This window comes from Saccopteryx bilineata, chromosome 10, assembly GCF_036850765.1.
Source record: "Saccopteryx bilineata isolate mSacBil1 chromosome 10, mSacBil1_pri_phased_curated, whole genome shotgun sequence".
Classification (NCBI taxonomy): Eukaryota; Metazoa; Chordata; class Mammalia; order Chiroptera; family Emballonuridae; genus Saccopteryx; species Saccopteryx bilineata.
The window spans coordinates 55507123-55579211 of NC_089499.1; the positions used below are offsets into that span (position 1 = coordinate 55507123).

At 39.0% G+C, this 72089-nt stretch overlaps 1 pseudogene; it reads left to right on the top strand.

Moving 5' to 3' along the window:
* Nucleotides 1–36413: 36413 nt before the first annotated feature.
* LOC136314323 (elongation factor 1-alpha 1 pseudogene) lies at nt 36414–38405 on the top strand (annotated as a pseudogene).
* Nucleotides 38406–72089: the final 33684 nt, after the last annotated feature.

The following is a 72089-nucleotide window of genomic DNA, read 5'->3' on the forward strand; positions in this document are numbered from 1 at the left end:
AGGCTTCGTGCAGATGGCCAGCCACGTCACTGGTGACATGCTGGAGACCACATAACAGTAAGGGCTTTGTCTTTATTCCTATTGTACTTGATCCTCTTGCTCTCAGATCAAAGCCAGTGTTGTGGTGCTCACTAGTTGAGAATCTGGCTTACATAAAACAAAAACACAATGTCCTCCCTCTCTGCTCCTTCCCTGGAGCCTCTGCCTCTTCATCCCCATTAAAACCTGGTCGAAAAATGTCTTGCTTCGATTTAGCATTTACTTCATTATGCCTTGTAGAATTTCATTCACCATCATTTCCAGGGAGGCTGCTTGATCTGGTCCTTCACAGCATAAACTCTGGAGTCAGCATGAATAGGTGGCTACCCATGAATGTCTTGCTAGCTCTGACATCTCTCAACTGAAAAATCACATGTTAAAATACACCTTTCAACAGAAGCCCTTCAAGACAATGATAAAAAGTCCATAGAGAAAAAAATTTAAAATCTTTTAGAAAAAAAAAATTGGTAAGAAAGTAACTTATATGTCAGGCAGAAAATGCAAGGTAAGGTCATTTGGAAGCTTGTAATTTATTTAACATCAAAATCGATTTTCCACTTTACCTCAAGTTCGAGAAGTTATCACAGCATCGGGTAAAATTTGGGGGAAGCTTTTTTCTCCAAGTGCTATAATTTAGTGACAGAATCCCTAACTAATGGCAGAAGAACAGCAAGGAGCTGAACAAAAAATCAGAGTAATGAAAGTATGGCAGAGCAAAACCATGGGAAACTTTCTAGAGTTGCTGCTGCTGGGAGGGCGGTGCCGGGGGCAGGGGCTGAGAAAGAGCTGCACGGTACACAGGCCTGACTCACAGGCACTCCACGGATGGCCTGAAGCACCGCCATCTCTGAGGATCCGGTCTGGAGAAGTCCAATGTCAGCATCACATCAGGAAGGCAGAAACACAAGATGTTTCTGGTTGCAGCTCCGGGGAACCTTCAGGCAGTATTTTGAATCAAACATTTCTCTGCTTTAACCTTTAACCTGAGCCGTGACAATGACAGCAGGAATTCACGATTTGAGGACCGAGCTCTAGAAGGTGATTCTGATCTTCCATTCCAGCTGTCATCACCAGGAGTTTAGCAGTAGTCTTATTTGAAGGTATAAAGCCAGAAAAAATGATGTAGGACTATATTTAAAGGTCCAAATATCTACCTACCTCTTCACCCTCGTCATACGAGCCCACCAGGCCCCCAACCCTGCCACCCTAGGGGACTCCTGCAGTGCAGTCTGTGGCCTCCACAGTTGGCCTGGCCTGTGAGTGGAGATCCTCCACCTCCTCTACCCAGTGAATTCCCACTGTTGCTGAGGGCCATCTCAGGCAGCCATCCTCTTGGATGTGGTCCATCAGGTGAGGACCACCTCCTCCTCTGGACTCACCCAGCACCTGGGCCTTCCTTTCTGGCAAACCACTGTGTTGTAAGCTTTAGTTCTCTCGCCTTCAAACCAGTGTTCTCAAATGTCAGCATTGCTCCGGATCACCTGGCAGACTTGTCACAATACATGCTGCTGGGCCCCACTCCTGTCTAAATGAATGTGTCTCGGGTGGAGCCTTAAAGTTTGCTCTGACAAGTCCTGGGGTGCCGATGCAGCTGGTCCAGGACCGCAATTTGGGAACCCTGGCTTCAGACGGCCAGCCTTCTGCCTGCAAGCACCTGATTCTGTATGCATTCATGTCACCAGCAAGTGTCCACAAGCTCTGGCAACTTCTCCGAGTGCTTGCTGAATGAAGTTTTGATCAACAGAACTGAGAAAGCCTAATATATAGAACTTCTAACACTAAAGAAACTGAAGTAACACAAATATATCCCTCAAAACGACAGCCATCCAGTGGAATGAGTTCATGGGCGGAAAAGACCTGGAAGCTCTTTCTGGTTGGCAAGTTTTCAACTCACTGTTTATGGTTATCACTTATAAACATGAACAGACACCCTGAACAACAGCAAATCAAGCAAGAACCAAAATATATAGAAAAATCCAGAAGTATCTGGAATTCTTACACAACAACATTCTTTTGCTCAGGAAAGGAGTCCAAGCTGTGGCAGCTAACCAGAATAAACCAGAAAAAAAATGTCCTGCAGCAGATGATGAGTTTCAACCTTGAATTCACGTGGTCAGCCCCTTGGTTTTATTCATTCTCTTTCAGCAATTTGTAGTCCTTCCTGTCTTCCATCTGGCTCCCTAGAAGAGTGTGAGGACTTGGTGATTTCCACAGGTGTGTCTCCAAGTAATCTCTTCAGGCTGCCCCAGGATGACTCTGCAATTTTGTTAATTTTCTTCTTTTTTTTTATAACAGGACCACTTTTAGCACCACTGATATATATTTTTTTAAATAGCTGTAAATCATATCACATTACTCTTCTGCTCAGAAGCATCCAGTGGCCTCTTGTCTTACTAATATCATTAGAATAGCTTAGAGGAAGGCTTTAGTGGCCAGACAACAGGAGTGAGGGGCTACCACCTACTTGTGTGTTCCTCCGTAACTGCCCTTGAGAGCCTATCAGGAAGAGCCTTAATTCTCATGAAAACCAGATCCCAAGTTATTAGCAATGAGAATATTGGCTCTTCATCCCCCTAAGAAAAAGGAAGACCCTGTGGTAAGCAGAACAAAGCCCTCACTCTAAGATGTCTATGTCCTAATCCCTGGAACCTCTGAGTATGTTACTTTATATGGCAAGGAAACTTTGCAAATACAGGGTGGGGCAAAAGTATCTTTACAGTTGTTCATATGGAAAATAATACAATAATTAATAAATAATCATACAAGAATAAATTCTGAGCTTCATGTACTCACAACTGTAAACCTACTTTTGCCTCACCCTGTATAATTAAATTAAGGATTTTGAGATGTAGAGATTATTTTAGCTTTCTGGGTGGCTGCAATGTAAACACAGGGTCTTTATAAAAGGGAGGTGGAAGGATGAGAACTAAATGAGAAGATGCTGCCCTGCTGGCTTTGAAGATAGGGAAAGGGCCCTAAGTCAAGGAATGCAGGCGGCCTCTAGGACCTGGAGAAGGCAAGAAAATGACTCTCCCCTAGGACTTCCTGAAGGAATACAGCCCCACTGACACTGACACTTTATCCTAGGGAAACTCATTTCAGACTGCTAACCTCCAGAACTGGGAGATAATAAATTAGTGTTGTTTTAAGCCCTTAAATTTGTGGTAATTTGTTACAAGAGCAATAAGAAACTAATATAAACCTGGTCTTCAGAAACATAATTACCTGATGTTCTCTCCTTCAGGAGGAGAGAAAATACTTGTCTTTAGTAACAAAGATAGACACTCTGCCCCACAGACTGACTAATACGATTTATGAACAGAAAGATACAGACATGCATTCCAAAAATGTGGTTCTTTTATAAAATAACGGGCTGAACATCGTGTTCTTCTAATAACACTGTGTTGTGTGTTTATGTGTGTGTGTATTTGCCTTTGTATGCATATGTTAACATTTCAAGATCACCAGCTTTGTGCCTGGATTATACCTGATCCTTTAGGCATCATAGCACTGTGGGTCAAATGTTACTCACTCCACCTTACAGAGGAATAAACTTAGGGTCTGGAGAGCCATTGTGTCGAAAGCCATGGTTCACAGACTGATCTCCCCTTCCCCAAGTCCATCATTCTTCCCTTGAGACATTTAGGGATTCCTCCCTACAAGCCTCTTCCTACCTCTTTCCACCACATACACACCTGCTGTTCTCAAACCACAATGAAATTCTTCCAATCCACCTGGTTTCCTACTAGTTGGTCTTTACAACTGCTGCCTCCTTCACATGAAATTTTTCTCCCCCCCCCATTTTTGCCTGGTATTCTTCTACTTACCCCTCTGGTTTTATTATAAACATGAATTGTTTCAGAAAGCTTTTCCCAAACTCACTCCTGAAAAGATTAGGTGCTCTGTTACTTAGCTTTATAGCAGGGGTCGGGAACCTTTTTGGCTGAGAGAGCCATGAACGCCACATATTTTAAAATGTAATTCCGTGAGAGCCATACAATATGTTTAACACTAAATACAAGTAAATGTATGCATGTTATGTAAGACCAACACTTTTAAAGTACAGTAAGTCTCTGAATTCTTTTTAATAATGTTGTTATGCTGTTGCTAACCAATGATGAATAAAGTACTTCTTACCATTAATGTGACTTCTGGTGCTGCATGGTTTTGCTGATGGCTTTGTAGTCTAGTTGATATGTGGTGAGGTTAAGCTTCATGCAGGCATTGAGACTTCCATCCATTAAACGTGATCGTAGGTTGGTCTTAATGTTCTTTAGATGTGAGAAAGACTGCTCACATGCATATGTAGAGCCAAACATTGTCAGTACAGCAATACTCACACGCTGCAGTGTGTGGTATGTGACGGGAAGCGCGTTCCAAGTTTTGATAATCAGTTGGTCCGCGGGTTGAAGTTTTTTCATTTCTCCCCACTTGTGTTTGCTCACCAACAATGCTTGCTGCTGTGCAAGTCTTTCCAAATCTTCATTCAGTGACTTTAACTTATTCACCCACATGTCTGAGGCCTTCAGGTCAGCAGCTTGTAGCTCAAAATCTCTGACGAAGACACCGGGGATGTAACTCAGGTCAGCGCTGTCCACTGCACACTCATGTGGATGGTTGATGAAATTAAAAAGACGAGTGCGAGATGACGTCAGAGTAATGACGGGGTAGGAAGCGATACCGATAAATCTCCCCCAAAACTCAACAAGATCTTCAACCAGAAACAGAAAAACCTATACTTGGAGCCTCCAGATGCTTCGCAATACACCCAAAGGTATGGTTGAGTGAAAAATTGGCTAAATATATAACCAAACCCCGAAGGAAATAGGGAGTAAGAAATGCTCCACCTTCCTCACTAACCTAAACAGGGCGGCTTTCTCTGGTAACTGTGAATATAGAAACTGAGGTGGGCAAAGGGGGTGAATAGATCCAGGCCGCGGCACAAACGGCCAAACCAGGCTGTGGCATGGAGATCCAAGCCGAGGAAAAACTGATCCTGTGGCAACCTGGGCAATACAAGCGAACACTCGCGCCAAACCCAAACAAAGAAAGACAAGCGGAGCGGACATTTTACCCGGTCTCCTGGTCGGCGTGCGCGCAGTTAGTGGGCGAGAGATTTCTTCCTAGGCCCCGGGAGTGGGTGCCCATGTTGCCCCACGGAGAGGCAGGGTCAGAGGTCTTTCTGTGGGCCGAGGGCAGAGTCTCTGGGCAGCCCCAGCGCCCTGGGAAAGCCACGCACGGGAGGGAGTGAGAACTAATTCCAACGGTGGAGATTTTCCGTGCCGGAGGGGGTTTCACTCAGAGGGAAACGCGGCCGGCCTCATATCCTGGTCTGCACGCGCAGATAGTGAATGAGAGATTCCTCCGAGTGCCTCGGCAGTGCGCGCCCGCGTTATCGCACAGAGGGGCAGAGTCAGGGCCTTTGTGAGGGCCAAAGCGGAATCTCGGGCCAACCCAGCGCCTTGCAAAAGCCATGCATGGGGACGGAGCAAGACTCAATTCCAACGCTGCAACTTTTCCCTGCGGTTGGGGGTTTCACTCAGAGCGTGAGACTGCTGGCCGGATATCCTGGTCTGCGCGCACAGACAGTGAGTGAGAGTTTCCTCCAAGCGCCCCGGAAGTGGGCGCCCACCTGTGTTACCAGACAGAGTGACAGAGCCAGAGGTCTTTGAGTGGGTGGAAAGCCCACCTGATTATGCTAGCAGCTCTGACTGACTGAGCCTAACCCAGAGCCCTGTGCTGAGTGGAAATAGAGTGGGCAGTTGCCAGCTCTTTGAGCCTCTTACTATCCAGGCAGAGGCAGCAGCAACCCCATAGCTGGATTATCAGGCTACTAATTGAGGAAGGAAAGACTAGGAGAAAGGCTCCAGGAACACGAACTCTCTCACTGTCGGAGCCTATAAATCTTAATGAGCCTCGACTGCCAACGAGACTAAAGCACAATACATGACATTGCCATAGAGACTTATCAACTGCAAACCTCTACCTGAGAGTGCCAAAGGGGCAGAACCCGGGGTACAGAGTCACCGACCAGGAAGAGGGAGAGAAAAGAAAAAGCAAGAAGATAACCTCTCAAAATCAAGAATAATCTGCAGACTTTATAACCTATCCCATTTTATTATATTTGTTTGTTTGTTTCTCTTATCTTCATTCTTGATACTTTTTTTCCTCCTCCAATTTGGCCGATTAACTCTCTGCGGGTCTTACTCTCTCCTCTCCTTGAACTACACTACCCATAAGTGTTACATCTCCCTTTATCTTTTCTCTTCTCTTCCTTTCTCTCTATGAGGGTTGCACTCCAAAACCCTTAACTCTCTCTCTCCTTTCTTTTTTCTTCTTTTAGTGGTTGCCTCGTTTTTTCTCTCTCTCTCTTTCTTTTCTCCCTCTATATTAGTTTCTTCCTTTCTCATTTACATCTCCTCTCATTCAAACCTCAATAACAAACAAATTATCGTATTTGGGACACAAACTTCTGTTTGTGGCATTTTGGGGGCTTTTTACTTCACCTTTTTAACTCACTAGCAGTGCTCCCATCCCTGGCTCTCCATATTATCTAGTTCTTGTTCCACTAAATACAATAGTAATTTTTTAATTTGTCCCCCCATTTTTCCATTTTCCTCTTATTCCTCTCATCATAACTCTTAGACAACCAACACCTAAAAGCATATCGTTTTATTCTTGACACAAATTTTTTCCTTATTTGCTTTTTGTGGGTCCATATGATCTTTTTTTTTTTTTTTTTGCCCCTTTATTACTTTTCCCCAATTCATGCCCTCCATCACAGGCATTGTTTGTTATAATTCACAGTTCACCACAAGATTTTCTCAAGAAAAAGGGGAGAGGAGAGGAGAGGAAAAAAGGAGGGGGGAATAATTTCCTTTTTTTTAAATTTTTATTTTATTTTATTTTTCTTTATTTCACTATTAATTTTTTTTTAAAAAAACAACTCTTTTCAATTTTTTTAACTTTTTATTCTTTATTAAATCTCATTAATACTATCAACAAAACCACTCTCAGATGCCATTAAGGAAGAGAAAATCGAATATCATGGATACAAAAGAAAGAGAGGTAACACAGCTAGATGAGGAAAAATCTATGGAGAAAAAATTTAATATATTGGAAACCTTGGAGCTAAATGACAGAGAATTCAAGATAGAAATCCTAAAAATCCTCCGAGATATACAAGAAAACACAGAAAGGCAATTTAGGGAGCTCAGAAAACAACTCAATGAACACAAAGAATATATGTCCAAGGAAATTGAAACTATAAAAACAAATCAAAAAGAGATAAAAAACTCAATTCACGAGCTGAAAAACGAAGTAACAAGCTTAGCTAATCGAACAGGTCAGATAGAAGAGAGGATTAGTGAAATAGAAGACAAGCAACTTGAGGCACAACAGAGAGAAGAGGAAAGAGACTCAAAAATTAAAAAAATGAGATAGCCCTACAAGAATTATCTGACTCCATCAGAAAGAATAACATAAGAATAATAGGTATATCAGAGGGAGAAGAGAGAGAAAATGGAATGGAGAACATACTCAAACAAATAATAGATGAGAACTTCCCAAGCCTGTGGAAAGAACTAAAGCCTCAAGTTCAAGAAGCAAACAGAACTCCGAGTTTTCTTAACCCCAACAAACCTACTCCAAGGCATATCATAATGAAATTGACACAAACCAACAGCAAAGAAAAAATTCTCAAGGCAGCCAGGGAAAAGAAGAATACAACATATAAAGGAAGGCCCATTAGATTATCATCAGATTTCTCAGCAGAAACTCTACAAGCTAGAAGAGAGTGGACCCCAATATTTAAAGTCCTGAAAGAGAGGAACTTTCAGCCACGAATACTATACCCATCAAAGCTATCCTTCAAATATGAAGGAGAAATAAAAACATTCACAGATACAGAAAAGATGAGGGAATTTATCATCAGAAAACCCCCACTCCAGGAATTACTAAAGGGGGTTCTCCAATCAGATACAAAGAACAAAAAAAAAACAGAGCCACAAGTAAAAGCTCCAAGAAGAACACAATAAAACCAAATTTAAACTGTGACAACAACAAAAAGAAAGAGGGGAAGAAGATGGAGATTAACAGTAGCAAAGGACGATGGAGTGCAAAAGTACTCACAAAATAGTTCGTTACAATGAACAGGGTAGGGACCCTTTTCATTACTCAAAGGTAACCACCATTGAAAAAACCACCACAGAAGCACGTGAGATAAAAAAGATAGCAACAGAGGAAAGATGTATGGAATACAACCAAATAAAAACAAAAGATAGAAAAACGAAAGAGAAGGATCAAACAAGACACAAAACTAACAGAAAGCAAGATATAAAATGTCAATAGGGAACTCACAAGTATCAATAATTACACTAAATGTAAACGGATTAAACTCACCAATAAAAAGGCACAGAGTAGCAGAATGGATTAAAAAAGAAAATGCAACTGTATGCTGCCTACAGGAAACTCATCTAAGTAACAAGGATAAAAACAAATTCAAAGTGAAAGGCTGGAAAACAATACTCCAAGCAAATAACATCCAAAAAAAAGCAGGTGTAGCAATACTCATATCGGATAATGCTGACTACAAGACAGGAAAAGTACTCAGAGACAAAAATGGCCATTTCATAATGGCTAAGGGGACACTGAATCAAGAAGACATAACAATTCTTAATAGATATGCACCAAACCAAGGAGCACCAAAATATATAAGACAGCTACTTATTGATCTTAAAACAAAAACTGACAAAAACACAATCATACTTAGAGACCTCAATACACCGCTGTCGGCTCTAGATCGGTCATCCAAACAGAGAATCAATAAAGACATAGTGGCCTTAAACAAAACACTAGAGCACCTGGATATGATAGACATCTACAGGACATTTCATCCCAAAGTGACTGAGTATACATTTTTCTCCAGTGTACATGGATCATTCTCAAGAATTGACCATATGTTGGGCCACAAAAACAACATCAGCAAATTCAGAAAAATTGAAGTTGTACCAAGCATATTTTCTGATCATAAAGCCTTGAAACTAGAATTCAACTGCAAAAAAGAGGAAAAAAATCCCACAAAAATGTGGAAACTAAACAACATACTTTTAAAAAATGAATGGGTCCAAGAAGAAATAAGTGCAGAGATCAAAAGATATATACAGACAAATGAAAATGACAATACGACATATCAGAATCTATGGGATGCAGCAAAAGCAGTGATAAGAGGGAAGTTCATATCACTTCAGGCATATATGAATAAACAAGAGAGAGCCCAAGTGAACCACTTAACTTCCCACCTTAAGGAGCTAGAAAAAGAAGAACAAAGACAACCCAAAACCAGCCGAAGAAAGGAGATAATAAAAATCAGAGCAGAAATAAATGAAATAGAGAACAGAAAAACTATAGAAAAAATCAATAAAACAAGGAGCTGGTTCTTTGAAAAGATCAACAAAATTGACAAACCCTTGGCAAGACTTACCAAGGAAAAAAGAGAAAGAACTCATATAAACAAAATCCAAAATGAAAGAGGAGAAATCACCACGGACACCGTAGATATACAAAGAATTATTGTAGAATACTATGAAAAACTTTATGCCACTAAATTCAACAACCTAGAAGAAATGGATAAATTCCTAGAAAAATACAACCTTCCTAGACTGAGTCAAGAAGAAGCAGAAAGCCTAAACAGACCTATCAGTAGAGAAGAAATAGAAAAAAACCATTAAAAACTTCCCCAAAAATAGAAGTCCAGGCCCTGATGGCTATACCAGCGAATTTTATCAAACATTCAAAGAAGACTTGGTTCCTATTCTACTCAAAGTCTTCCAAAAAATTGAAGAAGAAGCAATACTTCCAAACACATTTTATGAGGCCAACATAACCCTCATACCAAAACCAGGCAAGGATGGCACAAAAAAAGAAAACTACAGACCAATATCTCTAATGAATACAGATGCTAAAATACTAAACAAAATACTAGCAAATCGAATACAACAACATATTAAAAAAACAATACATCATGATCAAGTGGGATTCATCCCAGAATCTCAAGGATGGTTCAACATACGTAAAATGGTTAACGTAATACACCATATCAACAAAACAAAGAACAAAAATCACATGATCTTATCAATAGACGCAGAAAAGGCTTTTGATAAAATACAACACAATTTTATGTTTAAGACTCTCAACAAAATGGGTATAGAAAGAAAATATCTCAACATGATAAAGGCCATATATCATGATAAACCATCAGCTAACATCATATTAAATGGCACTAAACTGAAAGCTTTCTCCCTTAAATCAGGAACAAGACAGGGTTGTCCACTCTCTCCACTCCTATTTAATGTGGTACTAGAGGTTCTAGCCAGAGCAATCAGACAAGACAAAGAAATAAAAGGCATTCATATCGGAAAAGAAGAAGTAAAAGTATCACTTTTTGCAGATGATATGATCCTATACATCGAAAACCTCAAAATCCACAAAAAGACTACTAGAAACAATAAGCCAATACAGTAAGGTCGCAGGATACAAAATTAACATACAGAAGTCAATAGCCTTTCTATATGCCAACAATGAAACAACTGAGAAGGAACTCAAAAGAATAATCCCCTTCACGATTGCAACAAAAAAAATAAAATACTTAGGAATAAACATAACAAAGAATGTAAAGTACTTATATAATGAAAACTATAAACCATTGTTAAGGGAAATCGAAAAAGATATAATGAGATGGAAGAATATACCTTGTTCTTGGCTAGGAAGAATAAATATAATCAAGATGGCTATATTACGCAAAGCAATATACAAATTTAATGCAATTCCCATCAAATTTCCAATGACGTTTTTTAAAGAAATAGAGCAAAAAATCATCAGATTTATATGGAACTATAAAAAACCCCAAATAGCCAAAGCAATCCTAAAGAAAAAGAATGAAGCTGGGGGCATTACAATACCTGACTTCAAACTCTATTATAGGGCCACGACAATCAAAACAGCATGGTATTGGCAGAAAAATAGACACTCAGACCAATGGAACAGAATAGAAAGTCCAGAAATAAAACCACATATATATAGTCAAATAATTTTTGATAAAGGGGCCAACAACACACAATGGAGAAAAGAAAGCCTCTTCAATAAATGGTGCTGGGAAAACTGGATCACCACATGCAAAAGAATGAAACTGGACGACAGTCTCTCCCCCTGTACAAAAATTAACTCAAAATGGATCAAAGATCTAAACATAAGACCTGAAACAATTAAGTACATAGAAGAAGACATAGGTACTCAACTCATGGACCTGGGTTTTAAAGAGCATTTTATGAATTTGACTCCAATGGCAAGAGAAGTGAAGGCAAAAATTAATGAATGGGACTACATCAGACTAAGAAGTTTTTGCTCAGCAAAAGAAACTGATAATAAAATAAACAGAAAGCCAACTAAATGGGAAATGATATTTTCAAACAACAGCTCAGATAAGGGCCTAATATCCAAAATATACAAAGAACTCATAAAACTCAACAACAAATAAACAAACAATCCAATAAAAAAATGGGAAGAGGATATGAATAGACACTTCTCCCAGGAAGAAATACAAATGGCCAACAGATATATGAAAAGATGCTCATCTTCTTTAGCTATCAGAGAAATGCAAATCAAAACGGCAATGAGATACCACCTCACACCTGTTCGATTAGCTGTTATTAGCAAGACAGGTAATAGCAAATGTTGGAGAGTCTGAGGAGAAAAAGGAACCCTCATACACTGTTGGTGGGAATGTAAAGTAGTACAACCATTATGGAAGAAAGTATGGTGGTTCCTCAAGAAACTGAAAATAGAACTACCTTATGACCCAGCAATCCCTCTACTGGGTATATATCTCAAAAACTCAGAAACATTGATACGTAAAGACACATGCAGCCCCATGTTTATTGCAGCATTGTTCACAGTGGCCAGGTCATGGAAACAACCAAAAAGCCCATCAATAGATGACTGGATAAAGAAGATGTGGCACATATACACTATGGAATACTACTCAGCCATAAGAAATGATGACATCGGAACATTTACAGCAAAATGGTGGGATCTTGATAACATGATACGAAGCGAAATAAGTAAATCAGAAAAAACCAGGAACTGTATTATTCCATACGTAGGTGGGACATAATAGTGAAACTAAGAGACATTGATAAGAGTGTGGTGGTTACGGGGGGGAGGGGGGAATGGGAGAGGGATAGGGGGTGGGGAGGGGCACAAAGAAAACAAGATAGAAGGTGTCAGAGGACAATCTGACTTTGGGTGGTGGGTATGCAACATAATTGAATGACAAGATAACCTGGACTTGTTATCTTTGAATATATGTATCCTGATTTATTGATGTCACCCCATTAAAAAAATAAAATTATTAAAAAAAAAAAAAAAAAGACGAGTGCGCTCATGCAATTCTCCAAAGCGCACTTTGAATGACTGCAGGAGATTAGATGTGAAGCCCGCTAGCTGCTGGAGATCAAGATGTTGAGCAGGGTCACTTGCTTTGCTGCATCTTTAAACTCTCCCAGTTTTTTAAACTGTAGTAAACGACCTTTTTCAATGTCAGCGATGAAGAGTTCCAGCTTGTTTTCAAATGCAAACACTGCTTGTTGAAGGGATAAGACTGTATTTCCAATGCCTTGCATTTTCACACTGAGTTGGTTCAGATGTTCAGTCATGTCCACGAGATAGTAGAACTTCAGGAGCCACTCAGTGTTAGCTAACTCAGGATGCTTAACATTTTTCATTTCAAGAAAAGTCCGGATTTCACTCAGACAAGCCATGAAACAGCTGAGTACCTTCCCTCTTGACAACCAATGCACAATGCTATGCAGAAGCAGACCAGGATAATTATTCCCAACTTCATCCAGCAGTGTTTTAAACTGGCAATCATTTAAAGCTCGGGCAACAATAAAGTTGACCATTCAAATGACCAGCGACATCACCTCACCAAGATGCTCACCACACATCTGAGCACAAAGCTACATTCCTGATGTAGGATGCAGTGAAAACTTAGGATGGGTCTCTTTTCATGTTCATGAAGAAGCACTACGAATCCTCTGTTTTTCCCCACCATGCACAGAGCACCATCAGTACACACTGAAATAAGTTTATCCATTGGTAGATATTTTTCTTTAGCAAACTCAGTGAAAGACTTGAATAAATCCTCCCCTCTTGTTGTCTCTTTCATAGGCAAAACAGCAAGACTTTCCTCACATAGTGTGTCACCAACAGCATACCTTGCAGTCACACTGAACTGGGATAAATGGCTTACGTTTGTTGACTCATCCAAAGCGAGAGAAAAGAATGGTGCTGCATTTATGTCTTTCATTTGTGTTGCCTCAATTTGATTTGCCATCATGATGGTACGATTGTGAACAGTTCTTGTCGACAGAGGCATGTCTTTTATTTGTTTGATTATCTTGTCTTTATCTGAAAAGTCATCAAAAAGTTCATTGGCAACATCAAGCATGAATGTTTTGGCATACTCCCCATCTGTGAATGGCTTTCTGTTTCTCACAATTGCTAAAGCACCAGCAAAGCTAGCTGAATTCATCACCTTGTTGGGTCCAAACATGGAGTTGCTGCTGACTAGCTTGCACTCTGCACAGTAGCTCTTGACATGCTTTCTTCCTGGTGTCCCCTGCTGGATATTTCTATGCAAATGGAGTATGGCATGTGTCAAAGTGCTGCTTTATATTTGACAGTTTCATGGAAGCAATTTTATCATTGCATATTAGATACACTGCAGAACCTGCTTTCTCCACAAAGGTGAATTTCTCTGTCCATTCCTGCTGAAAAGTGCGATATTCCTCATCTATTTTTTCTTTTAGCCATCTTCTTCATCAAAAGGGTTTCTGCAATTAGCTAGCTGACTACTTGATTAAAAGGAGGTAAGTTTACTTCCTGACCTCACAATGAACCATGTCCATTATGCATTATCCAATAAAAATTTGGTGTTGTCCTGGAGGACAGCTGTGATTGGCTCCAGCCACCCGCAACAATGAACATGAGCAGTAGGAAATGAATGGATTGTAATACATGAGAATGTTTTATATTTTTAACGTTATTTTTTTTTATTAAAGATTTGTCTGCAAGCCAGATGCAGCCATCAAAAGAGCCACATCTGGCTCACGAGCCATAGGTTACTGACCCCTGCACTATGCTTTATTACACTTCATAAATGTTGTGTTTTTAATAGCATGAAAGCAAGACCCCTTCACTTGCAAAAAGATTACAGCTCTCTGTAATCAGTACCCACAACATCCTCAAGGCATGCCTCTGTTCTGTGTTAACATTTTGTTATGTCTCTAAGCCTAGGCTAAGAGAACTTCCAAGATCAACCATATGGACAGAGAGCGCAATGTAACAGTTAATGGGTATGCCACCAAAGAAATGTGTTTTTCTCTGTGGAATATATGAGAATTCATAAAAATTATTAAGGTTCCATCAATAACATTCTCTGAGACATCTTTAGTAATATCTATGCTACTTCCAGATGCCTTTCCCTGTAATAAGCAGTATGTGGGTCCTCAGCAATTTTTCTTTCCAGAGGATTATATGACACGTTAAGGCACTAATTCAGTCTGATTTCCCAGGTTGGCACCAACATGATGCAATTGTATTCTTTTTCATAAAGCCAGTTCATTAAGTCAAACGAATGTTGTCTTTTTTTTTTCTGAGAGACAGAGAAAGGGACAGATAAGGACAGACAAAAAGGAAAAGAAAGAGATGAGAAGCATTAATTCTTCACTGTGGCACCTTAGTTGCTCATTGATTGCTGCTCATATGTGCCTTGACCCAGGGGGCTACAACAGACCGAGTTACCCTTGCGCAAGCCAGCGACCTTGGGCTCAAACCAGTGAGCCTCGCTCGAACCAGATGAGCCTGCACGCGCTCAAACTGGAAACCTCGGGGTTTCAAACGTGAGTTCTCCGCATCCCATCCAATGCTCTATCCACCGCGCCACCACCTAGTCAGATGAATGTTGTAGTCTTTGTTAAACTTTTTAGGAAAACAAACTCATGAACCAGAAAATAGCCTTTCTGTCCACCTTGTGCCCCCAAATATGGTCATTTTAAAGATGTTAAGACATTACACAGTGTAAAGTAGTCACTGAGGTTGATGGTACACAAATAGCTCTAAGATTTTATAACTATGCAGCCCACTGACCCAGTTAAACAACAGCCATTTGGATTCTGATGCAAGAATTTGTTTTCTTCTCTCTCTCCAGGGGTGAAAACTCATGTGCATAAGGAAAACAATCACAACTTTCAGCAAATACTACCTGAAATTGTAGATCTCACAGAGGAAGACAGAATATAGAGTATCGACAACAAAAAAGAAAGAGGAAGGCCTTGTAATGACAGCTGAGAATTGAATTCCCCAAGAAATTATCCAGTTAAGTTTTGTGGTTCAGTGTTATCATCACCAACCACCATTCCTTTGTGAACTCCAGGGATTTGCCAAGATACAGGTTCAGTGCTCTGTCTGCTCCCCAAATAAGTGCCTGCTTTCATCTCTGACAGATATACAATAGTCTTATTTGGAAAATGTTTCTCAAAAAAAGCAAGCACTCTCCACAGAAAGAATCCCTTGGGCAGCAAGAATGTGTCCATTATAAATGTTTATCTGTTTAAATAAATAGTTTATAAGGTTTATGTAAGGACTGAAAATGATGGGATAGAGCCAGTCTCACACCAAAAACCATACACATCTACAAGAGTGTTTACTAGAAAAACACAGAGGAGTGCCACTGAGACACAAGTGTGTAAAGCCAATGCATCTCAATGAGTAATTTGAAAGACGTAGGATTGTTTAGGACAGCAACAATCAAAGAAATTCACCAAGGTGGGCCATCTAATAAGCACTGAGGGTCTTCTTCACTCTACAGTATCTCCTTTAAAAAAACAGACTGCCAAGTGACACAGTTGGAACAGATATCTGTGTAGGTATTTTTATTCACAGCAATCAGAGGATAATTTATTGATAAGGAACATCATGGACAGATAAACAAGGAAAATGTCATAGAGTATGGCAATAAGCATGCTGCCTGGTCCTGACATCCCAATTTTACCAACTCACCTGGTGACCTAGCAGTGGCGTGATCTATTGACGCATGAATGTTGGTGCATGATCCACTGAAATGGGACACTGTCACTAAAGACAGCTTTAATCACAGTCCCCCACCTTCACCAGAACCCAAGCATACATTAAACGTCAGGGCCCCTTTGCCATCCCTGTCAGCTACCCCAATGTTAATGAGCTCATTTGGAGACAGCTTGGTACAAATCCATATGAATACTCAGAAAAAAATCAATAAATATTTACATGGCAAATGAAGTAAGTTAGGAAATATAACATTGTTTGGAGAGAATGACAGAGCACAATTCATTCAGAACCTTGCAAATCATGTGAAAGATTTTGTCCTTCATTGTACATCAGTGAGAAAATATTAAAGGGTTTAAAGCAGGGCAATAACCTTCACCAATTTCAAAGATGATTCTAGTTGAGTGGAAAGAATGCATTAGAGGGAGTGGAGGGCATCATGCATGGGATATCATTCTTTCTTTTTGAAGTTCATTTCAGAAAATAATTAATGTTTTTTTTTTTTAGTCTTCCAACCTTGACTGGAGGATCTATGAGGACAATAACTTATCTTAGTACCTTTTCTTGATCTCCACAGTGACTGACTAATGGAATACAACTGGACTAATTAATCAATGAATTGTTTACTCCTCTATAAGGGGTGAGAGGGAGCCCAATTGTTTTCTCATAATTGAAGAAGGCCCATTATAAAATATATGCAGATTCCCAAAGCCTCATATCTATAAAACAATTTTCTATGTGGAGACAGCAAGTCAGTATTGAACCCACATCTGGATTTTTCACTCTCTCTAGGAACCCGTACCTTGAAGACAGTCCTCCCTGTGGTCCTTTCTCTTCTTCTGCTGACATGAACTCTCCTTTCCAGCACCTCATCAGCCCCATGACTATACTGATAAAGATTCTCTCCATGACCAGACTCCAGGCACGCTCTCATGAGCCCAACTAGACCCTACCCTTAGGCATGTGCCTTAAGAGCCCAATTTTAAGAAGAATCCTAATATAGTTTAGCCAGAATTCCCCACCTTAGGCATGTGATCACCCTGGATATCTGATCTGGTTCCTCATACCCAGCACCCAACCAGTGATGTCTAATCACCCTGACCTGCCTTCAGCAAGAATTCTGTTAAGTCAGTTGAGCCAGAATCCACTCTTCCACTGGTGTTTTTTCTTAGTACTTTTTCATATACTGACCCTAACCGTGTTCCCTGGCTATAAATCCCCACATTTCCTTGTGGTATTTGGAGTTAGACCCAATTTCCTCTCCCTACATACAGCAAAACCCCACTGCAGTGGTCACGATAACCTATCCTGATAGTCCCCCTAAATAAAGTCTGCCTTCCCATTCTTTAACAAGTGTCCTGAATAACTGGACTATTTAACAACACACAAGGGGAGTTATAGTATTTCCAAAGAATCAAGTCAAACTTTTCTCTTTTAAGACTAAAAAAAAGAGAAAGGTTTACAGTTTCTAATAAAAAAATGTAGGTCAGGAGGGAGGGCATTTGGATACTTTTTTTTTTTTAATTTTTATTTATTTTTTACAGAGACAGTGAGTCAGAGAGAGGGATAGACAGGAACGGAGAGAGATGAGAAGCATCAATCATTAGTTTTTTATTGCGCGTTGCAACACCTTAGTTCAGGGGTCCCCAAACTTTTTACACAGGGGGCCAGTTCACTGACCCTCAGACCGTTGGAGGGCCAGACTATAAAAAAAAAAGCTATGAACAAATCCCTACGCACACTGCACATATCTTATTTTAAAGTAAAAAAACAAAATGGGAACAAATACAATATTTAAAATAAAGAACAAGTAAATTTAAATCAACAAACTGACCAGTATTTCAATGGGAACTATGCTCCTCTCACTGACCACCAGTGAAAGAGGTGCCCCTTCCAGAAGTGCGGCGGGGGCCAGATAAATGGCCTCAGGGGGTCGCATGCGGCCCGCGGGCCGTAGTTTGGGGACCCCTGCCTTAGTTGTTCATTGATTGCTTTCTCATATGTGCCTTGACCGCAGGCCTTCAGCAGACCGAGTAACCCCTTGCTGGGGCCAGTGATCTTGGGTTCAAGCTGGTGGGCTTCTGCTCAAACCAGATGAGCCCGCACTCAAGCTGGTGACCTCGGGGTCTCGAACCTGGGTCCTTCCGCATCCCAGTCCGACGCTCTATCCACTGAACCACCGCCTGATCAGGCTGGATACATTTTAATATCAGGACATGTGTAGAATAAATTCTAATGTACTGAAATCTTCAATCAAAATATTCTGCATCAGGACACCTCATCCAATATCCTATATCATCTTCAGCACAATCCTCCCTATTCAATGAGAGTCTTATGTAGTCTGCAGCCAGTAAATATTTAAAACTGAGAAATCTGCCACTGCAAAGCCTTTCAGCTAGCCCTGCTAATCTAAATGCATATTTTATTTTCGTGGGCAGGGAAGAGAACTGACACTTTTCAGAAATATTTCCAACAAGATTTAAAAAGCAAACAAAAGTGTTTCTGGTTTAGTACAGTAACTAAAATTTCCAGTTAATGAAAACATACTATTTAATGTAAAAACTTGTATCTATGTTTTTCTCTATCAGGTAACAAAACTTATTTTCCTATCAGATACAAGCTATTTAGGAATAGATTTTTAGAAAAGTTGTAGTCATAAAAACAAGGCAGAAAGTGAAAGATAAGTGAGATTATAAGGAAATAAAAATGGAGAGAAAAAACATACTTGGACCGAAGAGATGCCATCACGAATTCAAACACCTATCAAACCAATGGGGTGTTCAAGACAGAGCAGTCCCAGGCCCTTAAGCTCAAAAAGAATCATGAGGCTCAATGTCCAACCCAGTATAACACTTGACTTTGGAATTTCCCTTAGCAGAAACCTTTGTAAGATACAAAAATCCTTCTATGTTTTCTTTTCCCAATGATATAAAAAATGGTTTCAGTGAAAATGTCTAATACAGTTTCAGTAACAGATGACTTGGATATCTTTGGTCTGCTAATATGTTAACTGAAGGCCTGTCACAATGTCAGTCCTAATTGCCTTTTATTTTGAGAAGTAGCTTTCCAAATAATAATTGCACATAAAATGCTAACCAATCCATTCACAAAGTTTATCAATTAGGGTGAAAATTTCCTGCCATTCTTTGATGATGTCTTGTTTAATAAAAGTGTTATAAAAGATCTAGAGATTACTGGAAAAATGGTCCTTAAGAAGCATATAAGAGGCTTTTGGTTTCTTTTAACAGTTTCATTGATATATAATTCACATATGATACAGTTTACCTAAAGTATAAAATTTAATGGCTTTTAGTATATTCAAGTTTAGAACATTTCATTTCCTGAATCCTCTTTCCTTCTTCCCTGCCCTTGGCAATCGCTATTATTTCTATTTCTACAGATTTGCCTATTCTATCAATAGAATCATAATTTGTGGTGCTTTGTGATTGGTTTCTTTTACTTAGCGTAATGTCGACAGGATTCCTTCATATTATCACAGGTTCCAGAACCTATTCCTTTTTGTTGCTAAATAACAGACCATTGCATAGATGAACCACATTTCATTTGTCTATTCATCAACCATCAACTGATAGACATTTGAAATGTTTCCCCTCTGGAGCTATTAAGAACAATGAGTCTATGAATACCATATACAAGCTACATGTGAACATATGTTTTCATTTCTCTTATAGTTATACTTCGGAGTGGAATTGCAGAGCCATATGAGAAGTCTATGTTAATAATTTTAAGAAACTACGAGGCTGTTTTCCAAACTGGCTGCACCATTTTACATTCACAACAGTGGTATATGAGGGTCTCAAGTTGCTTGTGAGAAGTTTTAAATTCAGGAATCCATGTCCAATATTTGAAAACTTATTAAAATAAAGGTTTTGATAGATAACAACTTAGGATAGCAATTTTCAACCGGTGTACCACAGGAACTTTAAAAACATGCAATACTTAACTATTTAGTCAGGGGCACTGACTTCTTTTTTCTTAGATTGTCAATTAAAACAACAAAACAACAAAAAACACAACAACAGCCATCCAGTGTGAATGGATCAAAATTATACCTTTTTTTTCCGATAGCAAAAAAATAAAATATATTTTTTGGTGTGCTGCAGAATTTTAGTAATTAGTTTATGTGCATCATGAGATTTAAATAAAAAAATTGAAAATCACTAAGGAAATAACCTGCTTGCCTAGAAATGTTTTGGAAACTTCGGACATCATATTTCTCTACCAAATCCTGTTTTTCCCTTCCCCCTTAAAAAAAAGAAGCATTAAATTGTGTAGAAAGCACTCAGCTAAAGGGAAGCTAAACTAAGTTATAACCAGGTTTCTGTTTTGAGACAAATACTTCCTCTGCTAAATGAGGCTCACAAGCCTTGGTTTATGGAGTTTGGCACTTGTACTGCCAGACTATGCTGAGGCTTCACATTTAATACCTATATGACACCTGTTACGTCATTTATTACTATTTGATTCCATTTAAATACACAAACACCCTGCAAGGTTTATTTTCTCCTCTGTTCCCTCTATTGTCCTCTATCTCAAGATGTGAGTATTGTGATGCATTTGTTTGGTTACGGTATTTTCTTTTTTCTTGAGCAAATTACTTCTATTAGTTTCATGAGCTAGATCTAAATCTTTTCTTATCTAAAATTATCTTTCTTTCACTTGACAGGCAAATGATTTTTTTAACCGCATAGACAAGTTGTCATCCTTTAGTAGTTACAGGCATTCTAATGTCCATTGTAACAAGTGAGAAGCCAGATGCCAGTCTAAATCTTTTTTCTATAGGAAAACAACATATTCTTCATGTCTGGAAAATTCTAAGAGTTCTTTTTTTTGGTAACAGAGAGAGAGAGAGAGACAGAGATAGAGATAGAGAGAGGGACAGATAGGGACAGACAGACAGGAAGGGAAAGATGAGAAGTATCCATTTTTGTTGAGACTCCTTTGCTGTTCATTGATTGCTTTCTCATATGTACCTTGATGGGATGGCTACAGCAGAATGAGTGACCCCTTGCTCAAGCCAGCGACCTTGTGCTTCAAGTCAGCGATGTTGGGCTCAAGCCAGCGACCATGAAATCATGTCTATGATCCCACGCTCAAGCCAGTGACCCTGCGCTCAAGCTGGTGAGCCTGTGTTCAAGCCGGCGACCTTGGGGTTTCGATCCTGAGTCCTCTGCATCCCAGTCTGATGCTCTTTCCACTGTGCCACCACCTATTTAGGCTCTAAGATTTCTTAGTTATGCTCAAAACTGAAGAATTTTACTAGGTATATTCGCTTCTCTTCTTAATTCTGCCTGGAGATCTGGGAACCTATCCGATCTCTGATTCAAGTCTGTGTTTAGCACAAGGAAACGTTCTTCTGTTACATATTTAATATGCCTCCCCTATGGCTTCCTTATCCCTCTGAAGGGGATATTACTCACTTGTTAGATCTCCTGGATCTGACTTCCAAGTAGCTTATCTAAATCTCTCACAAGTTCCATATGTTTGAAACTTGAGTCTATGTTTTCAATATTTCTTTCACTTAATCATCAAGGGCATGAATTTAAGTCTCTATAGTATCCCTTTCAATTAATATTTTAGTTTTAAAGCCATGAAAGTGAACAGTACGTGAGTGAGTTTGTCCACCACAGTGGAAGCTACATAAGTGCCCCCTATTATTTGCTTGTTCAAATTATCTGTCTCTTAAAACAGTTCTCTTTTTCAAGAGGTCACGTTTCTGTGCTGTTTTCCTCCTCCCTCTCTCTGGCGGCAGTGTCCAAGTGAGTATGTTTTATTTTCTGAGAACCAGCTCTGCCCACAGGCAGGCAGGGTACCAGCTGTCACTGCTCCTCCCTGTCAAACGTGGCAGAAGCAAAACCATCCATGCTCTGGTTTTCTCAAATATCAAAACAGCACCCCTGCCTGCTTCAGCAATGAAGGCTTCTTAGCCCACTTCTGTAATGATGGTGCAACCCTTTCACAAATGAGAATGCCAGGGGGCCCTCCCAAGAGCCATTCTGAGGACATGGTCCTTCTGTTGACGGCTCTATCACTTGATCCCTAAGTCCTAAATCCTCATAACAACTCTATCTCCTTTCAAAGGTAGAGCCTGAAGCCCATTTCTCAGCACTCAGTCCCCGCCTTCCTGCCAATCTAGCAGGTTTCTCACTCAAGATAGATAAAAAATATTATTAACAATAACAGCAACAGCTAGCGTTTCCAGGCCATTTAATTTGTAATATTTAGTAGTAATCAACTGGAGGTGCTTTTTTCCACCTCTTGCCTATTTATCCTTCATTAGTCAGAGCAAATGCGCACAATCAATATTTCAAAGCAGTCACGATGTCTCTACAAATAAATTAAGGCAGAGTTGGAAGAAATTAGAAAGTGACATGGAAACATTTTAATGCTTCATTATTAAAGGTTCCAATAAACTGCACACAGTGGAAAAGTACAAAGGCGTAGATTCAGAGGCTTAAGAGCACACATGGTCCTCAACTTACAACAGGGTTACGTACGTCCTGATGAACCCATCGTGAATTGAAAACATCGCAAGTCAAAAATGCCTTTAAGACACCTGGCCTACCAAACGCCATAGCCCAGCCTACCATAAAAGTGCTCAAAACACTTAAGTTATAGCCTACAGTTGGGTAATTATCTTGAGTTTCATCTCAAGAGTAATTGCCTTCCTCCTCTTTTACCAGAAATAGGAGACAGATGGTTTTTTTGTAGGCATGATGGGATGTGAAAACACAAAATCCAAAAACACGGGCAACACAAGACACCGGAGTGCAGCTGGTTTACCCTCATGCCCATGTGCTGACCGGGAGCTGCCCAGCAGCTGAAGAGAGGATCTTGACGCCTCTCACTAGACCTAGACTGGGAGAAGATCAAAATTCAAAGTATGGTTTTTACTGAATGTGTATCACTTTTGCATCATTGCAAAGTCAAAAAATTCTAAGTCAAACCATTGTAAGGTGGGGACCGTCATGTTACATAGCAACATAAGTCTTAAAAAAGAATCAAAGTGTTATCAGAGAGACCTGGGAATGAATCTCTACTATGGACTTGACTTTCCTGCATCTCAAATTCCTCACTTAGGAAATGGAAACCAGAATACATTTTACACCATGTTTTGCAAGGAGTAATTGAGAAAACATCTTCAGGACCTGGCATGCAGTAGGTGCTCAATAAATATCAGTGACTCTTCTGCTTTCTTTCAAGTTATTTTTTTTAGAATAAAGATTCCCCTTAGTAAGAGTTCTAACTTCAAGTGCCCTGCCAGAGTATCATCAACTCCTTGGAGTTAAGAAATTTTGTCCGTCTCCTTCACTGCTCCCAGGTCGCGGGCTAGTCCCTAGCACTCATTAAATATTTATGGAGGGTGAACAGTAATGATATCAACTAATGCTGGAAGAATGTCTTGTTTTAAAAAGCACATTAACATTCAGTGCTTCATTTGGACAGTACAACCATCTCATTATTTTCACCTCCATTTGTTCAATGAGAAAGCCAAAACTCAGTGATATGCCCAAGAAAGGCAGAAAGGGATTAGTGTTCAGTTTTCAGATTCCAAATTTGTGATTTTGCTCTCGATGCTACGACCAGCTCCTTTGCTACCAGCTGAGCACTGCTACTCCAGCTGAGCACTACTACTCCAGCTGAGCACTACTCTGCCGCCTTCCACCAGGGTGTGCATGAGTTCCACCACAATTTCTCTTTTTTAAAAACCTATTTCAATAGGTCTCAGAGGGTTTGAGCCCCTTTGATGCAGAATGTCTATTAATCATCAGCTTAACAGCCCAGTATTCTCATTTCCTTTAGCAGTACAGAAATGGCCCAAGGCAGCAGAGAACACAAACACTTCTGTAACCAGGAATTAAAGTGTCCAGCTCCCAGGAGAGACTAGTGCCAGCCTGATGAGTTCACTGATAAGTTGCTCCAGGACAGATTTATTCATAGACCTAGAGGAGACTTTAGGGTTTCTCTGTGAAAAGATGAAAGGGAATGTTTCATTTTATAGAGAAGGAAACTGAGTTCCAGAAAGGGTGAGTCACGTGCCCAAGGTCACACAGCAAGTTTGTGAGGAAATCAGGACTAGATCAGTACAGGTTTCTAGCCTCGCAGACTGTAGTTGTCATCATCGTCATTAGAGCCTGATGCAGATGAAGATGGTGGGGTGATGTTGCTCCTACTGACAGCTCTGCTGTCCTACGGCGAGCACTTCCTGTGGGTCATGCCCTGGTGCTACATGTGTCATACATTTTATCACATAAAATCTACTATTAGCTTCATTCATTCCATTAGCTCCAATTAAAGCAAGTTGAGAAATAATTTGTCAAAAGTCCAAAGCCACTAAGTACAGAAGTCAGCATACCTTTCTGTCCTGTGTTAAACAAGTCTGAGAACAAGCAAAAATAAACCGAGCTAAGTGCTTTCTTCAAGGAGATGTGTTTTTTATGACTCTCAGTTTGCTTGGTTAGACTTTTTTTCGGCATCCCAGTCCGACGCTCTGTCCACTGCGCCACCGCCTGGTCATGGTTAGACTTTTTTTAATTTGAGTGATAGAAGGGGAGATAGACTCCTTCAGGCACCCCAGCTGGGCTCTACCTGGCAACCTCCATCTGGGACGAATGCTCTGCTCATCCGGGCCAATGCTCTCAATTGAGCTATTTTTTGCACCTGAGGCAAAGGCTCCCCACAGCCATCCTCAGTGCCCAGGGCCAATGCACTCGAATCAATTGAGCCATGGCAGCAAGAGGCTGCCCCAGTAAAGCCCGAGCTCTATGTTAATCAGGCGTCCCCTATTCGACTTCCCATGCAGTGGGACACTCCTGCTTCATGACAGGGCTGGCAACGTCTTTGAGACTACTCTTGAGGTGGCTGTGAGGATTCTACTTATCGGTACCAAGACTAAGAGCCACAAGAGGAAAGACATGACTGACACACAAGTTAGTAATAACAGGAAGTTTGTTACTCACAAGTCCTATGGTGTGCCTGGATCAGCTTAATGGGGCCCCGTTGGCGTGCTCCTCTCAGCTGTCCTTGGTCAGAGCAGCGTGGAGACAGTCCACGTTCAATGTCAGAGTCTGGACAACTGACTGCAGCTGGGGCCTCCTCGACTTAAGTACCCTTTCTGGCATACACTTTCTAACAGGTGTTAATCTACAGAAGTGGTAGTCAACCTGGTCCCTACCGCCCACTAGTGGGCATTCCAGCTTTCATGGTGCGCGGTAGTGGAGCAACCAAAGTATAAATGAAGATAGATTTAACTATAGTAAGTTGTTTTATAAAGACTTATTCTGCCAAACTTAGCGAAAATCTGACATAAAGTACTTGGTAAGTAATTATTATTATATGCTTTAACTTGCTGTAACTCTGCTTTATAAATTTTATAAAGTAAAGTTACTTCCCTACTTTATAAATCACCATTACTGTGGAACCCGTGGGCGGTTAGAAAATTTTACTACTAACAGAGATACAAAAGTAGGCAGTAGGTGTAAAAAGGTTGACCACCCTGATCTACAGGATTATCACATCAAGTGACTTTTAGGGAGTTCCTCACAGGGAGCTCTTTATATCTACTTATCATTTCACAGGCACACTGAGTTAGCACACTAAGGCCAGAGGGCATAGCCTTATTCACTTGCCTTAATGGCTTTTTTTTTTTTCTGAAGTGAGAAGCAGAAAGGCAGAGAGACAGACTCCTGCATGCGCCCAACCAGGATCCACCCAGCATGCTCACTACAGGGCGATGCTCTGTCCATCTGGTGCATTGCTCTATTGTAACTGGAGCCATTCTAGCGCCTGAGGCGGAGATCCATGGAGCCATCCTCAGCGCCCAGACCAACTTTTCTCCAGTGGAGCCTCAGCTGTGGGAGGGGAAGAGAGAGACAGAGGAATAGTAGAGGAGGAAGGGTGGAGAAGCAGATGGGAACTTCTCCTGTGTGCCCTGGTCAGGAATCAAACCCAGGACTTCCAGATGCCGGGCCAACGTATTACCACTGAGCTAGCCAGCCAGGGCTGCCTTGATGGCTTTTAATATTGTATCCTAACTTATTTCTATGTATTTTCTATATTTCTATATATTTGATAACTACAATATTATATTACTGTAACATACACAAAGGGGGGGGGTGAGTAGCAGATGGATGCTTCTCCTGTGTGCCCTGACTAGTAATTGAATTCAGGACTTTCACACGCTGGGCTGGCACTCTACCACTGAGCCAACTGGCCAGGGCCTGATTAGACTTTTTTCAAGACCTTGATCCACTATTACGTTACGGACTCTGCCCTTTCCCAACAAGTCCTCTCTCTTACAAGATCAACTTCATAAATGACCTAGCCCCAGTGTCAAATTACTTGAAGTATCTTCCTCTGACCTCTACCTTCCAAGACACTATGAAGCCTCCTGTAAGGTAACATTCTATTTACTTCATTCAGTAGGTCTGATAAACCTGGCTTTGCCGGGTCAAAGGTTTATTCTGTGGGCACTGGGGGCATTAACACAAGCATGTGGCCGAACCGGAGCTCAAACCGATACACTGAAATACAAAGTCCATGACATTCATCCCTACGTACTATCCCCCTCTTCACCAAACTGCTACTTTTTCATAACTCAACACAAATGTCACCTATTTTAGAAATCTTCCCTAATTACTGAGTCATATTCAAAGGCTCCTGCCTCTTATTCATGCCATATCCTCTGTTCACCATTCTCATGTGCCAACCCCACTGCCAACAGACTGCATATATCGTAAGAACAGGAGTCATGCCTTCATTCATTCGTTCATTTCCACAACAAGTATCATTAAAGTACTTGCCATGTGCCAGGCAAGTACTGTTAGCACAGGTGGTTAGCTAGAGTTTAAGGGAGAAAAAGGTAGTTGGAAGAAGGAATCAAAATACTAAAATTTAATAAAACTAGAGGTCTGGCTTCAGTAAGAAGCTGCAGCATCCCATTTAGCTCAATGGGCTAGACGGCTAAAGTGTTCATAGACCCAACTGAACTTTCAGTAGTCCATTGTGTCCTCAGAGTCCATTGTGCCTCAACCCTCCAGACTCAGGTTTGGGAAGAAGCTCCCCAAGGCATCACAGGTCAACTGCTCAGGCGTGTGTGGGAGGAAGGGGTGGAATCTGTGCTTGCACTTTGAAGTATGCAAAGTGGAAGCCAGAATGGCCACCACAGAGAATTTTCAGTCTAGCCTAGAAGAAGAACCTGATTGGTTAATGGGAGGAACCAAAGCAAGCCCATGAAATTTTAAAGAAACCTATTGGTTGACTTAAAGAAAAGCTAGTTCTTCCCAGCCCCAAATATTAAACACAGGCTTAAGAGAGATCCAGCCCTTTTTGCCCCTCTCTCTTCCTTCCTGCTGAGAGAAATGCACTAGCTATGTTTGCAGGCATGCTGCATGGGCTGGCAGCCAGATGGCCTCCCAAGTACAGGCTTTGACCAGCGCCTGGATAGGACTAAGCTTTGATAGGGGCTAAACCATGGTGCTGAATATCTGGACTTTAATCTTTATACTGGGCTTATTAAAGACAAGACTGAACTTTTTCCTTGGCAAGACAAAGGAAGCTAAGACATTGGGAACCTGTAAATAACCTTCTATTTCAACTTTGAATAAATCATACTGCAAATCCTAAGCTTCTTCAAGTGTGGGTTTTGTAAAATGCTTTTTATATGACACTGTGCACAAACCACATCAGACTCAGCATCAGAACTGGTTCAGTGCTTCATATTTTTTAATCAGGTCAGTACATAGAAGGCATTTAATGTATATTTATTTAAAAATGAATAGATAGTTAAGTTTATGAATAGAAAGATGGATAGAACCACAAAATAATCTACTTTGTAGGACAAGCTAAAAATATCTATTCTTCGTTGGGCTGGGTTGCTTTTTACACTCAACAATTCTTGCAGACCCTTGTTGGAAATGAAATGAAAGGAGGAACACCATTATTTTTTTCTCCTAATGTAAGAGTGGCTGGCAGCTACTGGATCTGCTCAGGAGCCTAATACCAGAAAAATAAGACTTCTTCCCATTTCTTCCTAAAAAAAAGTGTTATAGGCCAACAATTTGAGAGAAAGGATTTGTGCCAGTAGCCTGAATGCATTACTTGAACAGTACTCTGCAGTGGCCACAAAACTTAAACGCTCTGTTCTTGTCCTAATTCACAGTAACTTGTGAAGCCAGTTAGCAGCCTTTCAACCTCAACCCAAGTCTCCTGCCTCTCACCCACCCTATTCTCCCCTAAACAAGCACAGGAAAATGAGGGCACAGAATCTCAGGAGAGTTCTGAAGTTGTCTCTCTGCTTTCTCCAAAGGTTGGTTGAGGTGACTGTTACAGAGAACGATCCAGCGCTAGAGACAGAATGGAGCATGGAATACTCTAAAGTCACTAAAGAGAACATTGCATAAATTCTTACAGTCCTGTAATTCTTCCCTTCTTGCTTCCCTTTTTAAGGGTCATGAATGAAAAGGCTATACAGAAAACGTCTCAAGATGGAAAATGCATTAAATATTCAGAGGACTATGGTCACAGGGCAGCCAACTAAATCAAAATCTAAGGAGGTGACTGTCATCAGGGGCAGGGCAGCACCACTTGCTTCCTAAGGGAAGCCCTCTCTGGACATTAGTTAGAAGTATTTCTCTAGAACATTTAACACACATGCGGGCTAACAGTGGAATCTAGAGTTGCCGGGCAGTGAGCTAACAGTGGAATCTAGGGTCACCGGGCAGCAGGAGTTGGAGGAGTTCACACCCATTTGTAGGAAAAAGGATTGCCAAGAGCCCTGAAAAAGTGTCCCTTGGGAAGCAGGCCTCGGGATGGGAACAGAAGCCCCACAAGAAAAGCAGGAAGCCTCAAAGCCCTTTCTTGCCCAGAACATTCTCCTCGAGGCAGCCAAAGCCTTTCATCACTAGGAAGGGCAAAGCAAAGAATGCTGTTCCTGGCCCTGTCAGGACTTTCAAGGACCTTAGGCACTTTTGCCTACATAGGCCTGTTCCTCCTGTTGTGTGTGTGTGTGTGTGTGTGTGCGCGCGTGTGTATGTACCACACACATATGTATTTCAAAATGAATATGAAACTATAATATATCCCCTGAGTTTTGTGAAATATATATATATTTCACACACACAAAATATATATATATATATATAAATAAAATAAAATTATGTTTGACAACTCTGTTAGTTTAAAAATGAATATAATCCAGGCCCTGGTTGGTTGGCTCAGTGGTAGAGCATTGGCCTGGCGTGCGGGAGTCCAGGTTCGATTCCCAGACAGGGCACACAGGAGAAGCGCCCATCTGCTTCTCCACCCCTCCCCCTCTCCTTCTCTCTGTCTCTCTCTTCCCCTCCCACAGCCAAGGCTCCACTGGAGCAAAGTTGGCCTGGAGCTGAGGATGGCTCCATGGCCTCCACCTCAGGCACTGGAATGGCTCCTGCCACAGCAAAGCAACAGCCCAGATGGCAGAGCATTGCCTCCTGGTGGGTATGCCAGGTGGATCCCGGTTGAGCACATGCGGGAGTCTGTCTGACTGCCCCAGCCCCCGTTTCTAACTTCAAGAAAATTAAAAAAAAAAAAAAGAATATAATCCAGGCTGGGTATATTATTCTATATCCATTATTATTATAGTCATTTTCTCTTATGATTTAAATAAATTGAAGTTACAGCATTTATAGGGAGCCCTAAAAGAATGGTGGGCTGTAGACAGACACTGTGCATAATGGGACTAACAGTCATTGTAGCAGGGGAAAGGGGACAGAAAAATCCTCCAACTCCCCAAAAAGGGGCAGAGCTAAAGCTGAGGGCACAGCAAGGGCTCAAAGACATCACAGTGGAGACCCAGGGGCACGGTGCCAACTGAGAGTGAGCCTTCATGAGACCCACAGAACTCCCCCTGAGAATACGAGTAGCCTAACAACCCACTAGTCACCGTGGCACACAGGCAAGGGCAGGGAGAAACGCTCCGAGGGAAAAGGCACGGCTGGCTCTGGTGGAGGACACCTCGGTGGCTGCCCGGGCGTGGGGATGGGCATCAGGGGGGCAGGTGCTGACTCCAAGGGCAGCACAGGGGTGTCATGATTGTGCTGGTAGAGACAGACCCTCAGCATGTATCAAAACTCAAAAACATCATACACCCAAAAGAGTGAATTTTACTATATGCAAATAAATTAATAAGCACATTTCAAATAGTAATGGCTAGAAATGCATTTGTCCTGTGTTCTCAGCGTCCTGACTCCAGCCGCCCTGCAGCCCCCTTCCTGTGCACGCAGCCACATACACGTCCTCACCCATCAGGAAGGGAAAATGCTAAAGGAAAAGTAAGACAAAGATCATGTAATGAAAATGATAAATACATATTAATTATTTAAACACTTTGTGGCTGAGACAAAGTAAGTTTGAGGAGAATACAAAACTTTTAAATATTTTGAATATATTCTTGTTAAACCGATGGTCTGAATCTCCCTGTGTTACATTCATTTACTGCTTGGATAAAAAGTCCTTACCATAAATAATTAGCCTCATCATGAGAAAAAGTGGGAAAGCTGGGTTAACAAAACAACCACACACATTTCCTCTAATAGTAATTGATATTTATCTCCTTTGTTTCTCTATTAAAAGTTGCTCCTCACACTTATTACCATCACTGAGAGAAATAATACTTAATTTATCATAATTTCAGATGTTATCTTTCAATTCATAAAGTAGTAAGTTTGCAATAAATCACTCAGCAAAGATTTCCATTCAAGTCCATCTCCTTGTCTTTTAGCTTAAAGGAACAGGGCATTGATGTTAAGATTATAAATCAAATCCCTATTCATTTGATTGGAACCATGTGTTATTTATTAACAGATGTCAGATTTCAATAAATATTCTGTTTAGGAATAAGACCCTCTGTTTACAACTAATTCAAGTTTCCCCAGTCTTTCCCAGCATAAATGTGTAAAAGGAGTTAATTTTCCAAAAATAATCTATACTTTATTGGCTCTTGCCCTCACTTACTTATTCAGGATCTCTGATCAACTTTAATTATCAGAGCCTGGGAATCTAGGGCCCTCACAGGTTATCTCACAAATTTACAAAGTCCAGATTGTCAACTACTGTCACTATGAGGTATACTCTGTTTCTTTCCCTGATCCAGACCTGTCCTCTGCCCATAAATACCCTAGAGAGAATCTTATCACCACCAAGCTGGTGGGACCCACTGTGAATTACCAACCTCATGCCAATAGCAATGTATCCAGCCACGGCTCCTTGAGTCATCAGTTCTCCTGGTACTAGATGGTGTTCTCCAACCCAGGGCTCCTCACTCACTCCGATTCATACCATGTCACCTGTTATGTGTCCTCCAATTCTAAGTCCCTCATGACAACAACAGCTCTTTCTCATTCCCCCTAAAATCTCTCTGCTGGGCTAAGCTTGGACAGACAGGTGCTATATTTTCCCTACAAAGCCCTGTCTTCAACCCAGTCCCTCATCAAACCTCTCTCTAGCTTTAAAAAAAATTTTAATCATTTGTTTTATTTGTTCACACAAGTGCCTCTCTTTTTTCCTTTCTTTTATTGTGGTAAAATATCCATAACATAAAATTTACCATCTCCATCATTTTTAAATTCATTCCTAATGCTGTACAACCATCATTTTCATAGCTCTTTGCATCTTGAAGAACTGAAGTTCTGTACCTATTAAACACTATCTCCCTATTTCCCTGACCCCAGCCCCTGGCAATCATCATTCCCCTTTCTGTCTCTATGAGTTTGAAGATTCTAAGTATCTCACATAAGTGGAATCATACAGTATTTGTCCTTTTGTTACTGGCTTATTGTCCTCAAGGATTATCCAAATTTCCCCCCAACATTTTCAATCAAAACCAAAAACGAATGCAAACATATGTATATAAACATATATACATATAAAGCCTTAGATTCCCAAGCCAACTTTCACATACTTTTCCCAGTGCCCCCTACATCCCACCACTCTCTATCTTATTCCCAGTTTTATTTGGAATGTTAATGAGCAGAAACTTCTTACATGAATCAGCAATGAGATGATATATTTGTAAAATACCAACAGTTCAACTTGCTGCATTTTGATCTAGCTATGAAATTTCTGAGACTCATGTCCTACTATTTTTTTACACCACAATCATTTGATAGAAGCCTCACCACAACCCTATAAAATAAGGCAGAGGCCCTGGCCGGTTGGTTCAGTGGTAGAGCATCAGCCTGGCGTGCAGAGGTCCCGGGTTTGATTCCTGGCCAGGGCACACAGGAAAGGCACCCATCTGCTTCTCCACCCCTCCCCCTCTCCTTCCTCTCTGTCTCTCTCTTCCCCTCCCGCAGCCAAGGCTCCATTGGAGCAAAAAGATGGCCCGGGCACTGGGGATGGCTCCTTGGCCTCTGCCCCAGGTGCTAAAGTGGCTCTGGTCGCGACAGAGCGATGCCCTGGATGGGCAGAGCATCGCCCCCTGGTGGGCGTGCCGGGTGGATCCCGGTCGGGCCCATGTGGGAGTCTCTCTGTCTCCGTTTCCAGTTTCAGAAAAATACAAATAAATAAATAAATAATAAAATAAAATAAGGCAGAATACGTACTATTTCAAACACACCTGAAGCAACAGACATAAAGAGGTTAAATAACTTTCCTGAGGTCACAGAGCAAATCTGTGTCTGAATCTAAACTAGGCGTCTTCCGTCCACAGGATACCTCCTTCCATTTGCTGTAACTCATGAAATCCATCTTGATGGAAGACGGAGTGATGATCAGAGGGCATTACACTATCCCCCACCTGCTCCAGGCCTGACACTCTCATTTCCTTCTCCTTGCCATGTTTAATGGGATATTAAGATTTCCCATGCTGAGTAAAAGGAATAAAATGACTTTCATTGAAGAACTTAATTCTCAGCATTTTGAGCTCAAGCAGGAATCTGAAAGCGATCTTTATGCAGCTTCGTGAGCAAAAGACGTGTAAGAAATTTGCCACTATTTTCTTTTAAATATAAAATACTTATTCAAGTACCAAGACTCGTAGAGATTATTTACAGTATTCAATAAGAAGTAATTTCTCAAAAGTCTTTATTGTTTCATAAGTTGTATGTTGCCTTCCAGTTCTTGTATAATTTACTTTCAAGAAATTATTTTATTTTGATCTATACTGGCAATTCTGGCATAGATCAAAAATTTTCGTTGCAAATAAAACAAATTGTGAACACTCTGCAAATACTCTCTGACATCTCTTGGAAATTACCCTGTGTCACAGAAGTATTATATAAATAAAATAATAAATGCAATAATAGTAATAGCCATTTTATATATAGATTTCTTTTGGTATCTGGAAAAATTACTTCTCTTTTCTAGCTTTCAGTTTTCTCTTCTGTTTATAAAGAGACTGGACTTGGCCTCTTCAGTTGTGTTATAATTCAAAGCTGATAACTCAAGGTTTTTTGTTTTTGTTTTTGTTTTTTGTATTTTTCTGAAGCTAGAAACGGGGAGAGACAGACAGACTTCCGCATGCGCCCGTTGGGATCCACCCAGCACACCCACCAGGGGCGACACTCTGCCCACCAGGGGGTGATGCTCTGCCCCTCTGGGGCGTCGCTCTGTTGCAACCAGAGCCACTCTAGCGCCTGGGGCAGAGGCCAAGGAGCCATCCCCAGCGCCTGGGCCATCTTTGCTCCAATGGAGCCTCACTGCGGGAGGGGAAGAGAGAGACAGAGAGGAAGGAGAGGGGGAGGGGTGGAGAAGCAGATGGGCGCTTCTCCTGTGTTCCCTGGCCGGGAATCGAACCCGGGACTTCTGCACACCAGGCCGACGTTCTACCACTGAGCCAACCGGCCAGGGCCGTAACTCAAGTTTTAAAATGTTAATATGATAATATAGTATTACTATAGAGTCCATTAGGTGGCTGAAGAGGCAACTTAGCAGTAGTATGGGAAAAAAATGGCTAAAATTCTAGCAACATAGGTGCTAAAGGGTAGTTTGAAAGATGGCCTCATCATTTTATGGATGAGGAAACCAAGACCCATATGGTATATTCCACTTTGCCTCTTCCTCTGAGATAGCACCAAGATGAACTCTGCTTACCTGTAAAATGGGATAAATTGTGTCTACCTAGCTGTGTGTTTATAAGAAGATGGAATATTGTAAAAGCATTTAACACAAGGTATAACTTATAGTAAATGCTTTATCATTAGCTTTACTTACAGAGTTATTGGAAGAGCTGAAAAGAGAAAGTGTATCTACCATCTGAAATGTCAAAATTATAATCATGCTTAAATTTTTCATAACCTGGGGTGAATCGCACATTTAGTCACTTCCTTTTAGAAACGAGTTTCATCTGAGGTGCATGCTCTCACTTAAGTTATTCATTTTCTTTCCTTCCTCATCTTCTTGAGAAGCACTATTTCTTTAAAGAACTATTTTTGCAATTTTAAGTTTCAAATTTCTTTGCCAACACCTATGGATAGCCAGTTTGAATTTGCTGTCACTTGTTCAATTGTTGGAATCTGACAAGCACCAAAGGAGATGTGATAAGGTGACCCTAAATTGAAACTAATAGCATTCATCCCTAACACCTCCTGCTCTGCAGCAGGCATTGCAACAGAGGCTCTCTCTGTATTAGAATACTGGACCTTGCATCACACCTTGAAGTATGTACTTGTATTACTCTTATTCTACAGATAAGGAAACTGAAGCACAGACTCCACATAGAAATTTAATACAGTCCATTGCATGTCACAACGTTCTCAATAAAATAATTATTTAATAAAGACCCTCATTCTTCACCATCTGATGTGTTATTAGTCCCATTGCTGCTTTATGGCATAATAATAGCAATAGAGTTCCCCATAAATCTAATTCCCTAGCCCAATGATCTTAATCAATGCTGTGATTTCCACCAAATTCTTCTACAGAGATCTAATCAGATCTTCATATAGCCATTAGGTCAAACTGAGAACTTCTTCTCTTAGCTCCCCAGGCTGGTGCCACCATGCATTGGTCTTTCCTTTTCTTCCCTTCCCAAACAGATATAGAGCCCTTGAGATTAGGGATAAAATATGATAGTACTTTATGTTTTCCCTGGGCCTCTAATACCCACAAGCTTCCTGATTATAATAAGACAAAGAATGACCAAAATATAAAATATCAGGATCTAAATAGTTATCAAAAAACTCCCAACAAAGAAAAGTCCGGGGCCTGATGGCTTCACAAGTGAATTCTACCAAATATTCAAAGAAGAACTAACTCCTATCCTCCTTAAGCTATTTCAAAAAATTCAAGAGGAAGGAAGACTTCCAAGCTCCTTTTATGAGGCAAGCATAATTCTGATTCCAAAACCAGTCAAAAACAACACAAAGAAAATTATAGACCAATATTCCTGATGAATATAGATGCTAAAATCGTCAACAAAATATTAGCAAACTGGATCAAACAATATATGGAAAAAATCATACACCATGATCAAGTGGGATTTATTCTGGGGAGGCAAGGCTGGCACAATATTCGCAAATCAATTAATGTGATTCATCACATAAACAAAAGGAAGGAGAAAAACCACATGATAATTTCAATAGATGCAGAAAAAGTATTTGATAAAATCCAGCACCCATTCATGATCAAAACTCTCAGCAAAGTGGGAATACAGGGAACATACCTCAAGATGATAAAAGCCATTTATGACAAACCCACAGCCAACATCATACTCAATGGGCAAAAATTAAAAGCAATCCCCTTAAGATCAGAAACAAGGCAGGGGTGCCCCTTTCACCACTCTTATTCAACATAGTCCTGGAAGTCCTAGCCACAGCAATCAGACAAGAAGAAGAAATAAAAGGCATTCAAGTTGGAAAAGAAGAAGTAAAACTATCATTATTTGCAGATGATTTGATACTGTATATAGAAAACCCTAAAGTCTCAGTCAAAAAACTACTGGACCTGATAAATGAATTCAGCAAAGTGGCAGGATATAAAATTAATACTCAGAAATCAGAGGCATTTTTATACGCCAACAATGAACAATCAGAAAGAGAGATTAAGGAAACAATCCCCTTCACTATTATAACCAAAAAAATAAAGTACCTAGGAGTAAATTTAACCAAGGAGACTAAAGACTTGTACTTGGAAAATTATAAAACATTGATAAAAGATATCAAGGAAGATATAAACAAGTGGAAGCATATACCGTGCTCATGGATAGGAAGAATAAACATCATTAAAATGTCTATATTGCTTCTTTTTTGCAACGGGTTTGCCGCCAGAACACAGGTGTCGTGAAAACCACCACTAAGTCAAGGCCAAAATGGGAAAGGAAAAGACTCATATTAACATCGTAGTCATTGGACACGTAGATTCCGGCAAGTCGACCACTACTGGCCATCTGATCTACAAATGTGGTGGGATCGACAAAAGAACCATCGAGAAATTCGAAAAGGAGGCTGCCGAGATGAGGAAGGGCTCCTTCAAGTATGCCTGGGTCTTGGATAAACTGAAGGCTGAACGTGAGCATGGTATCACCATTGATATCTCCCTGTGGAAATTTGAGACCAGCAAGTATTATGTCATTGATGCCCAGGACACAGAGACTTTATCAAAAACATGATTACAGGCACATCTCAGGCGGACTGTGCTGTCCTGATTGTTGCTGCTGGTGTTGAATTTGAAGCAGGTTTCTCCAAAAATGGGCAGACCTGCGAGCATGCCCTTCTGGCTTACACACTGGGTGTGAAACAACTGATTGGTGTTAACAAAATGGATTCCACTGAGCCTCCCTATAGCCAGAAGAGATACGAGGAAATTGTTAAAGAAGTCAGCACCTACATTAAGAAAATTGGCTACAACCCTGACACAGTAGCATTTGTGCCAATTTCTGGTTGGAATGGTGACAACATGCTGGAGCCAAGTGCTAATATGCCTCAGTTCAAGGGATGGAAAGTTACCCGTAAAGATGGCAGTGCCAGCGGAACCACACTGCTTGAAGCTCTGGATTGCATCCTGCCACCAACTCGTCCAACTGACAAGCCCCTGCGCCTGACCCTCCAGGATGTCTACAAAATTGGTGGTATTGGTACTGTACCTGTGGGCCGAGTGGAGACAGGTGTTCTCAAACCTGGCATGGTGGTCACCTTTGCTCCAGTCAATGTTACAACTGAAGTCAAGTCTGTTGAAATGCACCATGAAGCTTTGAATGAAGCTCTTCCTGGGGACAATGTGGGCTTCAATGTCAAGAACGTGTCTGTCAAAGATGTTCGACGTGGCAATGTGGCTAGTGACAGCAAAAATGACCCTCCAATGGAAGCACCTGGCTTCACAGCTCAGGTGATTATCCTGAACCATCCAGGCCAAATCAGTGCTGGCTATGCACCTGTGCTGGATTGTCACACAGCTCATATTGCTTGCAAATTTGCTGAGTTGAAGGAGAAGATTGACCACCATTCTGGCAAAAAGCTGGAAGATGGCCCAAAGTTTTTGAAATCTGGTGATGCTGCCATTGTTGACATGGTTCCTGGCAAGCCTTTGTGTGTCGAGAGCTTCTCTGACTATCCTCCTCTGGGCCGTTTTGCTGTTCGTGACATGAGACAGACAGTTGCTGTGGGTGTCATCAAAGCGGTGGATAAGAAGGCAGCTGGAGCTGGCAAAGTCACCAAGTCTGCCCAGAAAGCTCAGAAGGCTAAATGAATATTATCCGCAATACCTGCCACCCCAGTCTTAATCAGTGGTGGAAGAATGGTCTCAGAACTATTTGTCTCAATTGGCCATTTAAGTTTAATAGTAAAAGACTGGTTAATGATTACAATGCATCGTAAAACCTTCAGAAGAAAAGGAGAATGTTTTGTGGACCATTTGGGGTTTTTTTTGTGTGTGGCAGTTTTTAAGTTATTAGTTTTTAAAAATCAATACTTTTTAATGGAAACAACTTGACCAAAAATCTGTCACAGAATTTTGAGACCTATTAAAACAAAGTTTAATGAGAAACCTCTGTGTTCTTTTGGTCAAAATTGTAACTTTCTCTTACACTATTTACAAAAGAGTTACTATTTCTGGTGTTACATGTGCTGGTACTTTAGAATTGGATAATTCTGTTTTTCTGGGGTGGTGACTTATTTTCACTGTCAGGAGAATCGTCTTTATATAAAAAACTGGGTGTCTGTTAGTACAATAGTAAATAGGACAGATAAGCAAAGTTAACTTTTTTATACGTAAGCTACTTTATGAAGGCCAAATTCTGTTAAAGTTCATGTGTTACATTTAAAATTCTGTAGTTAGATCAATCAATATTGACTTCATTTATTCTGTCAATTTTAGTTTTCCAGTTACACTGGAATGTGAATTCACGTTTACAAAATACTGAGGTGTAGTTAAAAGAAACTAAAATGAGACAAATAGTATGGAGTGCTGTCTTGCTATAGTTAATTGTATCCAGAGTCCAGGAAATAGAAATATTAAAAAAAAAATGTCTATATTACCCAAAGCAATCTATAAATTCAATGCAATACCAATTAAAATACCAATGACATACTTCAAAGATATAGATCACATATTCCAAAAATTTATATGGAACCAAAAAAGAACACGAATAACCTCAGCAATCTTAAAAAAGAAGAATAAAGTGGGAGGTATCACAGTTCCTGATATCAAGTTACACTACAAGGCCATTGTACTCAAAACAGCCTGGTACTAGCATAAGAACAGGCATATAGATCAATGGAACAGAATAGAGAACCCAGAAATAAACCCACAGCTCTATAGACAACTGATATTTGACAAAAGAGGTAAGAGCATACAATGGAGTAAAGACAGCCTCTTTAATAAATGGTGTTGGGAAAATTGGACAGCTACCTGCAAAAAAATGATACTAGCCCACCAACTTACACCATTCACAAAAATAAACTCAAAATGGATAAAAGACTTAAATGTGAACCGTGAAACCATAAGCATCTTTGAAGAAATCATAGACAGTAAGCTCTCCGACCTCTCTCGCAGCGATATATTTGCCGATTTATCTCCACGGGGAAGTGAAATAAAAGACAGGATAAACAAATGGGACTTTATCAAACTAAAAAGCTTTTGCACAGCTAAAGACAATAAGAACAGAATAAAAAGACAAACTACAGTGACGTCACGGAAATGGCGCCGTGAGCAGCGCGTCTGACAGATCTCCCCAAAATCACAACAAATTTATCAACTAGAAACAGAAAAATTTACCCTCGGAGCATTCCGGAGTTCCACACAAACTGAAAGAAGTTAACTACCACGGGGACGTTCATTCAAGCCGTGGAGGGAGTGCGCCTGTGGTGAGTCAGCCCACACTCGGGAGCGGCGAGCAGCCGCTGGCGCGCGCCCGGTCCAGTTGCAGAGAGAGCACCGCTAACGTTCCCAGCGGCCCCCGCACTGCGAGGGAGAGTCCCCAGCCACCAATGACTGGAGAACCTCATTCACGCGCATGCCCTGGGCATTCCACGCGCCCAGAGCGCCCTACTGGCCCGCACACCCAGGGTGCCCCATTATCCTGCGCCCTGTGCGCCCCAGCCATCAGCGGCGGGGCGAGTGGGAGAGGTGCCAGGGCGGTCTTCCCTACTTGGGAGATTCTCTCCGTGGGCGGGCACCTCACCCAGCCATTCAAGCTAACAATCAAGCATTGGGGAAGGGGCACGCAGGCAGCCTGAAATACCTTCGGGAGCACAGCTGCGGCCCCAATCACTGAAATTTGCTTAACCCATGAAATCTGCGCACCCACGGGTTCTAATTGATAAGATCTCTCTCAGTTCAGCGATCCAAGACAAGAGGCGTGATATTTTTTAGAGCCTCTCGCTAAAAGGGCGGGGGCAACTTCTGATTGATAGAGCCTCCATATTCAGGGATAAACGCTAACAAGAGGGACTTGGCAGATAATAAGATCTATACTACACTAGTCGCAAGCAGAGACTAGTGCCTCTTCTTCCCAGCCAAAACAGGCTACAACGTGTGGAAAGCCTGGGTTGAGTGGTCCAACTGAATGCTAGGTGCTGAACAGTCACCTTGACAACAATTGACTCCCACCCCCGCCTGATTACACTGGAGGCTCTGATTGCCAGAGCCTTTCCCAAAGCCTTGTGCTGAGTGGGGATAGAGTGAGGATTTCCTAGCTCTTTGAGCCTCTTACTCCCCAGGCAGAAGCAGTAGCAGCCTTATAGATGGATCACCAGGCTGCTAATTCAGGAAAGGGGGACTAGGAGAGAGACTCCAGGAAAGCAAACTCTCTCATCATTGGACCCTGCAAACGCCAACAAGCCTTGACTACCAGCAAGACTAAAGCCAATTATATGACATTGCCATAGAATCCCATCAACTGCAAATCCCTACCTAAGTGTGACACAGGGGCAGAGCCTGGGGTACAGAGTCACCGACCAGGAAGAGGGAGAGAAAAGAAAAAGGAAGAAGTTAACCTCTCAAAATCCAGAAAAATCCACAGACTTTATAACTTGTTCCACAAATTTTTTGTTGTTGTTGTTTGTTTCTTCTATCTTATTGCCTTTATTATTATTATTTCTATTTCCTCCACCTCGGTCCTTCTATTCTCTGCCCATCTTATGCTTCCCTTTTCTTGAACTACAATACCCATGAGTGTTACATTTTATTTCTCTTCTTCATCCTCACCCTCCTTTAAGGTTATACTCCAAAACACTTAACTCTCACTCTCTCCTCTTTTGGTTTTTTTTGTTTTGCTTTATTTTGTTTTTTTTCTCTTCCTTTTTTTTCTTCCTTCGTTTTTCTTTTTCTTATTTTCTCCTTTCTATTCATTTTTTCTTTTCTCGTTTTACTTTTCCTCCCATTTAATCCTCAATCACGAACAAATTAGTTAATTTGGGACTCAAGATTGTTTTTTTTTGGTTTTATTTTTCTTTTTCGCTTTTGTTTTTGTTTTGTTGTTTGTTTATTTTTGTGGCAATTTGCGTACTTTTTACGTTGCTTTTTAACTCACTAGCATTCCTCCCAACCCAAGGTCTCCAATGTATTTAGTCTTCGCTCCACTTAATACAACAGATTTTTAATTATTATTTTTATTTTTCCTTCTTTATTATTCTTTTTTTTTCTCCTTTTTTCTGGTTCCCTCTTATCCCTCTCATTATACCTCTTAGTCGACCATCACTTACAAGCAAATCATCTTATGCTTGTCTAAGATTTTCTTGCTTTTTTTTTTGTTTTTCTTTTTTTTTTTGCATTTAGTAGGTCCCTACTCCCTTTTGTTGCCCCTTGAACTCTTCACCCCAAATCAGGCCCTCCATTATAGGCAGTTTTTGTTCCATTTAGCATAATATAATTCACAGGTCATCACGATATTTCCCTGAGGAGGGGAGAGGAGGGAAAGAGAAGAAAGAAAAAAGGGGGAAATAATAAATTATTACTGTTTTTTTTTTTGTGGGTTGTTTTACTTTTTTTTTTTTTTTTTACTTTTTACTCTTTATTAATTCTAATTAGTGCTATCAACAAGACCACCCTCAGATGCCAATAAGAAAGAGGAAATCGAATATTATGGATACAAAAGAAAGAGAGGTAACACAAATAGATGTGGAAAAATCTATGGAGAAAAGACTTAACATTTTGGAAGCCTTGGAGCTAAATGACAGAGAATTTAAAATAGAAATCTTAAAAATACTCAGAGATATACAAGAAAACACAGAAAGGCAATTTAGGGAGATCAGAAAACAACTCAATGAACACAAAGAATATATTACCAAGGAAATTGAAACTATAAAAACAAATCAAACAGAAATGAAAAACTCAATTCATGAGCTGAAAAACGAGGTAACAAGCTTAGCTAACAGAACAGCCCAGATTGAAGATAGGATTAGTGAAATAGAAGACAAACAACTTGAGGCACAACAGAGAGAAGAAGAAAGAGACTCAAAAATAATACAAAACGAGAAAGCCCTACAGGAATTGTCTGACTCCATCAGAAAGAATAACATAAGAATAATAAGTATAGCAGAGGGAGAAGAGAAAGAAAACGGAATGGAGAATATACTCAAACAAATAATAGATGAGAACTTCCCAAGCCTGTGGAAAGAACTAAAGCCTCAAATTCAAGAAGCAAACAGAACACCGAGTTTTCTTAACCCCAACAAACCCACTCCAAGGCACATCATAATAAAGATGACACAAACCAATGACAAAGAAAAAATTCTCAAGGCAGCCAGGGAAAAGAAGAGTACAACATATAAAGGAAGGCCTATTAGATTATCATCAGATTTCTCAGCAGAAACTCTACAAGCTAGAAGAGAGTGGACCCCAATATTTAAAGCCCTGAAAGAGAGGAACTTTCAGCCAAGAATACTATACCCATCAAAGCTATCCTTCAAGTACGAAGGCGATATAAAAACATTCACAAATACAGAAAAGATGAGAGAATTTATCAACAGAAAGCCCCCACTCCAGGAAACACTAAAGGGGGTTTTCCAACCAGATTCAAAGAACAAAAGAAAACAACACCACAAGTAACAGCTCCAAGAAGAACACAATAAAACCAAACTTAAACTGTGACAACAAAAGAAAAAAAGGGGGGAGAGGATGGAGATTAACAGTACCAAAGGACGATGAAGTGCAGAAATACTCATAAGATAGGGTACTACAATGAATATGGTAGGTACCCTTTTCATTACTTAATGGTAACCACCCTTGAAAAAACCACCACAAAAACACTTGACATAAAAAAGGTAGCAAGCAACAGAGGAAAGAAGTATGGAACACAAACAAACAAAAACAAATGATAGAAAAACAAAAGAAAAGAATCAAACAAGATATAAAACTAACAGAAAGCAATTTCTAAAATGGCAGTAGGGAACCCACAAGTGTCAATAATTACACTAAATGTAAATGGATTAAACTTACCAATAAAAAGACACAGAGTAGCAGAATGGATTAAAAAAGAAAATCCAACTATATGCTGCCTACAAGAAACACATCTAAGCAACAAGGATAAAAACAAATTCAAAGTGAAAGGCTGGAAAACAATACTCCAAGCAAACAACACCCAGAAAAAGCAGGGGTAGCAATACTCATATCTTATAATGCTGACTACAAGACAGAAAAAGTACTCAGAGACAAAAATGGTCATTTCATAATGATTAAGGGGAAGCTGAATCAAGAAGACATAACAATCCTTAATATATATGCACCAAACCAAGGAGCACCAAAATATATAAGACAGCTACTTATTGACCTTAAAACAAAAACTAACAAAAATACAATCATACTTGGAGACCTCAATACACCGCTGACGGCTCTAGATCGGTCATCCAAACAGAGAATCAATAAAGATATAGTGGCCTTAAACGAAATACTAGAACACCTGGATATGATAGACATCTACAGGACACTTCATCCCAAAGCGACAGAGTACACATTTTTCTCTAGTGTACATGGAACATTCTCAAGAATTGACCATATGTTGGGCCACAAAGACAGTATTAGCAAATTTAGAAAAATTGAAATTGTACCAAGCATATTTTCTGATCATAAAGCCTTGAAACTAAAATTCAACTGCAAAAAAGAGGGGGGAAAACCCACAAAAATGTGGAAACTAAACAACATACTTCTAAAAAATGAATGGGTCAAAGAAGAAATAAGTGCAGAGATCAAAAGATATATACAGACAAATGAAAATGAAAATACGACATATCAGAATCTCTGGGATGCAGCAAAAGCCGTAATAAGAGGAAAGTTCATACCACTTCAAGCCTATATGAACAAACAAGAGAGAGCCGAAGTAAACCACTTAACTTCACACCTTAAAGAACTAGAAAAAGAAGAACAAAGACAACCCAAAACCAGCCGAAGAAAGGAGATAATAAAAATCAGAGCAGAAATAAATGAAATAGAGAACAGAAAAACTATAGAAAAAATCAATAAAACAAGGAGCTGGTTCTTTGAAAAGATCAACAAAATTGACAAACCCTTGGCAAGACTCACCAAGGAAAAAAGGCACAGGACTCAAATAAATAAAATCCAAAATGAAAGAGGAGAGATCACCACAGACATCATAGATATACAAAGAATTATTGTAGAATACTATGAAAAATTATATGCCACCAAATACAACAATCTAGAAGAAATGGATAAATTCCTAGAACAATACAACCTTCCTAGACTGAGTCGTGAAGAAGCAGAAAGCCTAAACAGACCAATCAGCAGGGAGGAAATAGAAAACACTATTAAAAACCTCCCCAAAAATAAAAGTCCAGGCCCAGACGGTTATACTAGTGAATTCTATCAAACATTCAAAGAAGACTTGGTTCCCATTCTACTCAAAGTCTTCCAAAAAATTGAAGAAGAAGCAATACTTCCAAACACATTTTATGAGGCCAACATAACCCTCATACCAAAATCTGGCAAGGATGGCACAAAGAAAGAAAACTACAGACCAATATCTCTAATGAATACAGATGCTAAAATACTAAACAAAATACTGGCAAACCGAATACAACAACATATTAAAAAAATAATACATCATGATCAAGTGGGATTCATCCCAGAATCTCAAGGATGGTTCAACATACGCAAAACGGGTAACGTAATACACCATATCAACAAAACGAAAAACAAAAACCACATGATCTTATCAATAGATGCAGAAAAGGCTTTTGATAAAATACAACACAATTTTATGTTTAAGACTCTCAACAAAATGGGTATAGAAGGAAAATATCTCAACATGATAAAGGCCATATATGATAAACCATCAGCCAACATCCTATTAAACGGCATAAAACTGAGTACTTTCTACCTTAAATCAGGTAGAAGACAGGGTTGTCCACTCTCTCCACTCTTATTTAACGTGGTGCTAGAAGTTCTGGCCAGAGCAATCAGACAAGACAAAGAAATAAAAGGCATGCATATCGGAAAAGAAGAAGTAAAGGTATCACTTTTTGCTGATGATATGATCCTATACATCGAAAACCCGAAGGACTCCACAAAAAGATTATTAGAAACAATAAACCAACACAGTAAGGTCGCAGGATACAAAATTAACATACAAAAGTCCATAGCCTTTCTATATGCCAACAATGAAATATTAGAAAACGAACTCAAAAAAATAATCCCCTTCACGATTGCAACAAAAAAAATAAAATACCTAGGAATAAACATAACAAAGAATGTAAAGGACCTTTATAATGAAAATGACAAAGCATTGTTAAGGGAAATCGAAAAAGATACAATGAGATGGAAAAATATTCCTTGTTCTTGGATAGGAAGAATAAATATAATCAAAATGGCCATATTACCCAAAGCAATATACAAATTTAATGCAATTCCCATCAAAATCCCTATGAGATTTTTTAAAGAAACGGAACAAAAAATCATCAGATTTATATGGAACTATAAAAAATCCCAAATAGCCAAAACAATCCTAAGGAAAAAGAATGAAGCTGGGGGCATTACAATACCTGACTTTAAACTATATTATAGGGCCACGACAATCAAAACAGCATGGTATTGGCAGAAAAATAGACACTCAGACCAATGAAACAGAATAGAAAACCCAGAAATAAAACCACATATATATGGTCAAATAATCTTTGATAAAGGGGCCAACAACACACAATGGAGAAAAGAAAGCCTCTTCAACAAATGGTGTTGGGAAAACTGGAAAGCTACATGCAAAAGAATGAAACTCGACTACAGCCTGTCCCCGTGTACTAAAATTAATTCAAAATGGATCAAAGACCTAAATATAAGACCTGAAACAATAAAGTACATAGAAGAAGACATAGGTACTAAAATCATGGACCTGGGTTTTAAAGAACATTTTTTGAACTTGACTCCAATGGCAAGAGAAGTGAAGGCAAAGATAAATGAATGGGACTACATCAGAATAAAAAGTTTTTGCTCAGCAAGAGAAACTGATATCAAAATAAACAGACAGCCAACTAAATGGGAAATGATATTTTCAAACAACAGCTCAGATAAGGGCCTAATATCCAAAATTTACAAAGAACTCATAAAACTCAACAACAAACAAACAAACAATCCAATAAAAAAATGGGAAGAGGACATGAACAGACACTTCTCCCAGGAAGAAATACAAATGGCCAACAGATATATGAAAAGATGCTCAGCTTCATTAGTTATTAGAGAAATGCAAATCAAAACTACAATGAGATACCACCTCACCCCTGTTAGATTAGCTATTATCAACAAGACGGGTAATAGCAAATGTTGGAGAGGCTGTGGAGAAAAAGGAACCCTCATTCACTGTTGGTGGGACTGTAAAGTAGTACAACCATTATGGAGGAAAGTATGGTGGTTCCTCAAAAAACTGAAAATAGAACTACCTTATGACCCAGCAATCCCTCTACTGGGTATATACCCCAAAACCTCAGAAACATTGATACGTAAAGACACATGTAGCCCCATGTTCATTGCAGCACCGTTCACAGTGGCCAAGACATGGAAACAACCAAAAAGCCCTTCAATAGAAGACTGGATAAAGAAGATGTGGCACATATACACTATGGAATACTACTCAGCCATAAGAAATGATGACATCAGATCATTTACAGCAAAATGGTGGGAACTTGATAACATTATACGGAGTGAAATAAGTAAATCAGAAAAAAACAAGAACTACATGATTCCATACATTGGTAGAACATAAAAACGAGACTAAGAGACATGGACAAGAGTGTGGTGGTTACCAGGGGTGGGGGGAGGGAGGACATGGGAGGGAGGGAGGGAGAGAATTAGGGGGAGGGGGAGGGGCACAGAGAACTAGATAGAGGGTGGTGGAGGACAATTTGACTTTGGGCGAGGGGTATGCAACATAATTTAACGACAAAATAACCTAGACATGTTTTCTTTGAATATATGTACCCTGATTTATTAATGTCATCCCATTACCATTAATAAAAACTTATTAAAATAAAAAAAAAGACAAAATACACAATGGAAGAACATATTTGACAATACATCTGATAAGGGGTTAATAACCAAAATTTATAAAGAACTTGTAAATCTGAACAACAGGAAGACAAACAATCCAATCAAAAAATGGGAAAAAGGCCTGGCCAGTTGGCTCAGTGGTAGAGCGTCGGCCTGGCATGCAGAAGTCCCGGGTTCGATTCCCGGCAAGGGAACACAGGAGAAGCGCCCATCTGCTTCTCCACCCCTCACCCTCTCCTTCCTCTCTGTCTCTCTCTTCCCCTCCTGTAGCGAGGCTCTATTGGAGCAAGGATGGCCCGGGCGCTGGGGATGGCTCCTTGGCCTCTCCCCCAGGCGCTGGAGTGGCTCTGGTCATGGCAGAGCGACGCCCCGGAGGGGCAGAGCATCGCCCCCTGGTGGGCAGAGCGTCGCCCCCTGGTGGGCGTGCTGGGAGTATCCCTGTCGGGCACATGCGGGAGTCTGTCTGACTGTCTCTCCCTGTTTCCAGCTTTGGAAAAATACGAAAAAAAAAAAAAGGGAAAAAGAAATGAATAGACACTTCTCCAAAGAGGACATACAGATGGCCAATAGGCATATGAAAAAATGCTCAACATCACTAATCATTAGAGAAATGCAAATTAAAACCACAATAAGATATCACCTCATACCAGTCAGAATGGCGCTCATCAACAAAACAACACAGAATAAGTGCTGGCGGGGATGTGGAGAAAAGGGAACCCCCCTGCACTGCTGGTGGGAATGCAGACTGGTGCAGCGTCTGTGGAAAACAGTATGGAGATTCCTCAAAAAATTGAAAATTGAACTGCCTTTTGACCCAGCTATACCACTTTTTGGAATATACCCCAAGAACACCTTAGAACTGCTCCAAAAGGAGAAACGCACCCCCATATTTGTGGCAGCATTATTCACAATAGCGAAGATCTGGAAACAACCCAAGTGTCCATCAGAGGACGAGTGGATTAAAAAGCTTTGCACATATATACTATGGAATACTACTCAGCCATATGAAATGATGACATTGGATCATCTACAATAACATGGATGAACCTTGATAACATTATACAAAGTGAAATAAGTAAATCAGAAAAAACTAAGAACTATATGAATCCATACATACATGGGACATAAAAATGAGACTCAGAGACATGGACAAGAATGTGATGGTAACAGGGGGGGGGGGCGGGATGGGGTGAGGAAGGAGAGAGAGGGGGTGGGGGGGAGGGGAGGGGCACAAAGAAAACCAGATAGAAGGTGACAGAAGACAATTTGACTTTGGGTGAGGGGTATGCAGTATAATCAAATGTCAAAATAATCTAGAGAAGTTTTCTCTCAACATATGTACCCTGATTTATCAATGTCACTGCATTAAATTTAATAATAATTTTAAAAATGTTAAAAAATATAAAATATCAGGAATCTAAATCACATATGGCTTGGCTTGTGAAATATGTTGTCCAAGGAAACTTGGAACAAGTTGATGTAAATCTTTAGTATAGCAAGACTTTCTTCAGCTCTGATTGGTTGCTCAGTGGTAGAGCATCAGCCCGGCTTGTGGAAATCCTAGGTTCGATTTCCGGTCAGGGCACACAGGAGAAGTGCCCACCTGCTTCTCCACCCTTCTCCCTCTCCTTTCTCTCTATCTCTCTCTTCCCCTTCTGCAGCCAAGGCTCCATTGGAGCGAAGTTGGCCTGGCTCCTCCACCTCAGGTGCTAGAATGGCTCTGGTTGCAAGGGAGCAATGCCCCAGAGTATTACCCTCTAGTAGGCTTGCTGGGTGAACCTTGGCAGGGCGCATGCAGGAGTCTATCTCTCTGACTCCCCACTTCTCACTTCAGAAAAAATAAAAGACTTTCTTTGAAACTAAAATCAAAATACTGTGTTCAGTTCAACCAAATATTGAATGAGCTTTTATTATGTGTCATGAACTAGGCTGCATGCTGATAACTCAAAAGTGAGGCACAGACCTGAGTTTTTGGATTCATATACACAAATTTTAAAAATAAATAAGTAAAATGTTATATGTGAGTTAAAAGATTGGACTTTATGATCCCTTTACCCCTTGATTCTTTTCCATCTTTGACTTTGGCGACAAGGGTTTATAATAGGACACGGAAGTTATGCTATGAAGGGGAATAATCACTGAGTACATATGTATCAAACTCGGTCCCTCACACTTATTCTAGGGAGAATGCTATGAAAAGAATAGTGCAGCCTTTAACACACGGTAAGTGGCAAGATAAAGTGATGGGCCCTAGAGAAAGAGCAATGGAGATCAAAGTATAGGGTCTTTCAAGTACCCAAGGAAAACAGGCCTGACAGTGACTAGAAGGAAACTTAGGAAAGGGGAAAGAAGCATGCACAGGCTAGATTCAGGCAGGTCAGCAGTCAACTGCAAATAAGAGTAGGTTCATAGCAGTGACAGAGTGAACCTGACAATCTATCTTGCCATGGTGAAATCTTACGGCAAATACATATCACAGTGATGCTAAAGGTAGATACAAAATACAGAAACAGTACCAAAGAGGAACTCAGTAATATAGCTCTAAAAACCAGATGATGAGTGTTTACTCATGTATTCCACATGAATTTACATCATTCCTAAATGTATAGCTATCACAACATATGAAACTTAACTAGCAAAAGTCAGCCTCAATCCTCACGACCAGTGTTATGAACTGAACTGTGCCACCCATAATCCTTATGTTGAATGTGGGAACATGCTGTGAAAACATGCATGAGTTAGGATAACAATTAGAGACAGCGAAGTGTGCTAGGGTGAAAGCTCTGAGCAGATGAGAGTCCAGGGGCCTCTCTGACCTGCACTGGAGATAGTGTGTGCTGGAAACAACAGAAAAACTGCAGGGTAAGATTTAGTAACAAAACATGTTTAGGCTCTCAGAATAGAGATTAGGAATCAGCGTGTTCCTTGACCTGTATTTCACCCCCAGATAACTTCTGCTTCCTTGAGTTATCTGTACTTGCTAATAAATATCAGAGTAAGCTGACGATGTGGCTTCACTCCTTTGATCTGCTGACCAGAACTGTTGCTTCCCCTTGGCCCCTTGGTGCATTTCATCTGGTCTCCAAGTAGTTTTGTCGTCATGACACGTGGTGCCCCAGTGAGGAACTGCAACAATCTCCCAAAGCCTGGCCAAGGAAAAGGCTTATCCCTTTCGGCAAGGAACACAAGCAGCAGGGGGGAAGCTCTTGAATTCTTGCAGTGAGGCCACTTTTAGGAATCAGGCCAGGGGATTTCCCTTAGTTTTCCCTTAATCTCTTCTACATTAAAAGGGATTTCCTTTCTGCTGAGCAGCAGAGTCACAAATTGCACCTACAGAGACTCCTCCGAGCTGGATGGTGTTGGGTAATGGATTGGAATTTAACTGCCCTCTTGCTCACAATCCTCCACCCAATTTAGTGGCTGGCTACAAGAATATCAAGATGCCACCCAGCACTTGGCTATACAAAATTTAGGAGCTGGTATACCCATCAGCATTGACATGTTAACTGGTGCCGGTGCATATGACAGCCCGCAAGCTCAGGTTCAGATTAACAGAACTGAATTTCCTCAAGTTTATCAAGCAGCCTATAAGGCATGGACACAAATACCTAATACCCATGCCTCTGCTGGTTCCTTTCCTACCATGTGTCAAGGAGCCACTGAGTCATATGTAGATTTTGTCAGCCGCTTACAGAATGCCATCTCAGGTAGGTTGATAATACTCAGCCAGCAGATGTTCTTACCCTACAATTAGCCTTTGAGAACGCTAATGCTGACTGCCAGAAAGTGTTGCTCCCCCTCAAGGGGCAGCATCCTAATATATCACAAATGATTGCAGCTTGCCAGAATATTGGCACTGAGAGTCATCGAGCACAAGTTCTAGCCACTGTGCTTAGGCCACAAACCCATTACAACTGTAGGAGATAAGGACACTTTCAGAAAGATTACAGGCAGAGCCTAATAGCAACTGTGTAGCTTGGCTTTTACATGAGCCCTGAGGGGCTAATTAAAACTCAATCTAAAAATTCTTTATAAAATTCCAGCAAAGCAGATTGTAAAAAATCAATATGATCAATTACTATTCCTATTATGTTTATGCAAATTACCAGGCCAAGTTAAAACTAGACTTAATACTTTAACTAGGATAAGCTTAATTTAGCTCTTAAAAAAAACTAAGGGTAATTTTAAGGAGAAAAATTATGTTTCACTATATTCCATTAACACAGTTATGAATATTAGAAACTAGACTAGATCCTGAATTTTTTTAATTTTCTTGAATGTTTTAGACAGAAGGTTCCTGTTATCTCTATTTTATCTTTTGAAAATATAAGTTTGTTAGCCAATAAAGGAACCTGTTTCTAAAGGTCATAAAATATATTCATAAAAGTGTCTATGTAAAATTGCTAATTACTAACTTAGTCCTCACTGAAAGTTAAGGTTTTTAGAAGTTGAGAATGCTGATTAATTAGAAATAAATTATATAGTTTTAATGATAAAAGGTGTAAATTATAGAGGTACTTTTGAAAGGAAAAGAAAGTAAATTGTTCTGAAAGCTAGTTATTTCTGAATAGATAAGAAAGTTTATGAAAGTTGCAGAAGGTTTGTACAGGTTATAGAAGGTTTATACAGAGGGGGGAAAAAAGAGAAGGAACCAAGAAAGTAAACAAAGGTAAGAAAAGGAGAAGAAGAAAGGAGCTTAGAAAAAAGGATTGTCCTGAAAGGAAAATCAAAAGGAACATTAGAACATTCTTAGGAGCCTCAGAAGCTTGAGATATTCACCCAAACTTACAGATATTACAGAAAGACCCAGTAGCCTTCTTAAGCCCCAACTACATAAACAAAAGAGGGGGGATCAGAAAAAGGGACTCACCCAACAAGAACAATTGTATAAGGCTCTTTTTACTCCTAATTTTTCAAACATTTCCTCATCTAGACTTACTGCAGCCAAGAGGCATTTTATACCAGCCAAGCAATGGCCTAACCTTGTCATGTTGTACTGGGAATTACATTAGCTGGCCCTAAGTGGCAGGGTCTGGTCGAATTGCTTCCTTGGGGACAAGGGTATGTTGCAATTTTGTCATCAACAAGTCCTCTTTAGATACCAGTGAGAAGCGTGAAGTGTTATCATGAGTTGACATAAGGCCCTAGAAAGCAACCCAGTCCCAGAGATCCAGAAGCTGATAGTAAATCCACCTCTGAAAATGAACCTCCAAAAAAAGAAAGGACACGTAACTTGCTCCTAAGCACTTAGGGAGCACCAGACATCACCTGGGGCACTTTGAAGCATCTAACCAGGCATGCTGAAGAAGTTTTATAAAATACAGGCATGCCTGTGACCCTTAAAAAACTTTCTCTCTATGCTTTCCCTTCACTTTCCATTGCAACCACCTAACCATCTAACCCTTTGTTAATCTCTCCTAAAACAAAAAAGAGGGATATGTGGGAACATGCTATGAAAACATACAGAGTTAGGATAACATCAGAGACAGCAAGGTGCCCTAAGGCAAAAGCACAGCGTGGACAAGAGTCCAGGGACCTCTCTGACCCCATACTGGTGATAGTGTGTGCTGGAATCAGCAAAACAGCAGGATAAAATTTAGTAACAGAAAATACTTAGGCTCTCAGAACAGAGATGAGGAGTCAGCATGTTCCTTGCCCTTTGTTTCACCCCCTGGAAACTTCTTCTTTCTGCTTCCTTGAGTTGTGTGTACTGACTAATAAATATCTGAGTAAGCTGGGGATGTGGCTTCAGTCCTCCGAGCTGATCAGGACTGGTGCCTCCCCTCAACCCCTTGGTGCATTTCATCTGGTCTCCAAGTAGTTTTTGTTACTGCAACAGTTCAAGTCCTAACCCCCATTTCATCAGAACATATTTGGAGACAGGGTTTTTCAGAAAGTAATTAAGGTTAAATGAGGTCATTGAGATGGTCTCTAATATGATATGAATGGTATCCTTATATGAAGAAGAGCATCAGACACAAACATGCATAAAGGAAAGACTGTCTGAAGACACAGGGAGAAGCCAGCAGTCAACGACCAAGTATAGGGACCCTCACAAGAAACCAACCCTACTGACACCTTGATCTTGGACTTTGGCCTCCAGAATTGTGAGGAAATAAATTTCTGTTGTTTAAACCATCCAGTCAGTGGTACTTTGCTATGGTAACCCTAGAAAACTAAACAGTGCCTACAGTTATCGCCTACTGCCATCATCACTGTAAATACTTAAGGCCCACCTTTTGTGGAAAAGTTAACTTTTCAGGCTCTCTTACACAGCCAAATGAGATAAAAACTGCAAGTCTTAGCTGCCTCAACACATGAAATTTCATTTTCCTTCTTGTTACTGTCATAAAATTGTATGCATGGCTTAGCTAATTCACCTCATAACATGTACCTTCTCAGGCATACCATGGGAGATCTGCTGGTTTTTCTCAAAAAATAAACACTTAAGATGGTTTTTATTAAATTTTCTTCCCAAGAGTCAAATCCACAGGATTAAACATAAAAAGAGAGGAATCATTAAAAAAAATCACTTGCCTTATGTTATGGAACATATCTAATCACCTATAGTGATAAAGTGCTTTTTCTTTTTATTGTAAAAGGAAATAAGTCAGTGTGTCTGCCTCCGTACTCAGCCTTACTGTCTAGCAGAGGAGAGGCCAAAATGTCACAAGTGGCTATGTGTAACAAGTGATTGTATGAGGCAAAAGTCACCAGCATATTAGAATCTCATAGCGATTCCTTTATGGTCAGCTTCCATAACATACTCTCTAGGCTCTTGAAAGAGAAGAACAGTAACTTAAGACTTCTTATTTAAATACACATCTTTCTCGGTGGTAGTTTGATAACAAACCCATAGGAAAAAATCAGTGAAAATGGCCCAACCTATGAGCAATATCAACATAATACTATGACAGATCTTTCTAATGAATGGGGGATGGAGAATATCTTACTCATGATAATTAAAGGACTTAAGGAAGAGCAAATATTCTTGCTAAGGCATTAGGAAATCCATGATTATGCAAATAAAATGCTCCTTCCATAAAATATTTAAAACCAGACATTCAGATAACTTGTATCAGATTATCTAACCCTTTTATTTCATAAAACTTTTTTTTTTTGGTAAATGCACAGATTTAGTCTTTATTGCATATCACCAACATCATTATAAGCCCAATAAAACAGGGGTTGGGAACCTTTTTGGCTGAGAGAGCCATGAACGCCACATATTTTAAAATGTAATTCTGTGAGAGCCATATAACGACCTGTGTACATTACGCATTATCCAATAAAAATTTGGTGTTGTCCGGGAAGACAGTTGTGATTGGCTCCAGCCACCTGCAATCATGAACATGAGCGGTAGGAAATGAATGGATTGTAATACATGAGAATGTTTTATATTTTTAACATTATTTTTTTATTAAAGATTTGTCTGCAAGCCAGATGCAGCCATCAAAAGAGCCATATCTGGCTCGCAAGCCATAGGTTCCCGACCCCTGCAATAAAACATGGAATGTCATAAAGATACCTAAAACTAAAAGTGTTGGGAGCCTTATAATCTTTTTGGAACAAATTCAATATACATGGCCCTCAACCTGGTACTGTCACACTAGCAATCCTTCACCTCAAGCCACAAAATCCATGTGGAGGACTTGTCCAGACAGTTTGAAGGAAAGGAATTTTATCTGTCTGACCTTATCCTATCTGACATTGGTTAAAGGGACAGGTAACTTTCCTGTACTTACAGGCTGCTTAATCCAGCCCCTCAGGATTGCTATAGGAGATCTGAATCCTATGTTCCAGTGTTTCATTCATATCCAAAAATAAGAGGATACCAAACTCAGGTAGAATGACAACCAAAGAGAGAAGAAAAAAAGAAATGCTGAGGAATCTAAATAGATATGCAAAGATGGTATCTTAACAGGAAGACTTAGAAGAGAAGCACCTGAACAAATATTACACATATAACATACTTTTTATTTATATGTAAAATTTTGTGGTATTTGCACATATCAAGAGAACAAGATACCATATCCAGAAATAGACTCAATTATATATGGGTGTTTAATATGTAATAAAGGTAGCACTTCAAATAAAAAAAATTTCAAATATGATGCTAGAAAAACATAATAGCAATTTGAAAAAAAAAAAGGGTTGGATCCCCTTTTCATACCTTACAGCAAGATAAAAACATAATGGGAAAGTAATTAAACAAAAAGGAAATCATAAATGTACCACAAGAAACCACAGAATTTCTTTGCTAACACCAGAATGGAAAGTGCTTTCCTAAGTATGACAAGCCCAGAGACATAAAAGAAAGAATTTGAGTTCAACTACACAAAAATTATAAATGTCTACATAGGAAAAAAAAGTTCTTCCAACTCATATAACAGAAGACTAATTTATACCAATAACTTTTACAAGTCACAAGGTAAAACCAACAATAGAATTGAAATATGGTAAACAGTATGAACAGCTGGTTCAAAGAAAAATACAGCTGTTACACACATGAAATGGTTCTTAAAACATTCTTGTAGAGAAATAAAACTATAGTAAAGTAGCAAAACTGTCAGGTGGAATGCTAATATAAATGATTTGGTAAACATCATGTTGGCAAGTCTATGGAAAAGTGTATTTTTATGCGGTTCTTGGGAATGTAATATGGTAAACTCTTAGTGGCTTGAAATTTAATAACATCTTCATCTACCAAAGTTTAAAAGTATATACCCATTCACCAAGGAATCTTACGTTTAGCAATGTACTATATACATCGATGATAGAAAGATAGTTAGGTAGATAGAGATATAGATATTAGCTATATAAAATCGCATGTACATGACAGACCTCGCAGCGATATCTATAATAGCAAAACCATGGAAATAGCCTAAATGTTCATCAATAGATGACCAGTTAAATAAATTATATTATATACATACAATTAAATAATTGTCAGTTGTTTAAAGGAGGAATCCACAGCTATTGAGGTGAAAAATTACCTGAGATACATAATTACCTCTGAAGGACTAGGACAGACAGTGTTTATAGTATATACAGTTATGTATTTTTTAAAGTACCTAATCTTAAATATGCACCAAATACATTCTGTTCTAAATACAAATACACAATATAGTGTTAAACTTGTTATGTCCAAGGGAGAGAAATAAGTTCAGAGTTCAGGTTTACAGAATCTGGTCTAAAAATACCCTTATAAGTGTGGTGCTGTGTATTGTGTTACCTATTCAGAAAAACAAACAAGATTTAGAGTCTCTTTGTCCTCTAATTTATATAAGCTTCTTGTGAACTCTTTCTACTTTTTTTCCTCCTCTGATTTGAGAAACAAAAATAGGGAGAGAAGAAAGAAGCATCAACTCATTGTTGCACTTAGTTGTTCCATATAGTTGTGCACTCATTGGTTCCTTCTCATATGTGCCCTAACTGAAGCTCACAATCTTGGCATGCTGGGACAATGTTCTATCGACTGAGTCACCTGGCCAGGGCTGACTCTTCTCTACTTTTTTTTTTTTTTTTTTTTACCAGGACACCCCTACCTACATCTGAATCCCAAAAGAGATTCAAACTACGTGTATTGATGGGGGAGAGGGGAGAAATCAGAAGAAAAATAACACCACCAAAATTTTGACTGTAGTTACTTCTATGTAGTGGGATTATGAATAATTCTGGGAGGTTTCCCTACATTTTTCTAACTTTCTATACTAACTATATATAACATCATTTTATAAACAGTAAAAAAAATGTTAAAATATGTTATATGCTACAGTGAAAACACTAAGAAAGAGATATACCATGCTAATACTAATCAGAAGAAAGTTGGAGTATCTATATTAATTTCAGACAAAACAGAATTCAGACCAAGGAAACTGATCAAGGATAAAGAAGGAAATTTAATAAAGTGGTCAATACTCCAAGAAGACATAATAATCTTTAACATGTATGCTCCTAACAATAGAACATCAAAACATATGAGGCAAGAATTGCTAGAGGACTACAAAGTGAGATAAGTAATTCCACTTCTATAGTTGGAGATGTCAAATACCTTTCTTTAAATACTTGATAGTTCAAGAAGACAGAAAATCAGTTATTATAGAAATGACCTGAACAACACTATCATTTAACTTGATCTAATATTTACAGTATACTGAATCCAACAACACAGAGTAGACATTCTTCTCAGACTCACATTGGATATTCACAAAGATAGATTGGACTATAATATACACCTTAATACATTTAAAATAAACAAAGTACAGACTCAATCAATAATTAAACTACAAATGCATAACACAAAGGTAGATGAAAAATCCCCAAATATATATATGCTTATCAATAGTATATGGTTCAAGTAAGTCTCAAGAAAAATTTTTAAATATTTTGAATTTAATAAAAGTGGAAATACAACTTACTAAATTTGTAGGATGCAGTTAAAGTGGTGCTCATGGGAAATTTATTTATTAAATTTATACATTATAAAATAATAAAAATAAAAATCAATAATCTCATTTTCCAACAGGAAACTAGAGAAAGAAAAACAACTTAAGCAAGCAAAAGAAATAGTAATAATTAAAATAGAAACCAATAAAATGGAATACAGAAAAATAATAGAATTAGTGACCAAAGCAGCTGGTTCTTTGAAAGGATCAATAAAATTAATTAACAAACCTCTGCTCAATCTAAGAGGGGGAGGGGAAAGGAGGAAAGAGGAGTGAAGGAAAAGGAAGGGGAGGGGAGGGGAGGGAAAGGGAATGGAGAGGGACAAATTACAAATAACAAAAGTAAGAAGGGAGTTATCACTATGGATTCATGGACACTAAAATGATAATATATAAATACTATAAACTCAGTGACTACAAATTTGGTACTTTAGATGAAATAGACCAATTACTTGAAAGATATGAACTACTAAAATTCACAAGGAGAAATAGAAAATCTGGTAAAGCCTAAATTTATTAAGCAAATTAAACCGATAATTAATACCATTACTAAAAAGAAAGCATCAGGCCCAGCTTCTTTCACTAATGAATTCCACCAAATGTTTAAGGAAGAAATGCTGACAATTCTTCACAATCTCTTCCAGAAAACAGAAGAAGAAGGAAGACTTCCTAAATCAATCTGTAAGAACACTATTCTAATATCAAAAAAAAGATGAAGACATTATAAGGAAAAAAAAAAGCTACATATTTGTATTTTTCAGAAACATTGACATAAAAACCAATGAAAATATCAGCAAATTGATTGCAACAATGACTAAAAAGAATTATACACCATGGCCAACTCATGAGATTTATTCCAGGTATGAAAGGTTAGGTCAACATTAAAAAATCAAACAATGTAACCCACTACATCAAAAGACTAAGGAAGAGCCTGACCAGGCGGTGGCGCAGTGGATAGAGCGTTGGACTGGGATGCAGAGGACCCAGGTTCGAGACCCCGAGGTCGCCAATTTGAGCGCAGGCTCATCTGGCTTGAGCAGAAAAAGAAAAAGCTCACCAGCTTGGACCCAAAGTCGCTGGCTCGAACAAGGGGTTACTCGGTCTGCTGAAGGCCTGCGGTCAAGGCACATATGAGAAAGCAATCAATGAACAATTAAGGTGTCCTAATGGAAAACTGATGATTGATGCTTCTCATCTCTCTCCGTTCCTATCTGTCTGTCCCTCTGACTCTCTCTGTCCCTATTTAAAAAAAAAAAAAAAAAGACTAAGGAAGAAATGTCATGTGATCACATCAATTGATACACAAAAAGCATTTGACAAAATTCAGCACCATTTCATTATGAAAGTATAAACAGAGGAAAACTTCCTCAACTTGATATAGTATATCCACAAAAAACAGACAGCTAAGATTATACTTAATAGTGAGAAACTGAACTATGTATTTCTTCTTAAGATCAGAAACAAGGCAAGGATGGCCCCTGAACAATTGCTATTCAAATATTGGAAGCCCTAGATAGTGCAATAAGATAAGAAAAGAAAAGATATAAAATACAAGGAAAGGAAAAAATACAAGTATCTTTTTTCACAGATGACATTATTACTTATGTAGAAAACCCTAAAGAATCAATTTTTTAAAACTCCTGAATTTCTTTAAAAGCTAAACAAAGTCTTCCCATTTGACCCAGAAATCATGCTCCTACATATTTACCTAACTGATCTGAAAAAACTTATCATACAAATACCTGCATATCGATGTTTATAGCAGTTTTATTTATAATCACCCAAAATGTCCTTCAATAGGTAAATAAACAAAATTTAGTACATCCATACAATGGAATATGATTCAGTAATCAAAAGCAATAGCAAGCCAAGAAAAGACGTAGCTGAGTCTTAAATCCATATTGCTAAGTGAAAGGAGCCAATATAAATAAAATGGTTGTATATTATATGATTCCAATTATGTGACATTCTAGAGAAGGCAAAACTATAGAGACTATAAAAATAAACAAAAATCAGTGGTTGCCAGGGGTACAGGAAGGGAAAGGAGGGTCAAAATGGTGAGACACAAAGAATTTTTTAGGGTGGTGAAACTATTCTGTATGATTGTATGATTCTATAATTGAGGATATGAAGTATTATGAATTTTTTGAAACCCATGGAGCTTTATAGCACAAAGAGTGAATCTTAGAGAGAGAGAGAGAGAAATCATTTTGGAGATCACAGGGAAATTTCAGTACAGAATGCAGAATATGACAAAATAATCTGCATCATGTATACTGCATTTGTATGAAACAACCCCATTGAAGAGGAGCCAGAGAAAAGTTAATGACCTTAGTAACTAAATGGCTGAAGGCTATGAAACAAGACAAAAGAAAACTGCATAATCACTATACACTAGCTGATAAAGCTCTTTCTGGAGTTGGGGGTAAATATTCTGATACTGCTAGCCATATATAATGAACTTGAACAACTAAACAAATTGAGGCCCATTGGTGGGAGACATTTTTCTCACTGTTGAGATGTAAGTTACCAGATTAGCAGGGAATGAGGTTAGAATGATCCATATTGTAATGGACTACAGCTGGAGACATCAGTATGAATTCATATTTAGCCTACTATAGATGCAGATATAAAAATATTTATAGATATGTGTATATACATGAGTTAGTATGTCCATATTTATTTCCTTCTTCTGTCAGCCGAGAGGACCTAGAAGCAATGACTCCCCAGCAGCAATGAATGAGCAACTAGAGTTCAGTTCTTTGTTCCTACTATTACTCTCCAGTAGAAGAAACCAGACATCTTTGAAGAAAAAGCCAATTTTATAACAAGAATGGGAAATATATGAGATAGAAGTACTGGGGGTGGGGGAACACAGTAATGAGAGTAAGTCAAATGGAAGCATGAGCCAACCAAAGAGCTCTTGATGGCCAAAGTTAGAACAGTTTGAAAGAACAAAATAGGGGAGTATTAGAATATACCCCAAAGTATAAAATAAATATCCCTAAGTTCTCACTGATATAAATAAATGATGAAATAGATGGAGCAAAAGAAAAAAATCTTCCACGCAGAAGAATTTCAAATACTTCGCGTAGAAACTCCGCCCTCATGTAAGGAGTATGTATAATGACTTCCTTCCAAAGAGTACAATGTGGGCCTAACCTGTGGTGGCGCAGTGGATAAAGCGTCGACCTGGAAATGCTGAGGTCGCCAGTTCGAAACCCTGGGCTTGCCTGGTCAAGGCACACATGGGAGTTGATGCTTCCTGCTCCTCCCCCCTTCTCTCTCTTTCTCTCTCTCTCTTCTTTCTAAAATGAATTTTTAAAAAAAAGAGTACAGTGTGGAAAGAGAAAAAGAGTGGCTTTATAGTGGAGAAATCAGACAAGCACTACCCCACCAGAAGATCGAGGTCAACAACAGCAGTGATAAGATTGTATGCTCCCTTGAGATGATGAAAATGGCTGTTTACCTCTATAGGAGTAAGGAGCATTCCCACAAGTGCTTTACACTGCAGAAGTAGTACAATAAGAACACAAATTCAATAAAAATAAGACTTCAAAGCAGATATCATAGAACAAAGAATGAAAAAAATGGCAGACTCAAAGAAACAAACTAAGGACAAGCATTATCAGTACCAGGCCAATAAATAAATTACAAGCAAAAAGAATAAAAAAAGATACAACTGAAAAGTATAATTTTATTTTTTTTTATTTTTTTTTAAAATAAATTTTTATTAATGGTAATGGGATGACATTAATAAATCAGGGTACATATATTCAAAGAAAACATGTCTAGGTTATTTTGTCATTAAATTATGTTGTGTACCCCTCGCCCAAAGTCAGATTGTCCACCGCCACCCTCTATCTAGTTCTCTGTCTTAGTGACAAACATAACAAATGAGAACATTAAAAAAATCACCAGAATATTAGAGCAGTTATGGGAAAGCTAATCCATAAGGAGGACCAAAAAATATATATAACTTAAAAATTGTTTTTCTGAAGTAAAGTAATCAATAAATACAACTGAAAAAGTATGCAATGAATAAATTTTTACTGAAAACAGGGATAGGGTGGAATCCTGTCTACTTAGAACAAAAGACCATAGTCCAGTCCATGAAAACTGGACAGAGAATTTTCAACTCTGAATTCCCTCTTCCTATTATGTATTTCAAGCACAGAGAAAGAATTCTTATTCAAGAAGACAAAGTAAATAATGTACTTGGGTGAAAAGGCTGGCTTCACCATGTCCCACAAGCAACATGGAAACAGTGGGAATGGTGCTTTTATAAAAAAAACATTAACATTCGACACCTGGAAAATGTAAAAATAATGCACAATAAAAAGTAGGAAGCTGAGGAGAGGAAATAAAAGGGCACTCTCATTTCTTTTTATTGCATAATAGATAAAAGGGAATTATGTCATTAATTTCAACCACTTAGTGTTTTTAATAAGTTCTTAGTTCTAGAAAAATCTTTCAGGAATAAATGAATCATCAGCTTACCAAGTTCTCTGCATACCTACATGTGTCCATGGTACAAATTGAGGAATACAGTATCTCTATCCTGTCCTATTGCTTTGAGTAAAAGCATTTACTTCCAGTAAATAGGCATATGAAATTAGACATATTTTCAAAGAAAATGAACTGATATCATATAAATATAAATTCATTTGTTAGTTGCTTTTTATTACTTAAGAATAAGAGTGAGTTAACTTGAAAGGGTCAAGCAGTAAATATTTTAGTCCTTACAGTCATGACTACTCAACTCTGCTGTTGGAATGGTAAGCGAATGAATGGGCAAAAGCAGGCAGCAGACAGGACTCAGCCCAGGGTGGCAGTTTGTACATCCTTGTTCCAGAATCACCACTCTGTACATATCATGCGAGAAAAAAATTAAATTTAAAAAATTTTCTAAATGCACTATAACCTTTGTCACATTTTGTGACATTTATTGTTAAAATATGGACACATTGTTGAAAACTCAGAAAAAGAGACTATTTTGAAAGAAGAATTAGAAACATATATAAAGTTCCACTATCCAAAAATGCAAACGCTTGGTATTAACATATTTCCCTTTTTTTTATATGAATAGCTTTTCAGAGAATACTCTATTAACAATTTTACATCCCAATTTTTATACTTAGCTTTATATCATAAATAATTCTTATACAATTAAAACTGTTGTAAACATGATTTTTAACACATGTGTAAAATTTCACTAGGCTGTTGTTTCAAGATTTACATATTCACTCCTTATAGTTGGGTATTTAAATATTCATTCCACTTTATCCCTATATGTAATGCTTCAATGATATTCTTTGTACTTAAACCCTTTTTTGTGTCTCATTTTTTAGAATAGACTCACAAAAATGAAATTGCAGAATATGAACATTTTTGAGGCTCTCAATATATTTTTTGAAATTCCTTTAAATCCCTGTCTATACTATATGAGAGGTGGCCATAAAAGAATTAAAGTTGCATCTGCTTGTTTTACAAATAGAAAACCTTATTCCCTTAAAAATAGAAATACAGATTACAAATTAGTCTTTACAATACTGTATCCAATACAAGCTATGTATCATTTGGTTAAAAGACCGTTAAGTTTAACGGCTGTTCTTTGGCAAGACACAGACATTTATTTGCTTCAGATTTGGGGCTACAGAGGTAAGCACCACAGCAAACTCAGAGCAGCATAATTAATCATCATGGACATTTCAGTGTCAGTGAACATAAATTTAAGGCTAGCACTTTTCCTTCCTGAGTGATATAAAGCCAGCATAAACATGCAGAGAAATCTGATGCTTGTTCTGGCTGAACTGTATCATTTCCTTCTCCTACAAATAAGTAATAGAATGTTGCACATGAACACCTTCCACCCTGTGATTTATTTTCTCTACCAAGTATTACTCAGAAAGAGGAAACCAGAGCAGAAGCTTTCTCCCAGCATCCTGGCATAAAAATGCCAAACAATAACATCATCTAAATATCAATATAAATTGCCCAGAATACATCCAGCTTAACATGATCATGGCCAACCCAACTGCTTAGGAACATTGCCTATCTCAAACCAGATGTGCAGACCAGACCATATTTTCCATTTTTAAAGCAATTTAAAAGACTGGAAACGCCACAGAAACTAGATCTCCTAGTTCCAGATTAGAATCCCATCTTTGCTAGTTATTGCTGTGTGACTTGGGGCAATATACCTATTCAAACTTGTTTTCTTTACTGCAAAAACAGAGAAAATAATACCTATCTTTTAGGTTGTAATTAAGAATAAATAAGATAATTTGCACCAAAGGGACTAGCATGGGTCCTAGAAAATAAGTCTCAATCAGTGTTGGTTAAATCAGAAGCTCTTCTCCATGCATCTTTTTCTTTTCTTTTTACATCTATCTCAATAATTTACCATCTCTCTTAATGACGACAAAGGTAAACTTTACCTTTCTATTTCACTGAGCCTTATTCTAAATGTAAGAGTCCTAATTATGATGCTTCTGTGACTTTCTTTAATTCCACTGAATACAGAACTATCAATAGATAAATAACTTCAGAGCCTCATAAGCAAATTCATGCTCCAGGACAGCCATGATCAAAGTGAATTTTTATATAAACTGCCAATCCTCACATTTTTCAACCTTGTGTTTATGTGAAATCCAGACATTTCACTATACACGTTTTATATGCACTATTACTGTTGCTTTCACTTTTATTAAAGAAGAGAAATGATTAAAATCTCCATAAAGTATATTAAGAACTTCTTAGAGTGAGCAGACATAACTGTATAAGATACTTATTGAATTCCTCAGAGTTGGGTATGATGTACATATATTATGAAATTCTTAAAAATGCATGCTCTTGACTCAATTGCAGTGCTTTAGTGGGAAAAAGTTCCACTGAACCTTTTTAAAATAGATACTACAATATATTCCTGACAGATGAGCAAGATGATAGGCAACCTGTTAAAGTCTGTTATGCAAATTCACTGCTGGTTTTATGAACCAAAAATAGGGCTGGTGGCTGTAGAATATTGGAGCAGGTGATAGTTCCCACTTCTTTACCAACCCTATTTGTTAATGTAAAAGAAGAATCCCTGTGTGAGTTCCCGTGATTCCCAATTCCAATTGTGGGGGTTTCTTAGGAACAAGTTCTTCCAGAAGTACAACCTGAGTCAATGATTTGAGTGTTAATATGTCCTCAGAAAAAACCAGTAAGAGGGTGGCAAAGGTGGATAGAAAAGGAACAGCAGCATTTCCTACAAAAAATTAATCAATGGCTTTAGGTTGTACTGCGATCTTTAGGCAAGTTGTTTCATTCACAAGCAAATAATTCATCAGCAGGAATTTTAGAATGGAAGAGTGAATTGTTATGCAAACTCTCATAAATATTTATGTGAATGAGGACTCTTTCTCAGCCCTTACCTTAAAGCCTGTCTCTCCCTGTCAGTGGAGCTTCGCTTTTGTGTTAACACATCAGAAAGTCATCTGGCCTGGTGGAGGAGGGAGGTAAATGATCAAGCATCTCAGACTCTCCCTAAGGGGAAGGGGGCTCCAGTACCCAAGAAGCATCCTCTGAAGAAGGTCACAGGCACTTGCTTTTGGCAGCAAACTGTGCAGAGGCTGGGAGAGAGATGTGAGAGGATGCAGGTGGACACTAACAAGAGTCTTCTACAGTGAGCGGGCATAGTTTGTATTCAAATTAGTGTGGAACAATGTATAAAAGTGACTGTAGTTCATTCATCTAATTCTTATATGTGAAATTAATTTTAGAAAAGTGTTTTAGATTACAAAAATATGGTTTCCCCAATGGTAAAGAAATAGTTTCTTCATTATGTGAAGTCATTTCTCCTCATGTTCTACTGCCACAATCATCAAGTCATTCAACATGTTTATTATCTCTTATGATCTGTATTGAGTCTAGTTGATAAAATGCAATGGGATCAACTTGCTTTTCATTGATCAAACACTATTTCATGTTCGCACATTGTATCCAAGTTAGTCCAGATTCCCTACAAATACAGGGAAAGATCCTTCAAGAGAATGTGCAAAATCATCCTCTCCTTAGTACTCAACTCAAAATGCATTTCCTACAAAAAATTAATCAATGGCTTTAGGTTGTACTGCGATCTTTAGGCAAGTTGTTTCATTCACAAGCAAATAATTCATCAGCAGGAATTTTAGAATGGAAGAGTGAATTGTTCTGCAAACTTTCATAAATATTTATGTGAATGAGGACTCTTTCTCAGCCCTTACCAACACCTTTACAAATTCTAAATATCTATTTAACTCCTCTCTGCCAACTGCAGCATTCCTCTACCAATGGCCACTTGGGGCTCACCTTATCATTTATTTAGTGGTCGTTGATTGAATTGGTGAAGCAACTCATCTAGTTACTCCAAAATCCATTTTCACTTAACAAGTAAAATAGTATTCCCATCTTTTAATGTCTGAACTTTACAACCGAGCACTAGCATATATTGTTTTCATATATAGTTTTGTTATTTCCCTGAAGAACACAGACACCCTTGATGAGTGGAGCAAAACTGATTGAGTATATCTATTCTTTTACCAAAACATTTTCAGGATCTTCTTGAGTTTCTATTTTAAATGCTTTTATAATTTTCCATAATTATAATCCCTCTTCATACATTTTCATTAGCATATTTTTTGCCTGTCTTCCCAACCTCTATTTGACCTTGTGCAATATTTCTAATATTTTTTACAAACCCAGAACTATTATCCACCATAAGAATAAGCTCATGTTTTCTCTGGAGTTGGGTTAAGGAATGCTGCTTTGGATGATTGACAAATATCCCCACTCCTTTAAAATAAAACTTTAACTTCTCAAGGGCTTATAAAAAGGGAACATGAAATGAGTTGAGATAGACCTCGCTTGCTCTAGAGACTTAAACCAATAACTTTAGCAATGAGTATAACGAGAATAGCAGAAAATCATAGGGATCGGGCTGAGCCATGACACTGAGCCACATTTTGTGGACATGTTTACAACACATTCCTATTATATATGTACATTTCAGCGAAGTGCAGACTTTTCATGAAATGAAGCAAAACATTTCATAAAAAGTTAGGGAGCTGGTATCTAAAGTATGCAATTTTCTAAATTACTATAATTGAAGTTATTGTTACGTTGTGAGAGGGATGACTTCAAGAGCTCCCTAATTGGCCCCCAAGCATGCCAAGATTTCACCAGATAATGAAATGTTCCCGTTAACCCATGCTCTTTTCAAGTCCCCAGAGAAAGCTGCTAGTTTCCAGAATAGTGAAGATGCCAAACCTTTCACTGCTCCGTATTTCTGATGGGTGAGTGGATGCAGAAGAGAGAAATGTTTACATGCAATTGCTCATTCTACACCACAGGCTTTTCTGGTGGGTGGGTAAGTGGGTGGGTGAGCGGTGGAGGGGGTTACTAATAATTCATGACTCATAAAGACATTCAGAAAATTTTCCAGTGGCAACAGACACATTGACAGCTGTATAATTATGTTGTTTACAAAGACATATACCAAGTAACTGCATTTCTCAACTAATATCATTTCTACATCTCTGGTTGCAGAGAAAGCCAAGCGTGGAAAAAAGAAGCATGATGCTTGTGAGACCCTGCTCTGGGTTAATGACCTTGTTGAACAGAGATTGTGCTTACCTCTGTGATCATGACTGGACATGAGAAATCTAAATGTCACTAGCCCCCAACCCATACCCCATATGCCAGGTCCAAGACCCCATTATTAATGAAGGGGAGCTTTCAAGAGAAAATAGATAAGTGGGAAACACGTGATTGAGAGGAAGCTCACTGATTGTCTTCACTTTCCTGTAATTAATAATACTAGGATATTCCTAATGACCACATACTTAGAGGAAGATAAGAAAAGAAATTGTGGGGCGAGAGAAAAAGAGCCAAGTGGAAAGCGAGAGAGGTTCATGCCAGCCGCATAAAATGAGTAGAACTGTTTCCTCTGTCTGTATGTTTTTCTGTGGGTTTTTTTTTGTATTTTTTTTGAAGTGAGAAGTGAGGAGGCAGAGAGATAGACTCCCGCATGCGCTCAACCGGGATCCGCCCAGCAAGCCCACCAGGGGGCGATGCTCTGTCCATATAGGGTGTTCCTCCGTAGCAACCAAAGCCATTCTAGAGCCTGAGGCAGAGGCCATAGAGCCATCCTCAGCATCCGGGCCAACTTTGCTCCAATGGAGTCTTGGCTGCGGGAGGGAAGAGAAAGATAGAAAGAAGAGGAGGAAGGATGGAGAAGCAGATGGGCACTTCTCTTGTGTGCCCTAGCTGGGAATTGAACCCAGAACTTCCACATGCTGGGCTGACACTCTACCGCTGAGCCAACCAGCCAGGGCTTGTCTATATGTTTTAAAACAGCTTATATATAGAATTGATTTTATTTTTTTTCTTAAATGTTTGATTGAATTAACCAGTAAAGCAAGCTGAACATGGAATTGTTTTTCTTTTTTTGTGGGAAGCATTTTTTAAATAAAGTTTTCATTTTAAAGTAATTTTAGATTTACAGAAAAGCTACCAAGATAGTACAAGTCCCTAATTATCCTTCACTTAAATTTTTCCATGTATGGGGTTTATCAACCTTGGCACAGCTGGTATTTCAGGCCAGATAATTCTTTGTTGTGATAGCTGCTCCATGCATTGTAGGATGCTAACTAGCATGTTTAGCTTTCTACCCAATAGATGCTAGTAGCACAGTCCTCCCAGTTGTGACAGCCAAAGATGTTTCCAGACATTGCCTAATGTCGCCTGGGGGGCAGAATTATCCCTGGTGGAGAACCACTGCCCTAATGTTAACATTTGACATACCATGATAATTTGTAAAAGCTAAAAATTAACACTGGTATATTACTATTAACTAAACCATTGACTACTTAGATTTCACCAATTTTCTATTAACACCCCTTTTCTGTTTGAAGATCCAAGATATCACTATGCATTTTAAGAGAAGCGTTAAAATTACAAATCAAATTAATTGATGTGGAATTATTCAGCCTATTTCTTCTGGGGTAGTTTTTGATTTAAAAAATTTATATATATATATATATATATATATATATCTCAAAGACTGTCCATTTCATCTAAGTTGATTTTTTTTTTTTACATATACTCGTTTGTTTATGGTATTTATTATTTCTTTACTGTCTGTAGAATGTGTGGTGATACCTTATTGTTCATCCCTGATATTGGTAACTTGTACTTTCTCTGTTGTTTTAATCACTCTGACTAGTAAATTGGTTTGTTTTCTATTTTATTGATATTTTCAAAGAATAAGTGTTTAGTTTCATTTATTTTCTCTATTTTCTACTTTAGTTAATTTTTTCCTTTCATATCTTTACTATTCTCCTCCTTCAATTTTGGGCTAACTTGGTCTTCTTTGTCTAACTGCTTAAGATGGAAATAAATTATTAATATCTTTTCAATATTAATTAAAATTATAAATATACCTGTACATACTGCTATGGATGCATCTTACAAATTTAGGTATTTTGTTTTCATTATTATTCAAAATAATTTTTATTTTGTTATGATTTTTCATTAACCCATAGGTAGCTTAGAAATACATGTTTAATTTTCATATGTTAATTTGCAGATACTCCAGATATTTTTTGTGAATTTTTAATTTAGTTTTTTTTTTTTTTTTTTTTTTTACAGGGACAGAGAGAGAGTAGAGAGAGGGATAGACAGGGACAGACAGAACGGAAAGATGAGAAGCATCAATCATTAGTTTTTCGTTGCACGTTGCAACACTGTAGTTGTTCGTTGATTGCTTTCTCATAGGTGCGTTGTCTGTGGGCCTTCAGCAGACCGAGTAACCCCTTGCTCGAGCCAGCGACCTTGGGTCCAAACTGGTGAGCTTTTGCTCAAACCAGATGAGCCCGCTTTCAAGCTGAGAACCTCGGGGTGTCGAACCTGTCCTCGGCATTCCAGTCCAATGCTCTATCCACTGCGCCACCCACCGCCTGTCAGGCAATTTAGTTCTTTTTGATAAGAGGAAATACTCTGCACAATTTTAATTTTTAAATGCCTTGAGTTGTTTTAGGACCAGGATATGATTATCTTGGTGACTATTCCATGTGTACTTTAAAAAAAAAGTGTACTCTGGTATTGTTGGTTGTAATGGTACATTGATATCTCTTTGGCGTCAGCCTGGCGTGCGGGGGACCCGGGTTCGATTCCCGGCCAGGGCACATAGGAGAAGCGCCCATTTGCTTCTCCACCCCCCACCTTCTTCCTCTCTGTCTCTCTCTTCCCCTCCTGCAGCCGGGGCTCCATTGGAGCAGAGATGGCCCAGGCGCTGGGGATGGCTCCTTGGCCTCTGCCCCAGGCGCTAGAGTGGCTCTGGTCGCGGCAGAGTGATGCCCCAGAGGGGCAGAGCTTCGCCCCCTGGTGGGCAGAGCGTCACCCCTGGTGGGCGTGCCGGGTGGATCCCGGTCGGGCGCATGCGGGAGTCTGTCTGACTGTCTCTCCCCGTTTCCAGCTTCAGAAAAAAATACAAAAAAATATATATATCTTTGGTCAAATTTATTTATAATGTTGACCAAATTTTTTATATCTTTACTGATTTTTGCTCTATATGTCCTATTATAGAGGAAAGTTGACATTTCCATCCATACTTATGAATTTTTTTACTTCTTTCTTTTCTGTTCTACTTCATTTATTTTGAAGTTATTAGCTTGACCTGTGGTGGTGCAGTGGATAAAGTGTTGACCTGGAACACTGAGGTTGCTGGTTTGAAACCCTGGGCTTGTCTGGTCAAGGCATCAAGGCACATATGGGAGTTGATGCTTCCTACTCCTCCCCTTCTCTCTCTCTCTCTATCTCTCTCTCCTCTCTGTCTAAAAATGAATAAATAGCCTGACCAGATGGTGGCACAGTGAATGGAGCATTGGACTGGGATGTAGAGGACCCAGGTTCAAAACCCCAAGGTCTCCAGCTTGACGGTGGACTCATCCAGCTTGAGTGTGGAGTCAGTGGCTTGAGCGTGGAATCATAAACATGATCCCATGGTTGCTGGCTTGAGCCCAAAGGTCACTGGCTTGAAGCCCAAGGTCACTGGTCTGAGCATGGGATCACTCACTCTGCTGTAGTCCCTGGATCAAGGCACATGAGAAAGCAATCAATAAACAACTAAGGAGCCGCAACAAAGAATCGATGCTTCTCATCTCTCTCCCTTCCTATCTGTCTGTCCCTATCTGTCCCTCTCTCAGACTCTTTGTCTCTGAAAAAAAAAAAAAAAAAAAGAATAAATAAAATCTAAAAAAGAAAAATGTTATTAGGAACGTATACTATTCAGAGTCTCAGTCTTCTTAAAGAATTAACCCTTTGGCATTATTAAATGTCCTCTTTATCTCTGGAAATATTCCTAAAAGTCTACTTGCAAAATATTGTTTCCTTGTAAACTAATACAAAATAATATTGACTGAATTATAATTAAAGAATAAAAAATTAAAAATTATATATTGTATTCTTGACTTTTGGTTTACATAATTTTTCAGAGAACTCTGCAGCCACTCAATTTATTTCCTCCATACATCTCTCTGCTTAGAGATTATTCTATCTCTGAATTTCAGAAGATTGATTATGATAAACATCAACGTGGATTTTGTGTGTGTGCTAATCTTGCCTAGGTTTTCTTGAACTTGGATATATGGTTTTACAGTGTTTAACACTATATTGTTAAAACAACTAAAACATTTTTTGTTAAAAATGAATAATTTTTAAAATATGGCTCTTATTTCTTTGAATATTTTTTCTGTATTTCTCTTTTGTGACTCAATGTTAGATTGTTAGCTTGATATTATTGTTCCACAGGTCACGAAGGGTCTGTACTATTTTCAGTCTGTTTCTCTCTGTGCTTCACTTTGAGAGTTCCTGTTTCTGTGTTCTCAAGGTCACTCATCCTTTCTTCTGCAGTGTCTAATTTTCTATTAATCCAGCAAAAGTTTTATTTCAGATATTGATTTTTTTAATTCTCAAAGTTCCATTTCTTTATTTCCTCTTTCTTCAATGATATATTTTCCTTTAAATTTTTTGTTAGTCCTATAGATTATATTAAATCTGTTTAGAAGTCCTTGTCTGTTGTTTCTATCATCTCTCATTCCAAGACCTGTTTATATTTTAAGTGATTTTTCTCCTATATATTATTCATATTTTCTTTTCAGAATGTTTTTATTTTTAATAGATCCTAGATATTATAGATTTTATTACATTGAATGCTAGATTTTTATTGAATTTCCTGAAAGAGAGCTGGATTTTGCTGTCAGGCAGTTCAACAAACAGTTACTATAGCTCTAGTTGATCTTTTCAAGATATGTTTGTAAGCTTTTATTCCCCAAGATTTATTGTTGTTGTCTGTTTGTTTGTTTTGTTGTTGGGTTTTTTTTTACAGAGACAGAGTGAGTCAGAGAGAGGGATAGATAGGGACAGACAGACAGGAATGGAGAGAGATGAGAAGCATCAATCATCAGTTTTTCATTGTGACACCTTAGATGTTCATTGATTGTTTTCTCTTATGTGCCT